At 40.3% G+C, this 71,505-nt stretch overlaps 4 protein-coding genes, 1 long non-coding RNA gene and 1 pseudogene across 14 annotated transcripts in view; 1 reads left to right on the top strand and 5 right to left on the bottom strand.

Moving 5' to 3' along the window:
• Positions 1-3,283, bottom strand: part of LOC115693197 (50S ribosomal protein L15, chloroplastic) — a 4,004-nt gene extending 721 nt beyond the window's left edge. The window contains exons 1-4 of one of the 2 annotated variants that reach the window (XM_056306717.1): positions 3,172-3,283; positions 2,853-2,995; positions 2,410-2,770; positions 277-428 (exon numbers count right to left, since the gene is read on the bottom strand). In XM_056306717.1, the coding sequence (XP_056162692.1) occupies positions 277-428; positions 2,410-2,770; positions 2,853-2,933 (594 nt within the window). In that variant the 5' untranslated portion in view covers positions 2,934-2,995; positions 3,172-3,283. Of the gene's footprint in view, positions 1-276; positions 429-2,409; positions 2,771-2,852; positions 3,081-3,140 lie in introns of both variants that reach the window. The other variant, XM_030620506.2, reaches the window with a different exon arrangement.
• Positions 3,284-3,383: 100 nt separating this feature from the next.
• On the bottom strand, positions 3,384-4,390 carry LOC130136619 (uncharacterized). The gene is made up of 2 exons (XR_008815441.1): positions 4,006-4,390; positions 3,384-3,427 (listed from the first exon to the last, which is right to left on the bottom strand). It is a non-coding gene; the product is annotated as an uncharacterized LOC130136619 (long non-coding RNA).
• Positions 4,391-17,463: 13,073 nt separating this feature from the next.
• LOC130137320 (uncharacterized) lies at positions 17,464-18,282 on the bottom strand (annotated as a pseudogene).
• A 13,484-nt stretch (positions 18,283-31,766) lies between these two features.
• On the top strand, positions 31,767-34,445 carry LOC115690770 (zinc finger protein JAGGED-like). 2 transcript variants are annotated; one of them, XM_030617340.2, is made up of 5 exons: positions 31,767-31,916; positions 32,060-32,160; positions 32,532-32,654; positions 33,007-33,100; positions 33,515-34,445. In XM_030617340.2, coding segments are annotated over exons 1-5 (765 nt in total). In that variant the 5' UTR covers positions 31,767-31,914; the 3' UTR covers positions 33,960-34,445. The 2 variants fall into 2 exon arrangements, with proteins under 2 accessions (XP_030473200.1, XP_030473128.1); XM_030617268.2 differs by having other exon boundaries at positions 31,771-31,916; positions 33,512-34,445.
• A 7,255-nt stretch (positions 34,446-41,700) lies between these two features.
• Positions 41,701-46,052, bottom strand: LOC115690692 (uncharacterized). The gene is made up of 6 exons (XM_056307325.1): positions 45,634-46,052; positions 45,197-45,329; positions 44,972-45,075; positions 43,708-43,879; positions 43,480-43,620; positions 41,701-42,559 (listed from the first exon to the last, which is right to left on the bottom strand). Exons 1-6 carry the CDS (start codon positions 45,681-45,683, stop codon positions 42,191-42,193), a joined length of 969 nt encoding a protein of 322 aa, XP_056163300.1. The 5' UTR covers positions 45,684-46,052; the 3' UTR covers positions 41,701-42,190.
• A 256-nt stretch (positions 46,053-46,308) lies between these two features.
• LOC115690609 (caffeoylshikimate esterase) lies at positions 46,309-51,610 on the bottom strand. Of its 8 annotated transcripts, none has more exons than XR_008815566.1 (10): positions 51,142-51,568; positions 50,965-50,994; positions 50,649-50,778; positions 50,370-50,516; positions 50,031-50,161; positions 49,000-49,137; positions 47,851-47,949; positions 47,360-47,755; positions 46,962-47,070; positions 46,309-46,883 (listed from the first exon to the last, which is right to left on the bottom strand). XR_008815566.1 is itself a non-coding variant. In XM_030617054.2 (8 exons), exons 1-8 carry the CDS (start codon positions 51,460-51,462, stop codon positions 47,537-47,539), a joined length of 1,215 nt encoding a protein of 404 aa, XP_030472914.1. In that variant the 5' UTR covers positions 51,463-51,568; the 3' UTR covers positions 47,333-47,536. The 8 variants fall into 8 exon arrangements, 4 of the variants coding, with proteins under 4 accessions (XP_030472914.1, XP_056163288.1, XP_056163293.1 ...); XR_008815568.1 differs by having other exon boundaries at positions 46,987-47,070; XR_008815565.1 differs by having other exon boundaries at positions 46,309-47,070.
• Positions 51,611-71,505: the final 19,895 nt, after the last annotated feature.

Here is a 71,505-nt window from a genome sequence, read left to right as displayed (position 1 = left end):
CACTTATATGCTTATGTTGGAAAAACGGGGAATACAAGTTCCATTAAGCAGATATAGGGAGCAAGCATATGCTTCTGAATGAAATCTAGAAGATGGAGACATCATTGACAAAATCTTGAGGCCTAAGTGCTACAAAATGACCCTTAAAAGGCCCCCACTAAGGGTAGAAGTGCTGCTCTAAAGGGGAAAAAGAAAAAGGTGATGCACCAAAGAAGAGCAGGGACAACCTTTATATGACTGTGGCAACACTTTAACCATACCCAGGCATGTTCATACCTTCAAAGGGAGTTTCCTTTCTCTTCCAGATGGGTTAATCAGACCCTTACTCTTTAAAGTCTCTAGAGACACCTCATCTCCTTCTTGAAATCCAGCTGCTTCAATGTGCTTTAGATTGACAGGAACATACTTAGGTAATCCCGCATGCATGCCTTGCCAGTAAAACAAAGAAACAAAAGGTCTCAGCAATTACATTGTATGAAGTATAATTAGGCACATGAGACGTAGAGACATTTTTGCCCACACAAAGCAAAGATCTTCTCTTCTAAAAAACCTGTGCCACTAGAATTTTCAACTGACGGAACAAACAGAAGGCTGAACAGCAAAACAAGAGAACTGGTATACCACCATGTGCCTACACCTATATTTACACCACTCATTCCAATTTGTAGGTAAACTAAAAATTTCAGGGGAGATATGACTGCTGGCCCCTTGACATTTCCCACCATCTTTTGTTTATTGGTCATTGGTTCTTAAAGCTGTAGTTATTGCATATCAAGGATTCTCCCAAATGATGTACCACAATTAATATACATATAATGGCATCTTGTATGAATAAATTCATTCTGGTAACTCAGAAGTCTTGTATTCTAGATTGCCCTTACTCTGGATGACTCTTACTTAACTATTTCTATTAGGCGTGTCCATGAAATATTAGTGGTGCCAAGATGAAAGAGAGCAAGCAAGCATGGCTCCTTGACAATGATGGGACACCCACAAATCACATTAGTGTTACATAAAAGCACTCATTACAGAAACCACAAGATTTGATTTAAAAGAGTGAACAATGTACCCTGTAAGGGTGGAAACAAGATTCGTTGATCATTCTCAAGATATACTTAAAAAGATAAATACTTGCTCAAAAACAGACGTTAACTATATGACATGCGAGTGTAAAACACTATCAAGAAGACTTGCTGTTGTCCAACTTCTCGAGGATTTAGTATGCCTTGCCAATATCCTTGCTTCCATCAGAAATTTAACCAACAGGATATTTAAGCATGATCTGTCCCAAAATCACATGCACACCACTTAGGGTGGCATCATATTTTGCTTTTGGTAACTACCAACTAAAGTAGAAATAAAATGGAGACATTTGGTTAGAAATAGGGTCAAGATAACCCATGACTAGGCCAAACCATCAATGAAAAACTTCTGAATGAGAGTGATCGAACGTGACGAACTACCTTGGCTAGACTGCAATATCCAGGAAAAGAGGATCTGAAAGCTTTCTTTTATGGAGTTGTGTGAAGTCATCTCAACGTTCCATGTCTGATTGCTGATTAAATGCAGCATGATCACAAACCTTAATGTGACAGGCAGCTTAAAATGACCAGAGACTAGTCCTTGTTGCAATAGATTTAATTTTTCTTTCTGCTTGCAGCTTTGTAGTAGAGCACTTTACCATGAAGTCTGTAATAGATAAACTATAAAGTAGCATGGGCAGTGTCGAAACAGTCAAAATCACGGTAAACTAGTCAGCTCAACCAGCTTCAGCTAGAAATGACTGGGACTCGGAATATACACATGGTAAAGCCCTTCTTGTCGAACCTATATCTCAAGGTGCAAAACTGAAAAATCCCAATGATCTCCACTACCCCCAATTTATTCGTTTTAACATAACTACTAAAAATTGCATAACTACAGACCAAAAAAAAAAAAAACAATTGCATAACTGAGTAGCATGGACATGGAAAAAACAATTGCTTTCTAAGCATATCTAAATAAAAAAGATGAAAGAGCCTTTTCTTTTTCTGTAGACCAAGCTAGAGAAAGAACAATTTACTAGAGATAATGCTTAAAACATGCATTTTTAACAATTCTACACCAATTCACAAGTTTGCTAGATCTGCACCAAAGCCAAGAGAGCAAAACGGAAAAAAGGTCCTAAAGATTAAACCCCCGATATCACAGAATCATTTCTTCAAACAACTTCCAGACACTCATGGTCCCCAACTTTTTGCATGATCCTTGATCATGACATCCACCACCCACTACATTAACGTTATATCAACAAACCTCAACATGTGCCCATCCGACAAAGAAACATCATTCCATCCCAAAATCGGACAAATACCGAGATATCTAAATCGCGACCGAACAAGGCAACAAGAAACAGGCACGGTTCATTACCTCCCGCAATGCCGCGCAATTTAGGGAGACGCCGGTAGAGCGGCATTTGACCACCCTCAAAGCCCTTCATGACGCCCGGTCCCGACCGGGACTTCTGACCCCTCATCCCGAACCCGCAGCTCGCTCCTTGACCCGCCGAGATACCCCTCCCCTTCCTCTTGGCCTTCTTCCTGGACCCAGGCTGGGGTCCCAAGTTGTCCAGCCTGAACCGGACGGGGTCGGAGGACGACGGCGCCGCGGCCGGCGGGGGAGACGCCTTGCCACTGATGACGAGCGGGGGCTTTTGCTGCTGTCCCCTCTTCAGCTGAAGCTTCGGAGGTGGGAACAAACAGGGTCTCGCTCTCAAGCTGCTGGGGTCGCCCTGCGAGGTGAAAGATTGAGGAGTTTGCTTCCAACAGTGAGAAGAGGGTCATCGTGCCCGAGAGAGAAGAGAGAGAGCGTACCTTGAATGAGGAAGAGGGATGACTGGAGACGAGGGCGAGCCTCGTAAAGGAAGTCGAAGGAAGAGACAGAAGAGACGCCATGGGCGATTGTGAGCTGGAGATGGGGGGTGTTGATACTCGCTCTGCTATCAGAACATGTCCTTCTAACGGATAAGATGCAGAGCGAGAGCGAGAAAGTGTGAGAGAGGAAACGAAAAAGAAATGGAAAATGACATAAACAGTCTTAAACTTTGACCTAATATGTAATTTAATTTATAAATTTTTAATTATTTAATATAATTTCTAAACTTTAATTTAATGTATGATATAGTTCCTGAACTATAAAGATGTGCTCTTTCTGAGTTGATGTTTGCTGGATCGAACAGGGATTCATTCTTGTTCTTCTTGAAAGATAAATATGTGCTCTCTCTGAGTTGATGTTTGTGTGTAGAAAGTTCCAGTCCACAGAAACAGATCGGAGTTAAAAACCTAGAACCCGTCGATTGGGAAAGGGCAAAACAAAACAGAACCTTTGTAAATCACATCAGTTAATTTGGATGGCGTGCAATAGATGCCGGCAGTTTCAAGATCAAGATCTGGTCCGCGAGTTATGTCCAATTAATTACTTAATTTCGCGATAAAGAACTCGAGAGAGCATCTTGACTCCGACCCAGAAAAGACAGACAGAACAAGAACAACCACAACGCCGGAATAATCGACAGGTTCGAATTTTTCCCCAAAAAATTCTCTTAGGAACCGATGGAACCGGCGAAATTAGCCCGATTCCATGGAGGGCCCATCACAAACAAAACGGGGCGAGAGCAAATCTACGGGATTTGTGCCTTGCCGGCATGGATCTGGCAACATAGGGTCCCGGAAATGAAGCTAAAACAAGAAAAAAAAAAAAAACAAAACTTGGTCGCTTTTAAAGATGAATTTCAGGCAGGTGAAGAAAATGAAGGAGCCGCTTCGCATATCCCCCCAAATCTCAGCTCAGATATCAAGATCTGCCAATTGAAGAATCCGAACGTACTAATTATCAAGAAGAAACACACAAGACGACCCGTCAAAGCCCCCAAACACCTTAGAAGCAAAAGCTTCTTCCTTTCAAACACAAACCACCCGCAAGAGAAAGAGAGGGAGGGAGAGAAAGAGAGAGAGAGAGAGAGAGTACCTGAGCTAAGAACTGTACAAGGGCACCCCCAAAGGAGGACTAATTTTTAGGGGGGGAAGGCGAAAGAGAGAAGGGGGAAGGAGTCTTAACAGGCAAGAGGGGATGGGGCGAGGGGGGGGTTAGGCAGGAGGCACAAAGAAGGGGTCATGTAGGAGAGGCACGGTTCAACTTATAGACGAGGAGGAGGAGGGTGGGTTTGATGGCGAGACAGAGAGAGAGAGGAGCGAGAAGAAGAAGAAGAACAAGAGAATCCGCAAGAAAGAAAAATAATATGGAGAGAGAGAGAGAGAAGCAAAAGCGTTCTCGTGTGATTGGGCAACAGCGATGACAGAGGAGAGAGAGAAAAGGGGAAGGCCCGTAAATGCAAGGCTGCAACGTCTCCGTCTCCGTCTCCGTCTCCGTCCCACTCTCTCTCTCTCCCTGCAACTAACGTGAGTTTGGTAACGTTTCTATTTTTGAAAATAATTTTTTTTAAAATAATTTTTTCTATTTTTATTTCTTAGAAGAGTTTCTGAGCAAAATAATACGTTTGGTAACTGCACAAAATTTCTATTCCTGAAATAGAAAAAGAACAGAAATGCATTTGGTAATTACACAAAATTTCTATTCTCAATTTTTTGCATTCAAATCTATATCTTTTATTTAACTATAAGTACAAATTATAAGTGAAAAAAATCAATAAGCATGGTTTATTAATTTGATATGACACTCATTCATTTGGGATCATCATATTGCCCCCGACATACCTTTCTCTTGTGGCTTATCTCTCTCAACCGGCTGCCTTCCTAGGTACTCCTCCTACAAATCCGCAGGATTGACACCGCCTTGTGCACTTTCTGTGGTGATAGACCAGATTCGATCAACCACCTCTTCTTTGAGTGCACTTCTACTTCTAGGCTGGCTTCTTTCTGGGCAACTAAATGCAACCTTCCATGGCGCAACCGTCCTTGGCAAGAGCATATTAGGTGGGCAATGAAAGTTTGTGGTGGATCTTCCTTTGCTCACCGCCTCTCTAGATTTTCTTTGGTGCATTATGTCATGTCATTTGGACTGAAAGGAACAACGCCATCTTCAGAAACAAGAGTGTATATATCCCGGGTATGTGCTTGCACCTAGTCAAAGTCGTGAAAGATAAAGCCATATCCATTGGGGGAGTTGAGGATACTCCTAGGAACCGGCAATTACAAAGGAAGTGGGGGGTCTTCCACCTTCAATCTTCGAACTGAACCAGATGGCCTCTTAATTCGGTGTATTAAGTCGCCTTGTATTTAGTTGGTCTCTCTCTGGCTTGTTGTATAGTTCTTGCTGAACCAACGTGGACCCTGTTCGGACATTTCTGTGTCCTAATCGGGTCAAGGGTTGGCTTTGGCGCTATATTGTATATGGTGTTTTGAAAAGTAATACATATTCTTACCTTTACAAAAAAAAAAAACATGAAACGCTTTTTATCATAATCTAAATCTATTTAAAACAATAATCTTCCGTTGGGCCGATTACTGCGTAAATAGTTTAGATCCGTAAAAATAAATAAATAAATGAAATTATTTGACATCATAGAGTCATCCTTGAAAGGTTTAACATAATCCAATCATCAAATGAATATAAGCAAGTTTTTGATAAAATAATCACATACGATGCCAACATATCCACGCCATTAACAGTATTCGCTTTCCAAATACATGTGTGCCGAATAAAAGAGAAGGGATAACACAAAATAGGCCATTCAATTATCAGATCAGGGAACGACAACCAGAATTTACGACAGTGTCTATTGATCTCAGACGTTTTGTTAATACAAACTCAAAAAACATCCGAATCAAATACATTATTTGCATAAGATATTTGAAAAAATTGTTTATCATCATATGTTTATTCCATAATCAATGAAATACTATGAATCAATCATAAAAGGAGCCGAAAGATCATAATAAACCTTATAACCATGTTCATGCGTTGAATAACTAAAGCTCTGATACCACATGTTAGATTAATAGGATTTTTCAATCACATGAATATGAAATCAAATTGGTAAATATAAGATACCCGAATCAAATGAAGCCATTATTGATTCAATGAGAAAGAACTTGTGTCCATGGGTATGAATCTTCACCACTTTCCTCTATAATGGTTGCGATGGGTGTCTATTTTTCTTTTAACAATTTAGTAGAGAATAGCGGAAGCGTGATAATTAAATGCATTCATTCTCCACCAAATAGAGACCTTGTATAGAGGGAGTGATGACCAACCCTAGTGCTACCAAATCTCAACCGTCCATCAAGGTTTAAGATATGGCTAATTGGATGTCACAAATATAAAGCCCATAATATATTTAATTAAATTGGGCTTGTGTCAAATGCTAAATAATAGACCCGATAAGCCACATAAATGGGTTGGACCTCGTCAAGTCCAACATGCCCCTCGGGAAAATCGGTGAACTCAGGTGTGTGTCGAAGCTGTGGAAGTCCTACCTCAACGGGCCGCTCTTCGCTAGAAAATTTGTAGCTCGGTATGGCCCCACCTCTCTCATCTCTTTCAACGGCCTCTTTGAGCTGGACTGCCTCTTTCTTCCGAAACACCTCTTTGGTCTGGACGGTGAGCTTGATCCGAACTTTGACCTTGAGCTATTGGACAGCGCCTCCACCACTAGGTTCTACCTTTTGTACCATAAACTCGGCTATGCCGAATTTCTGCACATACCTCCTAGCTTGTACAAGGAGGATCAACGTCTACTGAGCATAGAGGCTGCTTCGACGAGGGCCAAGTCACCTGGCTATGGAACCCTATAACCACGCTTCTCAAGAAACTCCCCACTACTCACCCCGATTTCTCCCTACTTTGGGAGGATTGACCCTAAATGGTTCCGCACGCACAACGCCTTGGGCTACGATCCGAACACCAAGAGCATGTGATATTGAAGACCTGGGTTCACATCAGCCCCAAAGATAGGGAGGACCGGCACTGCGTGGGGATGGAGCTCATAGAGCTGGGGGGACACGTGGTGCTGTTGGAGCTGAGGACAGGCGAAAATGGGAATGAGGTGGCTATATCCCTGTATATTCGGTAGCCACATGCGGGGGAAACTGGATAGTGCGCTGGATCCAGGTGACGGACAACATGTACCGCACGGGGCTTATGGGGAGCATCCCTGACCGAGAACTTGTTATTGTTCCGTATATTCAAGAAGACGGAGCTCGAGAGCTGCTGTATGAGAACTTATTATTGTTCCGTATATTCAAGAAAATAGAGTTTGAGAGCTGCTGTATGACGTAGAAAATAGTGTTCGAGAGCTGCTGTATGACGTGGAGGAGGAGCATTCAAGGGAGGTGATTATCCAAGTCCTGTATCGCCCAGATACTTTGTCTGTCTCCCATGCCCCTATCCATTATCTACCTACCACTCTCTGGGTTTGTGTACGAGGTTTTTTCTTTTCTTTTTCTTTCGTATTATCCAACCGCACTTAGTAGCAGCCAGTTTTGTGACTATTCACTATGAGCCACTAAATATATCTTTTTTGCTCTGTTATGATGTTTGTTATGTGTTACGATTGCTCTATTCACTTTGAGTCACTGAACATATATCTCTTTTGCTCTATTAGTTGCTCTGTTATGTGTTAATTTTATGTTATGTGCGGTGGCGAATTCTGTGGGATTGAATATGAGCAGATGGTGAAGAAGGATTAAATACGAGTGTCACGGGTTGATCGATCTAGCATTTCCTAACCCGTGTGGCCTTAGGAATTTCTTTCCAAGTGAGCCTTCCCACATTCACTCAAAGCTCTGGATTGTATTTTACTTAAGAATGAGATGTGTACAAATGAGGGGGAGGAGACCCATTTATATACAAATACAAGGCTGACCGTATCCGTAGATCTCTCCGCAAACTAACGATGGAGATTGCAGCTCCCTATCACCCAATCAAAGGCCACCAATCTATCGGCCAATCAAAGGCCACATTCCTATTGGCAATAAAATTACAAGGATGAGGTACAATTACAAAAATGCCCGCTCTAGGAGTATTCTAGAATACATTAAGAAACCTTAGCCTATTAATTTGTTTAATATCATTACTGAACTTTAGCCTATTATTCAATGTGATTTCTAAACTTTTAATTTGTTCAATGTGAACTCTAGATTTTTGGTACATGTTTAATATAGTCCTTAAACTATATGAAAATGTTTAATGTAATCCCTGAATTTGAATTAATGGAAGGAATATATTGAATTTTTTCATTTAGTTCAGGGATTAAATAGAACATGTACAAAAAGTTTAGGTTTAGACCCAATTAATTTACTATGTGTTCAAACAAAATTTCCAATTCCATGCCCCCACGGACAACCCCACAATACCAATGTTCTCTCCCCCGCCCCTGCCCCCCAACGATAAAAATTTCCAATTCCAATGCCCATGTATCATAACTCGCCATTTCTTTACCAAAGTGTGATTACTAGACCGTGACCCGCAATGCGCCGCGTCGACATTAAAAAGCAAATTAAGAATAAATTTTGCAACTAATGAAGTGAAGTTGATATGAAATGTACGGATAGATCAATAGACATGTGATTCCATCGTACAAATTATTATTATTCGCGAAGCATTATCTCAGGCACGCTTGTTTCGTATGAAAGTTGATATTAGAAGAGAACCATGTCGTATTGAGTTTCCCGGGCTCGGTGTCAATATGACATTGAGCTATGTGGAATGAAACAAGCTCCCGCCTCGAGTTGCATTTGAAATCCTCGGAGTTGATGACAATTCAAGACACTGAATCGATCCCGACTTGGCTGGGGCTTGTGCATGCAAAGGCAATGCTCCCCCTCGCACATTTCTATTATAACCCCACGTTCGCTCTCTCCTTCCTCTCCCTCTAACATAAAAACCAACAACGATGCAAAGGATGAAAGCGCACTCTTACAAAGCATTCCTCTAGTAATTTTCTTTCAACCATCTCTTATCCTTGTTTTCTGCTTTATGATGTACTGCTGTTTCTGCTTCCCACCCTTCCTCTGTTAGTCTTTGTTTTTAGTATCTTAGAGCGAGGTGTTCATTTCCCGCTTCTTTTTGCAGGCTCCGATGATCGGAGGAGGACACGCCATCTGGAAAATTGACGAACTCTTCAGTGACATCCTTCTGAGAGCGTCCTGTTAGATTAATAGGATTTTTCAATCACATGAACATGAGATCAAATTGATAAATATAACATACCCGAATAAAAAGAAGCCATTATTGGGTAACGGCCAAGTTTTCCAACAACATACGCTATGTTTGGGCGAGTACATCCTTGAGCGTACATAAAACTCCCTACAGCAGATGCATAGGGAACATGCTCCATTTGTCCAAGCTCCAGTTGATTTTTAGGGATAGACATAGCCATAACGTGAGTAGTCGTCGATGAAAGTGATAAAATACTTATGACCATTAATACCAGGAGTAGGAAAAAAGGTCCATAAATATCAGTGTGGATGATTGTAAAAGTCCCCCACTCCTTGTGGCATCATGTTTATTGTCCTTTGGGAATTTTCCTTTAATACATTTAATACGGGTGTCAAAATAAGAGAAATCTAGAGAAAATAGAATTCCATCCTTAATGAGCCGTTCCATTCTGCCTCGTGATTTATGGCCCAAACGCTTGTGGCATAATTTTGAGGAATTCTCATTCTCCGATTTTCGTTTCTTATCAGTTTTAGCAGCTTCATCGTTCACATTCATTGAAACTAATGATTCAGTAAACGGAGAATCTAAACACAATTTATAGAGGTTTCCCTCTAACAAATCATAACCAATAGTCTCACCATAACGGGAAATGGAACAACTTTTATTCTCAAACTTAAACGAATAACCATAAGAGTCAAGTTTTGAAACAGAAATTGAGTTTCTAATAATAGTGGGAACATAAATAGTGTCGATTAAATCCAAAATGAAACCACTCTCCAATACCAAACGGAGAGTGCTAATAGCTCCAATCGGAACTTTTCCTCCATTTCCCACGATAATGTTACGGTCCCCTTTATTTTGTTTCTTCCTTGAAAGGAATCCATGTAATGAATTAGTTTTGTGTAGAGTTGCACCAGTATCAATCCATCATGTATTTAAAGAAGCATCAACAATATAGGACTTATAATAAATATGACTTAATAAAGTATTACCTTTCTTCTCCAGCCACCGTCGGAATTTTGAGCATTCTTTCCTCACATGTCCTTTAGCTCTATAAAAATGACACTTAAGACCACCTGGTTCTTTCGAACTAGAAGAACTTGCCTTGTCGATCATAAGGTTGGGAGTACCCTTGTTTCCACAATTGCGACTCTTGCCATGCATCTTTCTCTTTTCCTTTATATGAAACAGAGGTAATTACGTGAGCACCGTCAAGTTGTTCGAATTTCAGCCGCTCTTCTTCTTGGACACACATAGAATTTAGTTCGCTCATCTTCCATTTCTCTTTTTGCGTATTATAGTTAATCTTAAAAGGACCAAACTGTGCAGGAAGAGATGTTATGATGAAATGAACAAGGAAACCTTCAAAGATTTCCATATCCAAGGACTTAAACTGAGTAACCATATCATTCATCCGCATAATGTGCTCACGAATACCATTGATTCCGTTATACTTGAGGATAATCATTTTGGAAATAAGAGCAGTAGCTTGTGCCTTGGAAATGCCATCATACTGCTTCTCAATGTGAGCTAGGTACTCCTTAGCATTAGTAGAATCAGGAATGGCTCCCCGGATAGCGGTCGTTATGGAACCTTTCATACTCATCAGAGATATGTGGTTAGATGGCTCTCACTTTTCATGAGAAGCTTTTTGCTCATTTGACCTTTCAGGCGTGAGCTCAGCGGGAGTGTCAACCCGTAATGCATAGTCCAAATCCATGACCCAAGAATAAGACTTATTTACTCTTTCCATTTCTTAAAATTTGGACCCCTTAGTTGTTCAATAGAGGAAAGATAACTCGTAATAGCGGCATGATTGTATGTTAGATATCACTACAAAAAAACATGTTTTTTCCGACGAAATTTCCAACGATAAATTTGGAAAAATTCGTTGGAAAACGAATTTCCAACGAAAAAAAATTCGTTGGTAATAAGTCGTCGGAAATTTTTCCAACGAAAAATTTCAATTTTCGTTGGAAATTTGCGATAAATTTTTTTTCGTTGGAAAACTCGTGGCTAAATTCGTTGGAAACGAATTTTTTTTTCCGACGAATTTTTTTCGTTGGAAATTACAAATTTTTTTTTGGTCGAGTTAAAAATCGTGGAAATTTTTTTTCCATCGAAAAAGAATTTTTTTTTGGTCAAATTTTTTTTTTTGATCGAAAAATAGCCCTCGCCGCCGGCGAGGGCCAGCCTCGTCGCCGGCGAGGGCTAGCCTCGTCGCCGGCCATGGCGAGCTCGGCCCTCGCCATGGCCGGCGAGGGTTAGCCTCGTCGCCAGCGAGGGCAAGCCTCGTCGTCGGCGAGGGCCGAAGATGAAGAAGAAGCAGCAGCAGCAGTAGGGGCGGGAGCAGGCTTCGGGGCCGCCGCCTGTCAAGTCCGTCGTCGTCTCCTAGCCTCGCCGGCCATGGCGAGGGCCGAGCTCGCCCGGATTTGGGCGAGCTCGGCCCTCGCCGGCGACGAGGCTTGGTGGCGTCAGGGGCGTTGGGGCCGTCGGGGGCGTCGGAGGCTTGGTGTCCATGGCGCCGGAGCCGGAGGAGGAGGGGGGGCGGCGGGGGAGGCGGAGGGGGAGACGGAGGGAGAAGGTGAAGGCGAAGGGGAGAGAGAGAGAGAGAGTGAATGTCGAAATTGAAAGTTGTGGGAATAACGAGCGCGAAAATAAGGAACAAGTAGGGTTTTCGTTGCAAAATTCGTGGGAAATTTCCCATGAATTTTGCAACGAAAATTGTACACACTAAAATAATTACCCGGAAAATTGAAATTCGTTGGAAATTTCCAACAAAAAAAATTCGTTGGAAATTTCCAACGAATTTTCCAACGAAAATTATACACACTGAAGTAATTGCCCGGAAAATTGAAATTCATTGGAAAATTCGTTGGAAATTTTAAACGAATTTTCCAACGAATATAAAAAATACCGAACAGTACCTGGTTTTTTTTGGAATTCGTTGGAAAATTCGTTGGAAATTTCCAACGAATTTTCCAACGAATATAAAAAATGCCGAACAGTAACTGGTTTTTTTGTAATTCGTTGGAAAATTCATTGGAAATTTCCAACGAAAAAAAAATTCGTTGGAAATTTCCAACGAATTTTCCAACGAAAATTGTAAACACTGAAATAATGGCCCGGAAAATGGAAATTCGTTGGAAAATTTGTTGGAAATTTCCAACGAATTTTCCAACGAATATAAAAAATGCCGAACAATACCATGTTTTTTTGAATTCGTCGCAAAATTTGTTGAAAATTTCCAACGAATTTTTTTTCGTTGGAAATTTCCAATGAACTTTGCGACGAAAAATTTTTCGTTGGAAATTTCCAACGAAATTTGCGACGAAAAATTTTTCGTTGGAAATTTCCAACGAATTTTGCGACGAAAAATTTTTCGTTGGAAATTTCCAACGAATTTTACTTTTCGTTGGAAAATTTGTCGCAAATTTGCAACGAAAATTTTTTCGTCGCAAATTTTCGTGGCAAAAATCCAGTTTTTTTGTAGTGTATAAAAAAATTAAATTTATGCACATTAGTACCTTTAGGAAATCCACAAAAATAAATAAAATAATTTAATTCATCATCACAATAAACTGAAAAATAAATAGTTCATTTACATGGAAAGGTAAAATACACAAAACCTTACCAAAAGAAATCCAAGAATCATCTATAGCATTCCGTTGGGCTAACTACAAACACTTTAAATGGATTCTTTCATAATTTACCAGCAAATTTCATAAGGCAGAATAAATCAAATTAAATCACTATTGGGCAAAATTAATTCGATTCATGTATCAACAATTTATTTGCTTATCAGATTATCATTATACTCAAAATTAAATATCTTAACTTTTCGTTGGGCCAGTTACGAATTTAATCATGAGCATAACATGAGACGCTTTTTATCATAATATAAATCTATTTAAAACAATAATCTTCCGTTGGGCCGATTACTGCGTAAATAGTTTGGATCCGCAAAAATAAATAAATAAATGAAATTATTTGACATCATAGAGTCGTCCTTAAAATTTTTAACATAATCCAATCATCAAATTTATATAAGCAAGTTTTTGATAAAATAATCACATACGATGCCAATACATCCACGCCATTAACAATTGTGTGCCGAATAAAAGAGAAGGGATAACACAAAATTAGGCCATTCAATTACCAGATCACGGAACGATAACCATAATTTACGACAGTATCTATCGATCTTAGACGTTTTGTTAATACAAACTCAAAAAACATCCGAATCAAATACATTATTGGCATAAGATATTTGAAAAAATTGATTATCATCATATATTTATTCCATAATCAATGAAATACTATGAATCAATCATAAAAGGAGCCGAAAGATCATAATAAACCTTATAATCATGTTCATGCGTTGAATAACCAAAGCTTTGATACCACATGTTAGATTAATAGGATTTTTCAATCACATGAACATGAGATCAAATTGGTAAATATAAGATACCCGAATCAAAAGAAGCCATTATTGATTCAATGAGAAAGAACTTATGTCTGTGGGTATGAATCTTCACTACTCTCTTCTATAATGGTTTTGATGGGTGTGTATTTTTCTCTCAACAATTTTGTAAAGAATAGCGGAACTGTGATAATTAGATGCATTCATTCTCCATCAAATAGAGATCGTATATAGAGGAAGTGATGGGACCAACACTAGCGCTGCCAAATCTCAACCGTCCATCAAGGTTTAAGATATGGCTAATTGAATGTCACAAATATAAAGCCCATAATATATTTAATTAAATTGGGCTTGCGTCAAATGTTAAATAATAGACCTGATAACCACACAAATGGGTTGGACCTCGTCAAGTCCAATCTGCCCCTCGGGAAAATCGGTGAACTCAGGCGTGTGTCGAAACTGTGGAAGTCCTACCTCGACGGGCCGCTCTTCGCTAGAAAATTCATAGCTCGGTACGGCCCCACCTTTCTCATTTCTTTCAACGGCCTCTTTGAGCCGGACCGCCTCTTTCTTCATAAGCACTTCTTTGGTTCGGATGGCGAGCTTGATCCGAACTTTGACCTTGAGCTGCTGGATAGCGCCTCCACCACTAGGTTCTACCTTTTGTACCATGAACTCGGCCATGCCGAATTGCTGCACATACCTCCTAGCTTTTACAAGGAGGATCAGCATCTATAGAGCGTAGAGGGCTGCTTTGACGAGGGCCAAGTCACCTGGCTATGGAACCCTATAGCCACGCTTCACAAGAAACTCCCCACTACTCACCCCGATTTTTCCCTACTTTGGGAGGATTGACCCCAAATGGTTCTGCATGCACAACGCCCTGGGCTACGACCCGAACACCCAAGAGCATGTGATATTGAAGACCTGGGTTCACATTAGCCTCGAAGATAGGGAGGACCGGCACTACGTGGGGACGAAGCTCGTAGAGCTGGGAGGACACGTGGCACTATCGAAGCTGAGAGTAGCCGAGAATGGGAATGAGGTGGCTATATCCTTGTACATTCGGCAGTCACATGCAAGGGAAACTGGACAGTGCGCCGGATCCGGGTGACGGACGATAAGTACCGCACGGGGCTTATGGGTAGTATCCCTGGCCGAGAACTTGTTATTGTTCCGTATTTTCAAGAAAACGGAGTTCGAGAGTTGCTATATGAGAACTTGTTATTGTTCTGTATATTTAAGAAAACGAAGTTCGAGAGCTGCTGTATGACATGGAGGAGGAGAATTCAAGGGAGGTGATTGTCCAAGTCCTGCATCACCCAGATACTTTGTTTGTCTCCCATGCCCCTATCCATTACCTACAGTTTGAGTACGAGGTTTTTTCTTTACTTTTTCTTTCGTATTATCTAGCAACAGCCAGTTCTTTGACTGTTCACTCTGAGCCATTAGATATATCTCTTTTGCTCTGTTATGATGTTTGTTATGTGCTATGGTTGCTCTGTTCACTCTGAGTCACTGAACATGTATCTCTTTTGCTCTGTTAGTTGCTCTGTTATGTGTTAATTTTATGGTATGTAAGGTGGCGAACTCTGTGGGGGGTTGAATATGAGCAGATGGTGAAGAAGAATTAAATACAAGTGTCACGGGTCGATCGATCTAGCATTCCCTAACTTGTGCGGCTTTAGGAATTTCTTCCCAAGTCAGCCTTCCCACACTCACTCACAAGAATATTAAAGAGAGAAACTCTAGAGAGAGAAGTTTTGGAATGTATTTTACTTGAGAATGAGATGTGTACAAATGAGGGAGAACACCCCTTTATATATATATACAAGGCTAACAGTATCCGTAGATCTCTCATCGATTTAACGGTGAAGATTGCACCTTCCTATCGCCCAATCAAAGGTCACCTCCCTATCAGCCAATAGAATTATAAGGATAAGATACAATTACAAAAATGTCCGCCCCCATGAGTATTCTAGAATATATCAAGAAAACCTTAGAACTTAGAATACCCAAGGTCCGCCTTCTCGTTCATGAATCGGTCACGGTCCATCGTTCAGAAAACCTCGAGAATGATTCAATTCTCTGGGCGTGACACAAGCAAGAAGGTTCATGTGTTCCAAATTGGAGAAGAAGGGAAATCTATTCAAGTGAATTCGTGAGGGGCACTCTGCCAAAATTGTTTGCATGGTCCTCAAATTGGCTTCTCAATTTCCGGAGGGGAGAGAGTGAATTTTGTCGAAGCTCTCTCACAGCCAATTTTCAGCATCTATCCGCGCAATGTGCCCCGTTCATTAAGCATTGAACTTCGTTATTCTTCAATGCAAGTCTATCCAGGCACCAGACCCAGAGATAATGCAATATCAAACGCATCATCAACTGCTCCGAATAGTTTTTTTTTTGGTGAATCTGCTCCGAATAGTTGACACGGTTGAGAAAATGAAGTAACAATGGTCGAGTTAACCTTAAGTCAAGCAAAGTAATTTTCTACAGAACCAAAAGCCTGCGTTCAACACAAGAAACATTCTTACTTGACGTAGACTATGGGCCTGTTTGGTTCGGCTTTGGGGGAATGCATTTGGCAAAATGCAAATACCTTTGAGTTAAAGGGGTTTTCCGAAATGCAAGTAGTGTTTGGTAACGTGTCTTTTAAAATCACATTTGAAAACAACTTTGGTCTAAATACCGTTTGGTAAAATCTTAATTTTGTAAAGGACTTTTGCTAATATTTTTTTAAAAAATTTTTTTGGCCTGAACCAGCACCGCCGGCGACTGTCCGGCAGGCCAAAACGGCCGCCGGCCAACCTCCGGCGGCCGATCTCGGCCGCCGCGCCCTCGCTCGAGGTCGGCCGACCTCCGGCGACCACCGCCTCGGGGTCGCCCGACCCGGCGACCACCGCCCGGGTCGCCCGACCTCACGCAGCGCTTGGGTCGCGCGATCCGAATCCGGGTCGCGACCCGAGCGCCGCCCGAGGCCGGCGACCCAGCGGTGGGTCGCCGGGTCGAGCGACCTCTACGGCGATCGCCACCTGGGGTCGGGCGACCTCCGGCGACCGCCGCCCGACCCCGCGACCGCCGCCCGGGGGTCGCCCGACCCCGGCGACCGCCGCCTGGGGGTCGCCCGACCCGGCGACCGCCGCCCTGATCCGCTGACCTTAGGCGGTGCTGGGTCGCGCGACCCAGATCCGGGTCGCGCGACCCGAGCGCCGCTCGAGGGTCCGGCGACCGCCGCCTGGGGATCGGCCGACCTCCGGCGACCACCGCCCTGGGGTCGCCCGACCCGGCGACCGCCGCCCGGGGTCGCCCGACCTCAGGCGGCGCTCGGGTCGCGCGACCCAGAACAGTGCCACTTGCATTCCGAAAATGCTACTTCCCCAATGCTCCTTCAACCCTCCATTTAGCCAAAGGTCCTTAGGAAGCTTTGGAAATGCAATTGCATCTCCTCAAAGCTTGCAAAAAAAATTGCCAAACAAGTTTGCATTTGCCCAAGGGCCTTTAGAGCCCCAAAGCAGCATTTGAATGCTGAACCAAACAGGCCCTATATGTTCTTGCTTCATAGATATTTTATCCCGATCAAAATTTAAAACAGACCATGAGGGCATAATTTAACTATCATGGCACCGCCTGCTCTGCCGCAGCCAGAGAAGACCCAACGAGAGCTCACTCCACATGCCTGCGTTTCTTGGCAAAATTCTCAAAAACCTGGTGGATATCAGCAGAGGTGATTGGCTTCAATGGATCATAGGACTCCAACAGAGGAAAAGTATGTACATATAAGGCCGTTGCTATCGTAACATATGCTACAAGGACAAACATCATGAGGAAAAGGTAATGAAGCAAGAAAGTCCCACACACATTGCCTCCTGACAATTCCACACTGTCGAGTAAATTGGGTTTCCAAGGTAGAATCAAACCGAGCTTATCATTGAGTTTTAATGACGTACCAGGAAATTACGCATCTCGTCCTTCATGTCTGCAATGCCAGTCAAGATCTCCATCTTTTGCACATGACCTAACCTGTTTAATAGACTCAGTTCTACACCTTCCAACTGCTGCATCTTTTCTTCCCTCTTCTGCTTAGCCTTTTTCTCATACTCCATGATTGAGTCCTCCTTGTCAAGCAGAAACTGATATTCTTCTTACTGTACATATCCATGCTCCTTTGACACTTACGGAGGACATCCCTCCAACTTTTGCAGAGAAATAGTGGCTTGCAGTCTCCAACTGAGGATTGACGATCCACATCAGAGCCAAAGAGACAACTGCCATGTTGAAAATCCTCCTTCATAGAATTATTTGAGCACATAACATTGCAGAACTTTCACCATTTAGAGATGCTTTGAGAACTTGTCACAAATCAGTTTTACAAGAACTCTCATTCTCAACTTTCTCTGACCCAGAAGCTGCAGGTGTTAGCGTCAAAACATCTTTATCCCTGCTAGCATTTGGTATAGCGTCACAATGCCACCTTGCGGCCATTATAGCTTGAGGATATCTTTTCAGCAAAGAACAATTAGCTCAGCACGATTGGAATATAAAATCCTCATATAAAGGCTCTCCCTCTTCATCACGAGGAACCTGCGAGTTTGAGGAAGAGTACGGAGTTAAGCGTTGCAAATCATTCAATCTAAACAACTATACATTATCAAAGTACAGGCAAGAGAAATCTTGTCATGTACTACACTGGAGAGTGGAGACATTGCCAAACACATAATTCTTTCTTCCTCCAAATAAAAGATTTCATTGAAAGCTTTATTCTAAAGGTGGTGTTAATAAAAGAAGATTGGCTATTGCTTTCACTAGGTGGATGCAAGATGACAGCAACCAGAGAGTAGAACTTGAGAATCTGAAGATGGAAGTCCCTAATTAGGTAAAGCAACATGCAAATGAGATGAAAGTACAGAAGATGCTAAACAACGGAACACCAAAATGCAGTCACTGTCCTACATCACATCACCCGAAATGGTATCTTTTTATGGTGAGAATAATCGGTGGACAAAATACTACATGGAGTGTAGAAAACTTTTCAAATCTGCAAACTTACATTCATATAGCAAAGATGCAATATGTTCAATGTACAATTCATAAGTCTAAGGCTGCATTCAAAGATAATGCAGGACGTCTCCAATAAAACAGTCAAAGACAGCAATATTAATACTCCACCAAGGGAATTTTGACAGGTTATGGGTTGGCTCGCTATGAACGGCTCGAGTTCTCATAGAAACTGATGATGAAAATGAAAGTTCCCAGGATAAATTGCAGTGTAGGTACTCATCAGAACAGTCAAGGCATAGCATCATAACAAAATAATACACATTAGTCCTGGTTGCCTGATCTTCGTGAAGAAACATGTGATTTTGCACCATTTGCAACATAGCTTTCTAGTTAGGACATAAGGGCCGCAATATTCTTGCCATCAACCTATTCAACTCTTTTAAAAGGTAATATATGGTCATAAACCTCACCGTCAAATAGCTAAATTCCAAGGGTGGAAGGTTGACACGATAGATTTTGTTCGTGACGATAATTAAGAACCTTAAAACTGTTGTGCCTCCTAGTATCATATATCTACTCTAAGTTTAGTTAACCAAACGGATCCATGGTATGACTATACTGGCAAAGCTCATAACTGAACAGATGACGCTGTCTGAAATAATTAAGATTTAGCACTATGAGAACATCAGAACCCTAAGTGAAATCGTGGATCAAGCAAAACATATACTTATATATTGTACAATTATACAATTGACCAAGCGTGTGTTTTTTTTTTTCCTTAGCTTCAGGTAGTAATTCTAGTATTCCAAAGTATGCACAAACATGACAGTTCAGTAGCAAATGCACCATATCTCGTTTCGAAAAAGACCATAATATCCAGTGGTCAAGGATCGATCGTGCAAAATGGCAACTCCCCAAAATACCTCAAGTCTCTAATAATTCATGGTTTATATTATGTATTTTGAACTTCTTATGGTTTGATTGTATTTCACGTGTTCATTTTCATGGTTTGTTGCTTTTAGCAAGTGTGAAATTTAAGTTGTTACCTTATTTTATATTTATGTTTGATACGTACTGGTGTTCATAGTTTGGTTGCTCAATGTTGCATTGTTGATGGATATGTAATTTAAAATAGTATGTTTGTTCTTTCAAGGAATACAAAAATGAAGCAAAAAAATAATCGGTTGGTCCCAAGTTAATCTTGGAACCAGACCGGACCATAGGTGCGGTTTGGTCTTCAGTCAAAGGCTCAACAGGGTCGGTCCTTGGTCCCAAAATTTGGGGACCAACATTATGCAGGTTGGTCATTGGGTTAGGTGCTGGACCGGTCCAACCCGGACCATACTCACCCCTAATGATTGGGTAGTATAGATCTGATTAGACGAAGCTTAAGTTACGAGATGGTCTGACTCTAAGATAGGGTTCAATTCATATCAGTCGGTAGTCATGGTTGTCCCTAGTGATGGAGAAGGTGAAGGTGGGTGCATAATTGAGTTGTCGTACGCCATTGATCCTGTCGAAGGGTGGGGGTGGGAGGATTTGGTGAGGGAAGTATATGAGGTGGGTTACAAGGCATGGCTATATAAGAAAATGGAGGAACATTTGCGAATTAAATTAGCTGACAACTATAGTGTTTGATTTTGCATACCTGGTTTATTTAGAGTTGGTTTTGGGGCTTCCATTACCGTGATGTTTCTCCTTTCTCTACTCTTTATCTTTTCTCTTCACACACGTCCTTGTAATTAAAGGCCAATATCAACGCAAAAGACGAGCGGGGCGATCGTCGTCAATAGTGCTTGTGCTTTTATGGATAAGTGTATGAAAGGTTCTAACATATACAGTAGAAGTACAATCGATCTTGAAATTAGTAAAATTGTGCAATCGAATTTTTTCATCGGGTCATTAATTTTTGGCTACTGAAAAATCCTTAATAGATTATTTCAGTCGTTTCTCTCTACTACATATCCATTACAAGAGTTAATTTATTCTATTTTAAGTATTCATCATTTCGCTATTCTTTTTCTTTTTCTCTCTTCCTTGAACAAGGTCACCATCACCACCGGTCATCACCGCCGCTAGCCACAATAGACGGGCTTGCATCCACTATGACCGATGTAGCCACCGCCACCTGCGTTGTCCTCTCTTTGAGTCTCCTCGTATTGACACTCTAAATTTATCATCTTAAAATGGAAAAAGAAGAATGGAACTTCTTCAAAATCGTTTACCTTTGATCAGATCAAAACAAAAGCAAACATTTGAAAGCAGAAAGCTAAAACCTATTGATTATATGGTGAAGCCATCGATGATGGAAAGATATCAGCTGACAGAGATCAACTGATGGATGGGAGCACCCATCATGATGCTCCGATCATCCTCCACCTCTTCTCCTCCAAAACCCTTTGAAGATATTTCAATCTCCAAGTTTTGATTGTTCCTGTAAGAACATCTTCTTCTTTTTTCCAAATTTTTCTTTTCTTCCTTGACATTCTTTCGCTGTCGCGGCAGCGTGCCCCCTCACCCATCCCCTAATTTTTTTTTTTATTTCAAATTTGACCTATTGTTCTTTTATTATTATTATTATTTTTCAGCTTCTTTTCTAACATAGCACTAAGTAGATACCACATTGGCATCACTTATCGCAGAAAATTATTTAAAAGTATCATGGTAGTATTTTCATTACTAAACATAAAATTTAGGACTTGAGTGCACTTTCCTACCCAGTTTTAAGAGTTTTAGTGCATTAATCGCTATTTTTATTTATGTCTTAAATTAAATTTAATGCTTAGAATAATCTGAAGACTTCATCGATACATGAATTCAAGTGAATTTGAAATTGACATGGTTTTGAGCCCTATATTTGTTCGTGTTTCTTCACTAACTTTACATAATTCCAGGCACAGTAACATATTATAAAATTAAAGGAAGAAGTATAATTTTACCCTCGTGATGTTGTAGTTGTATAATGAGTAAAACCAACTCTTAAGCAGGTGTGATGGTAGTGAAATGTAGCATTACTTTATCAATCAAGGATTTGAACTCTAGTCTCATAGACCTCTTCATTTGCTGGAAGCAGAAAACGCAGGATTGCAACCAAACACCAGGGAAAAGATTTCTCAAGAAAGAGAGAGCTAGAAGGCATGAACCGGCTTGTAGAGAAAGCGAGAAAAGAAGTACCAGAAATGAGACTCTGAGCTCAAGTGCTTGAGAGAATGCCCAGTCCTGTCTAAGAAAACTCCAAGAGAGCATAGTCTAAAAATATATTGGAGTACTTGCTCGAAATCAATATTTATGACATGGATAAACGTGGCTCTCTTCCCGTTGTTTTCTATTCATCTGAAATACATAAGACTAATGCTATATATATAAAGAATAGTCTACACAAAAGAGTATATCGAGTGATACGATGAATAGACTAAGTATTTAACCCTAAAATGAAGCCTTTCACATTGTTCAATATATCAATTTCATAAAATAGTTTTAGTATATATCCGTAGCTAGCATTATTTTAAATTACAACTTGCCATATAAATCAGATGGGTTCACTCTGCTCTCTATCACATTCGCTGGGCATCAAACATGTGAATTTTATCTCAATCGTGAAGTGCAAACTGCAAAGTATATTGAGCCATTCCTTCAATTTGATCGAATTAACCCGAATTTACAACCACTTTAGATCGACAAATTCTCATTAGTATTGTGGCTTGTCGGGCTGTGCACACTAGACTGAAAAGTGTCCAATGAAATTTTTGGGGGAGAGAGAGAGATCATGGACAGACTGAGGTCAGATAGTTTGGCCGATAGCTGGAACGGAGGAGGGTGTGTACGTGAATGATGAGCACTGACAGTTCATATCCAACTTCATTGGATATGAACCGGAAGTTCCCACTCAGTTCGTCTTTGCCTTGGGGGACTTTTTTGGAGCGATCAGCGCTCGTCCTCATCCACCAGACCAGCCACACTATTTTCCTCACTCAACCAATAGTCACTCTTCAATCACAAGCATGAATATGAACACATCTTTTTTGGATAGTTGTTCGGAGCGATCATGAATTTTAGCTCCTACTATAGGCTCTTCACTTCTGGGGTAAACTTTGAAAAAGAGTGTACTTGAGCGCTAGGAACCAGCATCACAGCAAATGGGAGGGGAACATTGTAACGACCCGGTCCGACGAGGGCGGGGAGTGGTCGCCGGGGCCAGAGGGCCTGGACAAGGAGCGGCTCCTGGCAGGCTTCTAGGATGGCAAGGGGGGGCATGTCTCTTGTCCCACATTGCATAAAGGGGAGTCATGGGCTAGTTTATAAGGCTTGAGTTCTCTACTCTGTGTAACGCGTTTTAAAACCGTGAGGGTCAGTGGGCCCAAAGCGGACAATATTACACAGTGTAGATCCCGGGTCCTTACAAATGGTATCAGAGCCGACTCCCGACCGCGTGTGGGGCCACATCGAGGACGCTGTGCTCGAAGGAGGGGAGAATGTAACGACCCGGTCCGACGAGGGCGGGGAGTGGTCGCCGGGGCCAGAGGGCCTGGATAAGGAGCGGCTCCTGGCAGGCTTCTAGGATGGCAATGGGGGGCATGTCTCTTGTCCCACATCGCTTAGGGGGGAGTCCTGAGCTAGTTTAAAGTCGTGAGGATCAGTGGGCCCAAAGCGGACAATATTACACAGTGTAGATCCCGGGTCCTTACAAACATTATTTTGAGAAGAGAGAATGAAACAAGACAGGTCATAAAGATGCACTCCCACCAATCTTGGCGTTTTGGCCTTAGGCCAAGGGAGGGGAAATGCAGTCTTTTTGAGCATCTTCCATTATTGTCTCGGGTGATGTATCATATCATAAGTTAAATGGCCATTTCAATCAGTGTAAGCATTAGAAGTTTTGTGTGGAATTTCTTTCTTATGACTTCACTGGCGAAGAATGCATAACAAAAGATTTTATGAAGATTGATCTTGCCAAATTAAGAAAGATATAACTGTTATCTTATTGCCATCCAAGATTAGATATGATTAAAGAATGGGATATCTCTCGGTCATACATCTTTTTGCTAGGTGTTCAAGTTTAACCTCTCTATAAATAGGAGCCTTTAAAATTTGGACAGGTTAGACAAACCGTTTGTCCAGAAAAAAATTAAAACATTAGAAAAACGGGCCAACAACCTATTTATAGGATATGATTTAACAGTCTCCCTCTCGTTTATGCCGGTCTTTACATGCGCAAGACCATCTTGGGACTAAAAAAATTAATGGGCTCCAACGGAATATGAAAACAAACTAAATAACAAACAGGATCAAATCAGATCATTGCAGGTAATATTGGGATTCGAATATTCACCTGTGCTCCGATACCGTGTTAGACAAATTGTTGGTCTGAAAAGTTTGATTGTTATGAAACAGAGTCGACAATGTATTCACGGCGTATGACTTATCAGGACCGAAGAATAGTTCGAGGACACTTTCATTTCATTTTCAAAGGAGGACAACACTAAGGTTCGGTTGATGTAGCTAGTTGTGTCACTTGTGTGGGTTCACCCTATTCCCTCCCGTCACACCAGAGAAAAACAAAAACCTCTAATGGGAAAAACAAAACAAAACAGAAAAATGGCTGAAAGCTACGGTTGCATGGTCCAGTCCAAAAACCGGGTACGATAATAAATCAGGAGGGAGGGGGGATCGTGCAACCATGTGGATGGTGATCCGTAGAATTTGCCCATCTCGACATGATGAGCAGGTCGCAGCAAAAACTCTGCACTATTTCGCACGCGTTCATTTGCCTCCCAAACACATACATCATCCTCTTTCCATTCTTGGGTTGGCTTTTAACTTGTTGCAGCTGACACCGCCAGAAAGAACACAGAGAGAGAGAGAGAGAGGAAATCTTTCACCAAGTCGTATGTGGACGTGACATTGTCGACGGGACATCGCTTATCTGATCATATGCCCCGATCTGCAGTGCATGATTGAAAAGTTTGGGGAAGGGAAGGGAGGTATTTGTCCTCACGTCTCCTGCTATTATCTCCTTTCGACCATCCAAGTTTACACTCGGATGCCCGCAATGTGTCTTCATTGTCTCCATAAGTTACAAAACTCAGCCAGCAAACTCACGCTCTCTTGAATTCGAGCTCGGCAGTGGTGCTGCTCATTGAATTGACGTAGCGCGAAATACTGCTCGAGCTTGTCGAAGGCACATGAGCTTGGTACGTCGAGCTCATGCAACAATCAGCCCCACGTCTTGTAGCTCGACCGCTGTTGTGAGAGAGATGAGTAGCCTTCTTTGTCGTTCTAGATCCAAAAACTAGTATGCTAATCCGCGCTTTGCGTGGGAATAGATTCATGTATATTTTTTCATCGTTTTAAGTCAAAAAAATGCATACACTGTGTAAAAATTGGATATTACAATGATATAACCTTTCACTTTCAAAGCTTAACAGTAAGAATTAATCGGAATTTATGTCAGGTTTCTTGTGATTCAAGTATACACCACGATAATGAGTTTTTTTTATTTATAAAATTATAGTTGGAATATCACGGTTCTGTCATGTGACATTCCCAATTTGGACCAAATCGACCAAAGGAAAATAGCCATGGAATTGGCGAGTGGATCGATCCGAGGGTCGGTCATGGATCGGCTGGTATGGTCGGAATGAGTATTTAAAGGATCGGTCATGGTTTGATCGAAGGATTGTCCATGGATCGGTTAAGGGATCGACAATGAAATGACTTTCTAGTCGCGCAAGTCGATCAGAGTGATTCGACCATGGATCGACCATTTGACCACAAGGGTCGGCAGTGGAACCATCCCGGATGGCCATGGATCGCTGCCGTGCAGGCATGTGTTGATTGCGGGTGATTCCGCTTGACCATGCACTGGTCACGGGCATCCATGGACCAATTCCGTGATATTCGATTCCACGCGGCTACATGACAACTGAGGATCGACCATGGATCGTTGATGCTCGAATATGGACCGGTTGCGAATCAGCCATGAATCGTTGCGTTGAGTTGGGTAGGCCATGGACAGGCCATGTGCTAGGCCAAGAGCCTTGTGGCTTGGTCGCGAACCAGGCTTTGTGCCGGCCGTGCAAGCCAGGCCTTGTGCTCGGCAAATGGACCAGCCGTGAGCTCGTCAGTTAGGCCACGAGTCGGCCTCGTGCCCGGCCGTGTGCCAGTCAATGTGTCTGACCCTTGTGCCAGGCTTTGTGCCCATCAGTTCTAGCCCAGATCTAATTCCGTACCAATCAGACTTGACCACGGGCCGTGCATTGTGCCCGTCCGTGTGCCAACGCCTAGGTTCGGCCCATGAGCCGGTCCCTCGTTCGTGTATCCCGTCCATGTGCTCGGCTCCTCGCTTGTGCAGCCCAACCGTGCGCCGGCACACCAACCGTTCGGCCTGGCTCTGTGCCCATGCAGTCAAGCCGTGTGCCAGGCCCTGGGCCCGGTTAGACCAGACTGAACAGGCCATGCGCCAGGACATTCCGACTGGTTCGGCCTTACGCCGTTCAGCCCGGTTTTTGGTTTGGTTGTGTCCAATCATACTTGGACATAATTTTACACCGAATCTCAGTTCCAAATGGGATGGTCGATCGTTTATGGCACTTGAAACTCCTAATTACCTTAGTTGCTTACTAAGTTAAGCCTTAGTGAAAATTTAGTGCCCAAAGGGAGATAAGCCATTGGAATTAGTGTTCTTGAGATAGGACATGTGATTCACGCCCAAGAGCTTCTTGGAACAAGAAGAAAAATTGACTTGACTAGTTGGCCAATAATGGAACTTGGCAAGGAAAGCATCAATAATGGAACTTGTCTTACAAGAACCAATGATGGAGACCAACCCCAATAATAAAGCCATGGACCAATAATGGAGCTTGTCTTGCAAGAACCAATAATTGTGGAGCCTAGGGGATGATTCACGCCCAAAGGGATTTCATAGGCTAGAAGACAAATTGACAACTTCTTTTGTAAGTTGTCAATAATTGAACTTGGCATAGAAGACACCAATAATGGACACAAAGCCAATACTTGAGGTGTCTTGAGGAAGACACCATAATTGTATGTCTTGAAGACCAAGACCACTCACGCCCAAGCCAAGATGAGAGAGTGATTCATGCCCAATTGAAAGAAGCCAAGGATAAATGAAGCTCTCATTGTTATCTTGGTCTTAAATGACCTAATAGGGTATCATGACCCTAGATTAGAGACTTGAAGACCAAGTTGGGAATGAGTGGCCTTAATTGAAGGCTTGAAGAAGAAGATTAATAATGGCCAAAGACTTTCAAGACCCCTTTATCATTAGCTTAGACTTTGACTTCTTCTTCATAAAAGGCATTAGTAAGCCACCCTATAAATAGGAGTGTCCTCACTTAGTCTTCCTTTTTCCTTACACCATCGCCATCTCACACGTCTACCCCACCATTCGGCCACCCCTTGCTCACGCCATCCTCCCTCTCTCACGCCATTCACTTCTTCTCCCTCACGCCAACCCCTTTGTTGGCTTTTCTTTGGGACCACTTCTTGGTCTAAGTAGAGTAAGTAAATTCCCTAATCTCGGCATAAGATGTTACGATACGTTGTTGACTTGTGTATTTATCCGAGCCATGATAGGGACTTGCTTGTTGTTGCTTGTGTGCTTGGTTGTTTTGCAAGACATAATCATAAGTCAAGCACGACTCGGTTGCGAAAGAGGGAACGTATGTCTTGTACGCACGTTATGGCGTTTGGATTAAGACTTACTTGGCAAAGTTTCGATATTTAGGCGTATTGGATCCGAGCTAAGTATAGTTTTGTTCAATACTTGGCGTGTCGGATCAAGTCATGGGCCCTAGACTGTGACCGACATATTAGATGATTTAAACTTGTTATCCATGAATCACGTGCACTCACACCTTCGGGCAACCTTGTTTGCTTGGATTCCTAAAGAAAGATAAGAAATCGATTTGCTCAATGTTTGTGATGCATGGATACACTAGGGACTAAAGCCGTCTATGATGGATTTCGAGACGTTGCCCGATGGATTTCGGATGCCCAGTGAATTCCGGATGCCCAATGGATTTCGGAAGAACCGATGGATTTCGGTTAAGAATAAATGAATCTTGTGTATTTGTTCTTACACGCATCGTCTAAGTACCATGCTTGATGTTCTCTTGTTTGATGTGAGTGCCATGAATAGTACATAAGCAAGGTGAGATGCATCTTTGCTATTGATCTGCCATCGATACCAGGGTGGTAAGGTTGGATGCGTATCCGATGGCGATTATTTTCTCATAACTTGACATTAGTGGATTTACTTATTGAGTCCTTGACTCACTCCCCATGTTTTTCCTCAGACTTGTAGGATAGCGTCTCCGCCTGTGCGTTTCGGTATCCCCGTGGAGCTTATAGTGGACGTTATGGACGTCATAGATGTGGAGCAGGGTAGAGCCTATCGAAAAGTGATTTATCAAGTCATGGTCGATGAGGGACTTGACAGCCTCATTCCTCATAGGTACAAAGCTCGGTATATGTGGACAGAAGGTGAATTGTTCGGACCCCTCCGCAGGTTCAATGGCCCTTTTGGTGGTGCTAACGGATCGACACCCGAGAACGTTGCAAACGAAGCATAGGCGGTGGATTCGACTTGGGAGGAACCGAGCGCATTTGGGAAGAAGCTTTTTGGGGAGAACCTTTTTGGAGGGAACCACGGTAGCGGTGATAGGGTAACCCGATCTTGTATGTTATAGCAGATACACGTATGTGAATCGGCCCGTAAGAAGAAAGGGCATGTAAAAATGTTTGGTTTGTAATATATGCCATCATATAAATATAAGGTTTGATCATGATGCTTGTTTTAACTCTGTTATTTGTTTGATCTTGTTGTGATTGTCCCGAGCTTATGCTTCCGCATGTTCATAACGATAAGATAAAATTGAACGGGATGTCGTAAAGTAAGCCCACGGGTCACGGTCTTGGCCGGGATGTGACATGCCAGAATATTATGTTCTGGTAACTATAAAAGAAGTATACAAAACCTCTCACTTACTTTCTCGGCGCAAAATAGAATGTCATTTTATGCGCTATTGTCGATCGCATTTTTTTTTGTTAAAGATTATCTTATTAACATTTCTTTGGCTAATAAATTAGTCATTCAACCATATTAACATATATATAAATCTCAGCTAACCAACATATAACGAAAATAAAATCGAAAAGAAAAGAAAATCAAAAGGTGGAACCCAATAACTAAAAGCCCATTGTGGATGTATATGTAATTGTCACGAGCCTTTTTTATCGATCAGATTTCTTGCTAATTCATTAGTGCTTAATTAAATGAAGAAGACAAAACTCTAACTAGCCAATAGAGGAAAAAGAAACACAGATTGAAACTTTGGTAACTGAAAGAGAGAAAAGAGTACAACCGAAGCTTAAACATCTAATATGCTTGATTTTTGTAAAAAAAAATTATATGGTTACCTAAAGTCAGAATATAAAAGTCAAAACTTTAACGTTTATGAATCCTAACATAATTTGCAGAATCATACCACTCCATATCCGTGTACGGCTCTCTACATCTTCCATGATCAATATTCCAACTTTTCACAGAGCTTATTCGTCTTAAGAAGAAAAGAAATCCGTCAATTGTTTGACGTATGTTAGCTTAGGAAAAAATCTCAAAAGCAATCAACATCTTTATTATGCTATCAAGAGAGAATAATAAAATCTTTCAAGGAAATACTTAGTAGGAAGAGTTATGGCAAATGCTAGAATTTCGTAGAACTCTTCATTTGCACTACTAAAACTTGTTAAATTCCATTATTTCTATTGTTGAACAAAGCTCGTGACATTGAATGAGGCAAGTATAAATTCCACGTTGGAGCAAAAAAGTGGAGTCTGCAAGAAAAATACTCCTTTACAAGGAGAATGATTGACCTCTTTCTATTGAGAATCCTATTTGTGAACCTTAGAGGTAAGTTTTAAAGAAAACACTGATGTCATGTATATTTATTTGGATAGGTAGTTGGAGACTAAATATCACATCTGGTGTAAATGAGTCAAGCCACTCGATTTCCTCGACTCCCCATTGGACTCTTTTCGAGTTGAAGCAGCTTAAGTGCTGTATTGAGCCAAGTTCGAGTTAGTTGCAGTAGATGGTAAGCATTTGAATTTCCATATAGTTTTATTGCATATAATCTCATTGTAGTTTTGGAATTTGAGTCTGGGTGTAGATTAAAGTTTACATTGCAAATTGAGTATAGAGTTAAGTTGAGCTCAAACTTACTGAAAGTCTAATCAAGTCGAGCCCTAGCTGGACATATCAAATTGGATTGAAAGCAAATTGAGCATTGAGTCATGCACAAACAACCGAGTCGAGTCGAGCCGTAGCTGGAAAAATCATCTTGGATCGAGATCAAATCAAGTATTGAGCCATGCACAAATAATCGAGTCGAGTTGAACTTGAGAATGATAATATATTAGCTCAGCTCAACCAAATTACAAAATTAGTGTCGTAAAGAGGCCAAATCCCACCATATAATTTTCAATGATTGAGATGTGTTTTTCATGTTACTTTTACCTTTTTCAATTCCTTTTATCAATTTAATTAGCGTATAATGGATCCTTTACTAAGGATTACCAAAAGTGAATATTAGTATCAATTACCGTTACTGTTTAATGAGGTATTATAATTATAAAATTCTATTCTTATGTATCTTAGAATCAATCTTCGAATTTCCCGTTCAATTTACATAGAAAAGGATTTGAGCCCGTAACTTGTCAAGTCTTCCAAATTTATTTGGATTTGTGTAGATAAAACCGTGTTAAGCACATCAATATATTAAGCAGGTTAGTTATTAACTGAGGCCAATTAATAGTTTAACCTCAAAGAAGCTATCAGGTAGTGTAGGTCATGTCGAGTTGGAGTGACCAAATTTGACGGATGTCAATATATGGGTTGTGTTTGGTTTACCTATTGAATAAGCGAATCGTGTACTAATTGATTTATTGACTTGACACAATGTAGAGACTGCCGCCTTCCCTTGTGAGTACGAAGGTCGCTATCTCTGTAGAGATCATCAACCATAGGTAACCCTATTAATTAATGTCGTGTTTGGATGCACGCGTGTAAGTTAATGTTAGTTGGTTGAAGGCGTTTTTGGTCGTTGTCGTCATCTTCGGCGAGAGAGAGAGAGAGAGAGAGAGAGAGAGAGAGAGAGAGAGAGTGGGTTCTCATAATTCTCAAATCAAGGACAGATAATGTTGCTAATGTAAAGGAAATCAAGTGAATTATGATTAGTTTTTTGGATAGCTAGTAATTAAGAGATATTCAATCACTATCTAACAATGATTAATAATGCATGTCATCCTCTCAACCATTAGCCGCCATCAACAACTCTATTACCACTATGTTGCTCAACACCTTCTAGTCAGTCTATTAGCATCTCAAGCATTTTTCTTTCATCAAAAGGCAACCTTATGATTATGTAACGCTGCATTAGTACATAAAATTTTGATTTATAAAATTGATGAACTAAGTCACGCGGTTTCTACGATAAGCGAGCACTCAAATTAGTAGCTCATTTTTAACCAAAAAAAATAAAAATTAGTAGCTCATATGTACCTCCAATAATAATAGTGTACCCTAGAAGGCACCGTACTGATGTTACAAATGTCATAAATTTTTTATACTTTAGTACCGATTGCTCTGCATCTCCACATTGTTTCTTATACGAGCACATCGTTCTTGGATTTTTGTCCTTCGCGTTGCTGCTACATAACAAAACAACAACAACTAGAGCTGGAAGTTGAATACGTATTGCCCAATCTTGTCCTACTTTCATTTCCTTCCTTCACTTATATCACCCCGGTCCTGCCAAAAATGAACCAAGTCCCTCTTTCTCTCTCCCTCGAAAGGGAAAGCGTAAATCATTCTTTTTCTACTTGGTCAGGGAGAAGTCCAATTCCCTTCACTCGTCTCAACCGAACCAGAATGACACTCTCGTGGACTCCTAGCCCCTCATTCTTAATTAGAGAGTCACGAGAAAGCCCTCTTTGTTCTTTCAATTCTCATCTTTCAGAGAGAGAGAGAGAGAGAGAGGGGAGTGTGCGGTGCAGGGGCGGGGCAGGGGTGAACTGATAGAGAACTTTCAAAGGCGCTCCTCTTCTCTCTCTCTCTCTCTCTCTACCCTTCAATCCACTCGACTAGCCTTTATATTGCAGTCTTCAACTGCAAGTCTTGTGAATTTTGCCTCACCTCTAAAACCACCTTTTCTTTTTTCTTTTTTATAACACTTAGCATCTTTCCCACACACCCACTTAACCTGAAGATTGCTTTAACCTCACGTTTTTCTGTCTTTCTCTGTCGGTACCAAACCATGTAGGTCTCCCCCACCAACAAACCCTCCCTCTCTTTACTCTTCAGCTCCTCCTTATTATTAGCTAATTTGACCATCCCCATTCTCTTCTTCAAGACTAAGTTCTATTGTTTCTTTCTTTTCTTTTTTTGTTTGTTTGTTGCAGGAGAGAGCTGGAAAACAACTCCTTAGACCTCAACAACTTGCCTGAGGATTACACTAGAGATGGTAATAAGCAAGTGTTTGAGGGTAGTAGCTCCTCATCAGGTATCAAGAGTTTTCTCCTTTAGACTGCTAGTTTCTTTGGTTGAGCAAAAGCAAAAAAAAAAAAAAGAGGAGAGAAAAAAGAGGAGCTCATTTCACTTTAGTCAATACAAAAAACCAGTACTATTTTATGAGCGAAGAAAGAGAGACATTGTAGTAACTTGCCAAGCTCGAAGTTAAAGAGCGAGTTTTGAGCTTTTACAGTGTGGACCAAAGGTTCTCATCTTTCTCAAAATTAGAGACAGTCGATCCAAAGTCGATCTTTCAAATGGCGTGGTACGACCCTAAAAAATAATCTGGGGCAAGAGCCGATTAGGGTTGGACTTTTTTTTGGGCGAGAAAGGTCAAATCGAGTTGCTTTAATTGGTTGACAGGGTGCAGGAAAAAGAAGAGCGACGGAAAAGAAGAGTGCGGCAAGGTCTACGAGTGTAGGTTCTGTTCCCTCAAGTTCTGCAAATCTCAAGCTCTTGGCGGGCACATGAATCGCCACCGTCAAGGCACGTCCTCTCTCTCTCTCTCTCTCTCTCTCTCTCTCTCTCTCTCTCCCTCCCCTTTTGTTATTTCTCTTAATTAGGAGGAAGAAAAGGAAAAAGAAACGAAGTGTGAACTGTTCTGAACAGTTCACATACACTGTTGATGAAACCCGAAATGGACTGTGGACGTCGGTTAATGATTTTGCTTTCGGTGAAGGCCTAGTCATGTCAAATCTCGGTTTCTCCCCACGCACACACGCACAAACTCGGAGTAACAGTTGGGCTTCGCTGAAATTCTTGAGGGGAACTACTGTTGGGGTTTTGATTTGAAATGATTTGTGCTATTGTTGTTTCTTCGGTTGTTGGGTTTGGTCAGAAAGAGAGACTGAGACACTGAACAAGGCTCGTCAGCTGGTCTTCGGTAACGATACCCTAGCCGCTCATCCCGCCCTTCCTCATCATCATCTAGCGTATGCTCTCTCTCTCTCTCTTTCTCTCTCACACACACACACCTAGCTAGATCTTTTCTTTTTAAGCATAAAATGGAAACTCTGAATCCCAAAACCAAATCTGAACTTTTTTATGGAAAAAAATGAAAAGGAAAGGATGGGATTCTCATGTTTGGTAATTTTAACCGGACTTTTGTTAAGTAAATAACTTTTCTTGTTATAATGTAATCAAATTCAAGATTAAAAACTTATCCTAGTAAGTATATGGTTAATGTGAGCTTGTTCACATCACCCTTCCTTAACGAATGTGTGCTCAACCAATGTGCAAAGATTTTCCCATTAATCTTTTGGGTCATTGCTTCGTTCAAGCTTAAGTTCAGATATGAACACATACATGTGCATTAACCCAAGTGGGGATCTTTGATTTCTCAGCAGCTGCCAATCGATGCCGGGAGGCTATCACACGGCGACCAACGTGACAGATCCGCCGCTTCCATACAGATCATCAATGTACCCTCCGCCGCCGCCGCCGCCGCGATTCTTCTCGGCCTCCTCCTCATCTTCCATCGTCCAACCGCCGCCGCCTTACCTATACCCGTCGCCGCCCCACCTTGTGGCCTACCCTTCGCATTACAACAGCAACCAGCACCCGGCTGCCGGCGATAACTACTCGATGGGCCACGTATTTAGCAGGAGCTCGAGCTCACACTTTGGCACGCTGGAGTCGAACTACACCTGCATCGGGGCTCCGGTCGGGGAAGGGTTCAATGCACCCAGGGGAGGTGGCAGGGACAGGTCGCCGCAGGGTCAGAAGGAAGGATTGAATTGGGTGTCAAGGTTGGATCCTTCCTCGATCAATCGGTTTCAAGATGGGTTCTAAAAATTTGATCTTGTTGGACGTATATTGGAGTATTGAACCAAGTTCTTGAAAAGCCACCCTCAGAGACAGAGAGAGACAGAGAGAGACAGAGAGAGGACATGACAAAAACTGACTAGATAGAGGGGGTTTTCATTTCATGCAAGGGAGGGAGAGAGGAGAGAAGTTTTGGTTTATTTTGGGGGACAGAGGGAGGGGTTGAATGGTACAGCTTTTGGAGTCGGGTACACTCTCTCATCAGCTAGTTGTCCTGAGAGAGTGTGTGTGTGTGTGTCGTCGTCGTCGTCGTGTATTGGGTTTACGTATTCGATCTATAAATCAATTATGAATTGTTGCTATAATGTGTGAAAGGAAGTGACCAAAAGCTTGAGCTTTTAAGTGAGTTTGGCTGGTCGTGCATGTGGGACAAGGGAAGTTCGATCTGAACTGGAAGTTCCCAACCGCCCTCTTTACCTTTGCATGGGGTTGTAAGTTTGTGAATTCTCTCTCTCTCTCTCTCTCTCTCTCTCTCTACAGTGATCTCACTTGTCCAGAAGTATCTGTGCTCACATCATCGCTGGACGATAAGGACAGTGACTATGGCCTGGGGGTGAGAAGAACCCCGGCAAATAGTTTTCGTTATTCAGGTCTTGCTTTGATCAGTAGACCAGAAACAATCGTGATCCAGTGAACAGCCGTTTAATTAACTACTAGGCAAAACCTTCAGATTCGCTCTTTTCATCGGGAAGTAAAGAATGACGAGTCCCTTTCTATCCCGAAAGAATAGTTGCTTTCGTTTGAGGCTCATGTGTAGTTCATAGTGTCTTGATCATCGGGATAGGTTTCTGTTAAGGAATCCCCTTTCGACTGAAGCATCAGCAATCAGGTGGAGCAGATAATCTCCATTTTCGTGAAATTCGAAGTAATAAGCTCGACAAAAATATAATAGAGGTAAACTTATTAACTCTAGATCCTTACAGTATTCACTCAATCTCTTAAGTATTTTTCTCACAAAACTCCCAGAGAAAAACCCTAGGGTACATTCAAGAAATTCTGATTGTGTAATGTCTCTATGCATGCCTAACGTTAGTCAAAACCGGGTTTTAAATCGCGAGGACCAAAACGATACTGGTTTCCTGGAGGACTGGCCAGGCACCGGACCATGTTTGGCCCTGGTGCCTGGAGGGCTGGCCGATAACCCGGCCACCACATGTTAGCTGGGCACTCGGCTCCTACCAGGTAGCTTCAGTTACGTTGGCTCGTTCCTCCCTCTTCTCGCTCTACGGATGCCCCCTACCTCATCTCAAACCTCTCTTGTTACTTCAATTTTCACTGGAGTCGTCGGTCAAAACCCAAGACATACTCAAGATATTGACATATAGATTTGGGATATGGTCTTTTTTTTGGTGATTTTTTTAAAGGTTTAAGTAACACTATTCTAAGCTTTGGAATAAAATCCGTCAACTTCATGCCTAAAATACATCCAAAACCTATATACTTCTGTTAACGTGATTCTTGGAGGGAGAGAGAGAGAGCGTGTGTGTGTGTGGCCAGGGTTGGTTCTATCTGCTACTTTATACAGATATATTTTCGAGTAGGATCTACAGAGATAGACCAAATCTTTGAAATCACACATGAAGCAAATTGAATTGGCCCGTCCCTGAGTCTTTTTAACATGAGATGCATAGACTGATCGAGAATCACGCCACGCCAATTGGTGCCAATTCGAGCATCAGAGCTACACAGATTGTACTGTGTACTAGATAGGCTCAGCCGCTCAGCTATATATATGTGCGCCTAGCTAGGGCTTTTGCATGTTGTTTGCAATAACCTGATCTGGGTAAACAGCCAGCCGAACGCACGCTTCACTCACAGTCACCAAAGTGAGTGAATCACCGGTCTTTCCATCGGAGCAGTACTTGCATGCCATTGATGCATCTTTTGGATTCTTTTAAGGTCAAATGCCACCAAAAACCTTAAACTATATTTATTGTGACACATTTATCTTAAAATTTTTTCGTGATACCAAAAATCTCAAATTTATACTTGTGTGATACACTTACCCTTCGTCAAAGTTTTGTCAATGATAACCATTAAAAATCTGTCTACATGGATGCCAGAAAGCAAACGGTGTTAACATGACGCTCACGTGGCTTAAGTAAAATAAAAACGATATTGTTTTGATTGAAAAATCATCTAACAAAACCTTGGGGGAGAACAAATGTGTCACACAGGTACAAGTTTGAGATTTTTAATATTACAAGAAAATATTTACAGTAAATGTGTCGCAGTGGGCATAGTTTGGGGATTTTGATGTCATAAAAAAAAATTTAGGGTAAATATGTCACTATGGATATAATTTGAGATTTTTTTTATGACTTTTTCCCCTTCTTTAAAAGCTTATTCACGATCGAGATCGATTGGACTCATGTGCACCGGATCTGTCCAATTAATAGACTGTCAATTGGAGTGCATGGTACCATACCCAATGCTCGCAAAACACTTGTGGACATGTGCTCGTTTTGTCATAAAATTCAAATACTTAAGATTTCAAAGCAATTAAAAAACCTTGGTTCTTGTCAAAACGGAGATACTTACGAGTATTCATGAGTCTTCGGATACGATGCTCGATAGCATCATGGACAAATTCGAGCATAAAACATAGCTCAAGTGCCCAAGAAAGAATCTTGCGTACATGTCATATCAGGTGAGAGCAATAAATCAAGAAAATTATGTACCTTTGAATATGAAAGTAACATTTTTTCATGTGACAAGCAACATCTTGTTCAAAATTGTGCTTGGCTTATTATTCCATGCAAATAAAGTATTATGGTGTAGGAATGGGCAATGAACTTTGCATTATTTCGAACAGTGGCACGAAATAGAAGTGGGAATTGCTTTAAGCATTTGCAATCCTTTCACATAAGAGGAGTACATTTTTCTAATTAGATCCGCCATAAAAAGTTGTTTCGATTAGGCTGTAAAGGACAGATGATAGTCTACAAGGCCTTAGATCGATTTTGTCTTATTAATAGACAACAATCTATCACTGCCCAATATATTGACAATATCCTGTTAGATAAACGTGCAATTGAAAAAAGAAGAAGAAGAAAGAAAACACACAAGTTAAGAATTCTTATCCCATCAACGTCATGATATTATCGTTTTGATCCTCCTAGGCTCGTACCATTTCTTTGCTTAATCTGTCATCTTTTTTGTTAGGAAAATTATTTAACTTATCATATGGATGTCAATTCAATCATAAATTTTCAAATTTGATCAATTTAATCCTAAACTTTTAAGTGAAATTTCAATATTGTTATTCCGGCCAATTTTCATTAGGAAACTGCTAACGTGGCGGTGGACATTTATACAATAAGTTTATGACTTATTGGATAATATTCCCTTTTTTCGTCCCTCATCATATTTTGCTTTTTTATTTTTAATTTATTACGAAAAAGGAACTTGAAGTGAAACCATAATGACCACAATCCTAGATTCACACAGCGCCTCAAATGGAAGGATGAAAATTGAATGCTATGCAAGCAATTTGGCAACTAGAAAGAATATTATAGGCATGAATTAGATCTTTCAATAGCTCAAACTTTAAACCTAACAGTTCTATTGCTTTCCTGCTTCATGTGGTTTTGAATTGATCCATGTCGGACGTTTTACTTGTGTAGGAACATAAGTAGTTTGTTCTTGCTTAAATTTTGTAGGCGACTAAAAAGTTGATACCCTGTTCTGTCGCATGGGGAGACTAACATCATAAACAAATTATAATTAGATAACTTAAACGGGACCAAATTGATTTGCTCAAGCCACGCACTGTCTCCCATTTTTAATTTGTAGTTAAGTTTGTTAGTGGTTCATGTCTATAATTTATAACTTTCAAATTAGAGTTTTGGTTTCCTCCGACCATGAATATGGAAAAATACAGCCCTTCAGGACATTTGGATTTTTCCAAAAGGGCAATTGCTGCTCGCTAAATGGCGCTCTTATTTCGGTAGTTTTCTCGTACATTTGTGTTCTCAATCACATAATATTATTTTTTGAGAAATGATTAAATAATTATCCTTAATCTACTGTGAGGTTAACAGTATGTTCTGGGTCACAACAAAATAAATATCAAATAATTATAAATTATTGTGGGGTCTACCGTTTCAAGAATTTTTGACTCACAACATGTTATTACTCTCACAATGGCCCAAAGATTATTATACCATCAAAGCTCTCATTATTTTTTCTTAGCTAAGACTCTATGTCCCGCCCCTCCCTCCTTCATCTTTTCTCATTTTATTGTATTTCTTCTTCTTGCGTGACCATGGCCGAACTTTGTGCCATAGTTCTCGCAGCCCTGGCCGCTAGGGCTGAACTTTGCTACAAGCTTCGATGGCTCGATGGTGTAGGGTAGCTTAACTTGTGTGTTAGAATATTTAAATAATAAATCATGACTTTATCTAACATATTAAGCTTTTAGAACAGTTGACGGTGGTTTCACAAAATTTTAATTGGTATTAGAGCTACCAATCTTGAGGAAACCCTAAGTGCATTGGGTGCACCTTAACTTACACTATTTAAATATTAAATCACACCATCATCTAACAGCTTAAATTTTCAGTAGTTTCACAAAATCTTATATGGTATTAGAGCAGGAAATCCCGAGTTCAAATCTTTCCGGATTTTTCTAAAAAAAAGAAATTTAAGAGTAAATAATCACATTGATGTAAAGTGTAAACTAATGTTTTGAATCAACCTATCAGAGTTGAGCGGCAGCTAATTTTAGTCCTTTCCACAAGAGGGAGAGAGAACTTATTAACAACCCAAAAAAACATAAATTGATCTTGTAACCCCAAGAATTTGGCCGATTCAATAGTTCTTGTATTCAAATCATAGCTTCACCACTCGTATTAACCTCAGGGATCATGCTCATCAATCGGATTGTGAAGTCTTACTCGATGCACGTGAACGGATTGATTTATATGTACCTATATTTGTTAATTGAGTCATAATATTCGATACCTCGTATTATAAAAAAAGTTTTATCTTATTGCATACAGAAAAAGTTCATTAATTAATGAATATTGTTAATGAGTGTCGCGGGGCTTGGCTAAACATATTATATCGTATAAGGAAAGTTTTGAATTTCAAAACATTGATTGAACGCTTCACCGAAACAATTGATACATTGAAAATTATATGGTTTCCCAATTAGCCTATTGTCAATTCTGACTAATTCCTGTGCAAATAAAGCAGTAAGTGAAATTAAATTCGGCTGCTTCCAACTCAATCATTTCATTTCAAACAAAGCATTAAATGCACTGAAGAGATCTGGCAGAGAAAAGCTGAAACGCGAGCTTCGAATTTTTCAAACATGATAAGCACCAATCTCAATGTGGGATCTCATAATAGACCACGCGCTCCGGAGCGAGTCTCCCTCTCTCTGTGTTTTTGGACATTATATTTATCACTCCGCTTGTTTTCTTCATGAGTCTCGCCTTCAGTCCCTGTTATTTCTCCTGCTAACAACGTTACATCTCTGTCGCTCTCTCTCTCGGTGTATGTCTGTCATCATTATAAAACCCTAAAAGTAATCAAAGGGTAGATATCTGAAGCTAAGCTAGGCGTTCGCTGAAGTTTTCATGCACAAGGGGGTGTCTTTGGTGAAAGAGACGTGCATTCGAGTTTCGGGGGGCGAGACTTTGAGACTTCAGTGTGTAAAAGTGCGTATAGGCTGTATTTATGGTTTTGTTTTTATTCGTAATACATGCATTGATTCAGGTAATACACACACACCTCTGCATGCATGCATCGCCTGTGCAAAGTGCGCGTATGGTGGTGGTTGTCCATCCATGTGTAGGCGCAGCCTGGCTAGGGTTTAGCCACTCTCTGCTCCCAGCGGCAGTGATAGAGTCGAGATAGTAGAGCTGGTTAAAGATAAATGGAAAAGAAAAAGAACAGTGCTGGGGCCGATCGGGAATAGCGACAAGAATGTCTTTGGTTCTTCTGACCGACGGGCAGACTGTTTTTGGACTTCGTTCTGGTGGCGCTGCTTTGGTTTTAAAGATGCTCCAGTCCAGTCCAGTCCAGTCCGGTCCAGCGCTCAGCCTTTCCTTTTGCCCTTTTTACGTTTTCTGTTCTTTTTTCTATAGGGAGGAAAACGCATGAAATGGAAGTAGATTCTTCCTATGGTCTTAAAATAGAACTGCATTCGGACATTATTGCCAACGTATGTCGCGGGGAAACAAATCCCGGGCAGGACTGCATGAACGTGGAAAAATAATATAGAAGAGATTTGAAGTGGTGTTAAATGGAAATGAGTTCCAAGACAAAACGTGCTTTTTGAGAGGGAAAATTATTAGAAAAGTCAAAACCTATTGTACAAATATCAATTCAATCTTAAACTTTTCAATTATGCTAATTTAGTCATAAGCCTTTTAACGATTTGCCAATATACTCCTTCTGATAAATTTTGGCCGACAATTGTTGACGCGGAAGCTAATCGTCTTATATGGCAAGGCCGGTGCTAACATGACCAAAATTTTTTATAATTTTTTTTTATTTTATTTTTTCCCTCTTCCTCTGTTGGTCGCTAGGCCTCGACAATGGTCGGCGACCGGCCACAGGTGATGGCGAGCCTCGCTTGAGGTTGCAAGGTCGACCCTCGCCGGCCATGGCGACTGGCGGAGGAAGAAGGAAAAAAAAAGAAAAAAGAGAGAAAAAATTATAAAATTATAAAAAAGTTCATTAAAAATAAATAAAAATTGTTAATGTTAGTGCCAGTCGTGCCACACAAGACGGCCAGCGTCCGCGTCAGTGATTGCAGGCCAAAATTGATTAGAAGGACTACATTGGTAAATCGTAAAAAATGTTTAAGAATAAATTGGCATAATTGAAAGGTTTAGGGTTGAATTGACAGCCGTACAATAGATTTTAAGATTTTTCGGAGATCATTAACGGATTGATTCCCTAAAAGACTATGCATAACCCCCATCTTTTGAAATAGCGTCAACAATGACTTACAATCACTAATGAGTACATCGCGCAAATATGTACCCGAAGATGTACGATGGATTAAATAAGTAGCACATTCTTGCATCCGATTCAATTTCAAGTTTGTCGATTCCACTATATTTTTGGCCGGTCTCAACCCACCTCGCACAGCCCAATATTGTTCAGTTTCCACGCCGGAGGGCATGCATTTTCCAATTCCAATGGCATAATTTTCTACACTATCTGTCCACACATATATACATGTCTTGCATAAGAACAAGATGGTCCACGCATAAAAACCCAGATCAACGTCGTCATTATTTTTCGCATTAGCATTTATATCTGCATAGAATTTAGCTTCGGCTCAACCAAAGGGGAACTTTGCTGGGCTACCGTATACTGTTTGCAGATTGAAATAGAGATGGCTCGAGTAGCTGTTCTGACTGGACCTTTCGGAATTTCCCAGGTTCATGAGTGACAAATTTAATGTATATCTGTCTTATGAGTATCCCTTTTAATCTAAATGAAGACTTTAAAGCATATGGAAACAGGTGGTCGGACCATGTAAAGACTCCGCCCGTTTACATCTCACAGGACATGTTTGTTTGCATTTGAAAGGAAAAAAATAGAACACGCAAATTTCCAAAGATTATGAAGAAGTTACATGTAAAATCTATGAGTCAAAGTATGAAAGTTTTAAAAAAATCGGGTCTAAGAATATAAATCGAGGTGCATGAACCGCAAGATTTATATTATACAAAAACTCAATCAATACAGTAGATGATCGTAGGTCATTTATAAGATTTCAACTCCTCATAATGTACTCAAACTGTTTATAAACTTGCCCCCTATACAAGAAGCTTCCGCACACTGAACTTGTAGCTTGAGAAGCATCAATGCTCTTGTTTATCTCAAGCTTCATAACGACCGTATCACAAGATTGTTGCCAAAGAGCACACTCATAGAATTTACAAACAAATGATCGTTTCTGTAAAAGACCCTGAGCACAAAACATTTGCTTCTAGAATTCTTTATAGTCAGCTTCAACACATTTAACAGTTTTTCGAGGAGAAGAAGATGCATTTACCTTCTCAACTGCTTAACCCTTTTGGAGATGGTCAGCATCATGCACTCGCCAGGACGTCTTCACACCTAAAATGGCCATTACTTACATCTGTCTCGCTTCTTTATGGAAGAATTTGACCCTGTTTAGACAATGCGTTCAACCTCATCATGTTCGGATACTAGGAGGACCTCCTGTCCTAACTCTTCTGCGTCCCGTACTGGATTTTCGCCAGCTCGGCAGCTGCACGTGCAGCGGCAGATGCGCGCTCCGCAGAAGCAATGGCAGCTCGAGCTATTTCCAGAATTTCAGATGATTGTGGCCTTGTCTCAAACTTTGAATCAGTCAGTGTTCCAGCATCTCGACTCTTCTGAGATGTTTCGATCTCATTTGTGCTGTGTGAGGATGTCTTACTAGCAGTCACAGGCACTTCAAGGCGTGCGTGTTCTTTGTTACTCTCTGCTGGAGTTATATCATGCGTCCCATTAGAAGAAGGTAACTGGAAAGAGACGTGCTTGGTGGGGGCTTGTGCCGGCGCTGCTGCATTGTAAGTTTGCTTAGATCCCGCCTGCATGTAAGTCCATGAAAACAAGAGTGAGAATATACTTGTTTCTTTCAGAAGCCTGTAACTTGCAGGCTGTTCAGCTAAGCAATGCTCGCTCAACACAAATCGATTTAGTCATTTAACTCAAAACGAAAAAAGCTCTAAGTGAATTCACTTAGAGGCCTCTGTCCAGTAAAAAGTGAACACCATAAATGGACCTAAACTATCATAGGGACAGGATATTGGTTTCTCTTTGATTATTCAACCACCAAGAAAATCAAAAAGTTGTTTACTTAAGGCAGCGAATAATTTTCAGAAAGCTAAACGTACAACATTATGCAAGATCCGATTTATAAGTAATGACCAATCTCTACTTGCAGTCGTTAGATCACAGACATGCAATTTAAATGGAAAGAGCATGATAACAAAGTAAGCTATAAAAGGTAGAGAACTTTGATGGTTTTCATAGAGGAAGGACAATATATTCTTGAACTATATCGACATAGCGTAGCCAGTTAAGGATCCGATCTCACTTCTCTACGCAGTTGACATTGAATCACAAATGGTAACCTGACAGCTCATTGATATATTCCAGAAGATGGAGATGCAGGAACTAACACTAACAGCCGGATTTGGGATCACACTGGAAACAAACCGAGGATCTACACAGCTACAATGTGGACAAGTGAACCTAAGATGCATGCATCAGATTTGGTAACTAAAGTTTCTTGTCAGGGATATGTTCTCTGAAACTTGGCTCCAACCCAAAACATCTTCATCAATTTTGCTGGCACTTATCATTTTGGAAACCTCTGACGCAATACAGCATATTGACTCTTCATTGAAAACAAAGCATAGTGGGGAGGATCCTTGATTCTACCTTATTCAAAAGAAGGTCGTTTCCTATATGCATAACTAAATCTAGAAAGATAAACAAAAATTACCAGGAGATCTTCATGCTTCTTAGTCAACTCTGCTTCAGTATTAGAAGAATCCCATTCCAAATTATGTTCTTGGGCAATGTCCTTTAAGACTTTGAGTCTTGTCTTGACTGGAGGAGCACAAATACTGAGCTTTTCAATTAACTGTGACGATCATATAAACGATTTAAGAGGTAAAAATCAATGGGTGAAGCATGATCAAAGTTAGGAAACAAGGACAAGCCAACTAACTTCACGATTGACTCCGGATTCAGGACGAAGTTCAGCAGCTGCTAAGACGAACTCCTTCCCATACTTAGTAGTGAACAGATTCTTGATCTGCAGCAAATCTGGCACATCTGAACATCTTGGAGCCGCAAAAATGATGCTTGCAATGGCTTCACGCAAATCAATCGGACACTCTCTGAGGCGCGGGAAAAAGTACTGTCAATTTGAAAGTTGAAGACCAATTCTGAGGACAAGCTGCTAAAGCAATTTCTCCATCGTAGCAGTAGAAACAAAAGCCATTCTTTTTCCTCTTTACTCTTCATGAAAAAACCCTCTTTATATTTACCTCCAACTTCCGTGTTACTATGTATGCAAATTGGCCACAAACCAATGAGCCCTAAACAACTTGACTACATCAAGATATAATCCGAATAGCTTCACTCAAAGTTCATAATTCACTCTGCATTCAGCAGTGCAATCCCAGAACCGTATATGATAGAATTGTGGATGATCTAGATTACCAGGGAGGAATCACCACATTTACAACTATATTAGCTGTCGCCTTATATGCATCAATGCATTCTACTTCTCAAGCTAATTGATGGTTCATGTTCCAATTGTCTCAATTGTGTCCTTTTGTCCTTGACACAGATGCCAAATTCTAACCAAAACTACCCTTCCAAGGAGAAGAGAAGCTAACATTACGCAACAATCTGGAAACACTTAAATATTGTAGGGAACCGCAAAATCAGGAAAATCAGGATAACTAGGGAGTTCAAAATATAAATATAAGCTATTCGGTCCAGTTCTCCCAAAAAAAAAGTTCCATTTCCTTTTATACATAGAATATTCACTCGGAAGTAGAAAAGCACTGTGCTTCAGGCTTGCTGTGATGTATCTCTGTGTGTGTTGGGTGAAGGTTCCTATCTCTCCAGGATATAGCCCAAACTTATACGCAAATGCTCCAGCACTCATATAGAGGATACTGATAATTTGTCTCATCATATTTTTTTGATCAATTAGTTATCTATTTGCATTGTTCGGGGCCGCTTAGGCCTGATGATGACATTATATTCTCCTTGACCTCCCCACTTAGTAATTCAAACTTTTGGATGAACTACCATATAAAATATATATTTACATGCGCCAAGAGCTAGTAACTTCCTCGATTCCACACAGAATTGGCACAGAATCCAGAAAAAAAGAATATCCAGGCAATTAATCTAACTGGCCTAGGAGCAACATTACAGTTTCAGCGAGATACACAACGACTTATCAAGTGGCCTACCTCTGACTTTCGATTATAGGGATCCGAGCATGAACAAACTCACAAAACAGCTCCAATATGGCATATGCAGCCATTATATTTTGTTCCCGTATAACATGCTCCACCTATGTCAACAAAAGCAATGATGCTGAAGAACAGCTCTCAACTGAGTGCACACGCCTCAAGGATCATGAGTAGACAGTATAAATCTCATAAAAAAAAATTCTCTGTAATTCTCGAAAGTACCCGGATGCGAGCAATTGGTTCTTGCCCAGCCTGCAAAAATTGGGCTATTTCTTTGCGCATGAGCTTGAGCTGCAAGTCCCTCTTGTTCTGGAGCAACTTGATCCGCGAGATTGCCAATGTCAAGCTTGTCTTGCTAAATAACAACCAATAGAACAGCACATTAAAACGATCAGTCAGAGTGCGACGACATGTACTATCATCACCTTAATCTCTAAGCACAATAATTCGGAGCTTTATCAAAAAACATAGCAACTAGGAGCGGAGTTCGTCGGTATGAAGAACCACCCTTTCGCCAAATCGCCTATTGCGAACAGTAAAGCGTCTCAAAACCACAACAACGTCTCAAAATTCCGGAACCCACAAAAGCACACGGCACCGGAGAAGGCAAAAGGCACGAAATTGACCTCAAGAAAGATGAATTAAAGCAAAGAACTGACCATTTTGCGCCGAAGACGCCCCTGTTGAACAGCTGGTTCAGAAGAGACATGGGGTTCTTTGTGGGATCGATAAAGGGTATCTACCGAGGGGAACGAATTGGGGAAGGAGAACTTCCCAACATACAGCGAGAGATTTGAATTGCCCCCCTGCGAAGACCCAAGTGCTCGAGGTTGCTGGCTCTGTTCTTCAATGGAGAAGACGATCAAGGAGCTGAAATTGGGGGAGGTGGTGAGCTGTTTCCTTGTTGGGTGCGATCAAGAATCGAACTTGGGCGGATTTTCGATCCGAGAGACGCGATTTATCTGTGAATTCGTGCGAACTCAGTGGATTTGGATGCATATGGGAAGGAAGCTTCTTGCTGTTGACTTTCCTCCCTCGCCCGACATCTCCGAAGATTGTGTTTTTATTTTTATTTTTTTCGTTCTTTTAGTATTTGGTAACATAAGACGGGAGGCATATTCCAACCGGGAGCCGTGATCACTGAATTCTAAAATATGTCTTAAAATTACATCCTTCAATTTTGATTCCGATCACCCGATTAACCGAACTTCCATTCATTTTACAGTTGATATTTTTGCGCAATCCAATCGATATCTTTGCGCGATTTTCGTTCGGAATGCTAATATCACGTGATTAAGATGATTTCATTACAATATGGCCATCGCACCAGCATATTACCATAAAAGACAAGAAAACTAATATATATTTGAATGTTAGAACTATAATTTGAAACGACAAATTGAGCTAGTTTAGCAAGTATGCTTTCCATTTGCTACTTAAGTAGATCCTAAGGATCATGAAACTTTTTTCAGACCGAAGCCTTGGTATAGAGATTAATAGTACCGGGAGACAAACGGACAGTCCTATTTAATGGTCGAAACAAAGCGCTTGAACCAAGAAGGATGAAACCTTGAACTAGACCATCGAGTTGTACAACTAAAAGGTCCTATTGATTTGTTATGCCGTCGACCGCAAACCAATTCCCCTAGGATATACAATTCATGCACCAGCAGTTTTTAAACTTTAACATTACACTTCTTGATGAGACGCGCCGGATCCGGGGCATCCTAATTTGCCAGATTACCGAACACGAGACCGGAATACAGTTTATATTGGCCACTTTCCTATATCCAAAGCATGCTGCATTGTGTAGGATGATAATGTCAAGTGAGCAACCACAACACACGCATTCAAATCAATGGTTTCACTTCATCCTCTTGAGTTCAGCTGGCAGATCAAGCCCTCATGCCTGAAATGAATACAGAGTGTGAAAACCGTAACACAGGAAACAAAACAACCGAGGCGATGTTGATGAAAGTACCAGTACCATTATCACAGCAAGACTAGCTCACCAGTTTGCGTCGCCCTTTAAGCAGGTGTCTGAATAACCAAATGAACAAAGCTACAAACGCACATTTGCCTCAATTCCAGTTTTCCTTTTTCAGGAGGAAGGAAAAAATTGATCACCATTCCCAATTTACATAACTAAGCAGCAAAAGGATGCATCAAGTTATATGCTTGTTTTAAAAAAAAAAGTCACTGGAGAAATTTTTCATCTTTCGACAGTTTAGCCCAAATACATCTTCCACCTCCAAAAGGAACAATTACAAAAGACAAGGCAAAGAAAAGGTTAACGACTTTCGAGAAATGGCCCTCAAATTCAGAGGTGATTGCTGTGATGAACTCTGAAAAAGAACAGGGGCGAAAAAATGAATAATGCTTTACCCAATTAAGCAGATGAGTCCACAATGACGACTAGGCCAGGGCACTGAACAGCAACATCATCAGGAACGGGACCCCGTTCTTTAACCGTGTCAGTGAATGTTGTTTGAAGTGCCCAATGTGCAACTTAACTATGATTATCTCAAATGAACTTGCTTTCAACACCAAAAGAATGGTTTTCTACTTGGGGGAACACCGAGAATCCAGCCACAAAACAATATCATCGAGGGCCATAAATATCTTTTCATCAGATTCGCCTTCAAGAATGCAGTGATACCCTCCTTCATAAAGCTTTAAGGTTTTATCCTTGCTAGAGGCCTTTTCGTAGAGAAACTTACTCACTGAAGGATCTGTCACCTTATCACCCGCTCCATGAAGAATCAGCAATGGAGATGAAACCTGAAGTACATATTGATTGACTTTCAGTTTCTTCTTGCTTGCAAACACATGCGAATAGGCAAGCAATTGTGAAGGCACGACTGGAAAACACCAACCTTCTCTACTCGTGCCTCAATATCATTAGTTGCCCTAAGAAGTTCTGAGGCAGTCTGCAGTCGCATTTGGTCATTGTAGCAAATCACATTGTAGACAGCCTAAAAACAAGGCAAATAGAATTATTGAACTTCTGCACAAATCTCATGAAGATCGAACTACCAGTTAGCTCATTGAGATTTTTTAGAAATGCAGTGCCCAATCACGACCAATATAACAGGAAACTTGAAAAAACCATGAAGCAATGATCAAGTTCCCTTCGTTTAGTTTTCTTTAAGTTAACAGTTAGTTAAGGAAAAAAAGAAAATTGGCCTTAGATGAATCCCCAAATTAACCCCTGAGCAATCATGATTGCAGCCTTTTTGATACTCTAACATCCTTGATCACTAAACGGTCACACGAGAATGCAACCTCCTTATACTCATGTGCAAAATAATACTAATAACACTTATTTAGGATATAAGCATGGTAAACAACTAGATAATAAGATGACCAAAACCTGATTTTAATAATTTGAACAGTAGTTGATCTCTTATTGATAGTGCTATTCCACCCAGTAACCATCTCCAATTGGGAAAATGAGCAGACATATTGTACAAAATTAGCTGAAAGGACATTGGTTCACACATTATGCAGTGATGTGCGAGAGTAAAGCCTAAGTCAGCGAAAAAGAAGTTGGAACTGACATATCATAAAATCTCTTGGCTTCAGAAAAATTAAAGCGGGACTGCTCTTCTGCGAACATAAAAAATGATTCAACATAGTTATGGGCATTGGCACGATAAAGTCACGTTCACTTCTGATTAGGCTATGGGCATCTTCGAAGAAGCAAATTTACATGTCATGCGACTAAATATCTCTTTGCGTAATTTGTGCTAGAAAGGTGACATAACTGGAATACTACAACAGGAACTCCACAAGCACAGATGCAGAATGCCGTTGAGAAATCGATCTGTTTCAACAAATCTAGCCAAATTGCATTAGATGCTCCTTTTACCGGTTCATGGCAGTCAGTTATAACTCTGCAGTGAACCAATTGATTAGTCTGTGATGCTGACTAATAAGCTTTTGCACGACTAGGACAAGACAGCCTGAACTTTCAACCACTCGCATAAACTCTAGCATAGGAGACCATAATGAAGATAACTAACCATTTTCCTTTTCTTCAAGTCTCTGAAAGCCAGCTCAGCAAGATCCTTCTGCGGGAAGAGCTTTGCTTTTGGCAGAATGCTAGACATGAGGGTCAACATTTTTACAACTGCTTCGGGTGGTCTAACAGCATCTGAAATCTAGAAAGCAATTAGGGTCAGCAATTTTTCATGTTAAGCACAGACATCAGTTCCCATTGGAACTTGGAAATGCGGATTCTATTAGTATGGGTCAAGACTAATGCAGAAAAAGCTTCGTATAGGCACTTTATATGTGTCGAGACACGTGTGCATAAGCACAGAGCATCGGTTCCGATAAGAACTTGAAGTGCAGTTTCGCTCAGTATCAAAAACTTCAGATCAGACAGAACAGGGCACAAGCATTAGTTTTTCCTGCTATACAATATGCATGCATGCATTCTTAGCGCACACATGATTACATGCATCGAGAGAGAGAGAGAGAGAGAGAGAGAGAGAGAGAGAGAGAGAGAGAGAGAGAGAGAGAGAGAGAGAGAGAGAGAGAGAGAGAGAGAGAGAGAGAGAGAGAGAGTAATGGTAAAAATGACTTACAAAATGGTGGTGCAGTAGTAGTCAATATGGCATTCTTGCGCATAGCATTCTTGAATGAGGATTTTGCCAGAGTAAGTTTTGTATGAGAAAATTATGGAATACCAAATTAACGGGTATATCTTTCACAAAGTAAAGGGAATTTTCTGTTGAAAAATATGGAATTTACAATACAATATTTATAGTCGTTATCATCCAGCATATACTTACAAATTCAACAACCGGCATAATAAACAAGAAACTGGTTTTTCTCAAGTGTGGTCATAAACCCAAGTGATTTACATTCATTATGCTGTCCACGAAATCATGCATCATTTGCACAGTCAATGATCATTTTCCCATCAGGAACTCATTCACAGTCTAGCTATAATTGACAATTTGATTGAATAATGCAGAGGATAGAAGAAGGTTCCTATGCAAAAGGACATGACAAAAATGATGACAGCTAAAGGTGATGGAGGACATACTTTACACATCGGTGCAACAAGGATGACTCCATCCCATTCATCAGGCTGCTTTAGATGAACCTTGAGAGTAACAGCTCCACCCATGGACTGTCCCAATATAAAGCGAGGCAATCCTCTCACTTCAGGTCTCTCTGCAATTCATGAAATAAACTCATGTAAGAAGTAGACAACCTATCAATAGTAGATCAATTCTGAGAAACGGATTTTTTCTCTATTGTGTGTGCGCGCACACTCGGGCACTCGTTGAGTTTCTTTTCCCCAGAGAGAAAAGGAGGTAGGGAGGACACAGCAATTGAAATGATCTTGATTGTTTTCTGAGGCAAATCCTGCAGTTCGCACCTTTGATTTTCGTGTATTGTTCAATGACGTTGTCGACTAATTCATCGAAGCTTGAGATGTAACCATGCAATCCATCTGAAAGGCCGAAACCTGGGTGGTCCAAAGCATAAACAGCATATCCTTGTGAAGCAAAGCGCCTGGCGATACCTGAAATCCCATTGTTCCAACAGCACTGCAAATCCTTAATTTCCATTTGAGTAATTGATGATGGCATAAGTCCACTATTATGGTGTGGCAACTGAAATTAACATTTCTAAATTAAGGAGTAATTGAGCCGACCTTCAAAGAAGAAAGTGCAAGTATCACCATAGCCGTGGCAAAAACACACTGCGCCCTTAATTTGAACACCCGCTTTAGGCAACCAGCTCTTACAGAAAATTTGGAGACCGTTTGAGTTTGTCTCATACCACTACATGAATAAACATTTGGAAGTTTCAACGACATTGTGCCCCATTAATAAAAATAAAGAAGCAGATACAGACGCATTGCTTTTCCAAATCTCTTACAAAACAACAAACACAGAAATCGATCAAACCCCAGCAAGAATGAATTAATAACAAAAAGGCACTTGCAGTTGCAGCGTCAACTTTTTTACCTCGTCTGTTCTGATCCCAGCAGGAGCCAGCTACACGCCAAAGCCACACATATATCCAAAAACCATCAAAAGATCAATGAAGAAAGAAACCCAATAAATAAATTATGCCCACTGCAAGAGAAATCTCAGCTCACCGCCAAAACGACCATCACAACCAAGCCAACAAAAACGACGAACCTTGAACAAGCAATGATCGAGCTGTCGCTGGACCTCGGTGAACGCAGCTCGCACCCTTCTCCGAGCAGGCGCGAAGTCCAGCCTCTGCGACGCGATCGCGTTCATCTCGTCGCTGAGCCCATCGATCGGCGGCCTCTTCTTGGCCGCGACGGTCAAGCGAGTCCCGGGCGACGGCGGCGATGCGGAGGAGCTCAGGCTCGGTTTCGCCCGCGCCGCCCGTGGGGAAGGAGCTCGCCGAGGGTCGCCGAAGGGAGCGTCGCTTCTCCGGCGAAACAGGGACAGCTCCGGCGCCCGGAATCCGAGGGTCAGCGCCGGGTCCATGGGATTCAACCCGGGGGTCTGGCCTGGGAACGCAACTACCAGGAACGACCGAACAAATGTCGGAAACGAGAAAGTGGAATCTGATCGAAATTATTTTTGCATGATTTTCACAAGGGGGCTGTCCGTGCATCACGTGCAAGCCCGCTTAGCGCTGCCGATCGCGGATCTTTCGAGAGATCTCATTGCAAAAACAATAGTCAAATAAATTTCGAAAAAAAATAGAATATAGTAAGTATCGAGTTGGTGTAAGAAATAAGGCACGAGCACGACTCATTCTCGCTCTGACCATCGAATCGAAAAGCCAATGAAAATTGTTTGGTGGTTAAGGAAATCCTTACCAAAGAGCAAGAGTGATAGTTTCGATTAGGCCCGCTCCGCTTATTCAGGTGTATATACATAGTGGGCTGACAGAATCGCATTTTTTGTTTTACATGTACACGCCAAGTCCCCCAATTCTCCCTGAAGCTTTGTCTTTTTAAGGAGGAGGGAATACTCTTATCGTGTTTTATGTCCAAGAGATGCAGATGTCCGCAAGTAATTTCAGACGAAACAGTTTAACCTCTTACTTAGAAGGGAATGAAAATAGTATCGCGTCGGTATAGAAATAAAGCACGAGCACGACTCATTGTCGCTCTAACTATCAAATCAAAAAGCGGATGAAAATTGTTTATTAATATTTTCTTTTATGTTGCTCCTTTTCTAATAAAACAAAATTGGGTACTAATGCTTCTCACCTCATCTTACGTCCATAACCAGCGTTCAGATGCCAAAACGTCGAGTCACGTGACTGTTGGGGCTGATATGCACTTGTTTACACAAAAAAAAAAATCAACTCTTTCATAATTGACGTGAAGTCGTTTTGGTCGAATAGAGTTTGGTGACATTGATAATTTCGTAAGGCAGTTTGTGGATGATTACGTAAAGAGCTTCTCAATGACTATGGACGATAATTATTGATGACCATGAAATACAGCTACTGATGTATTATAGCAAATGGTCGACGAACATCTTGTTTCCATAACAAAGCCAATGTGTGGCTGATGTAGTTATTGTAAATTTGACCGAGTGTTGGTCACAAAAAAAAAAAAGAGAGGAAGGAGATAAAGTGAAGATGTCAATTGAAGCACGGATATTGACATTGATGACGTGGCCATTGACAGCGAGACAACATGAACATTGAGAGGTCGTCAAAGGGGTAATCCACAAGACATGTTGACAAAGAACACAATGAGTTGGCCACCTAAATCTAGCTAAGTGTTTGGATAGAAATAAGAACATGAAGACTACGATACTAATTGAAGACAAAGTTATTGATCGACAGTTGAGTCTAGGGGCACTTCAGAGGTTATAACCGCTTGCGGATAGTGTCAACGTGCAAACATGGGACCTAAAGCTGTGGAAATGTGGTTGTATCCGCCTCTAGAGTTTTTTTTTTTTTTTGGGTCAGATTTTTTGGAGTATTAATAGCTTACAAGCAGTCATGTGAGCAATTATGTTTAGTAGATTGTACAAGGTGGCGTGTATTTATTGTAAAGGATACACGATCATCAAAAACAAATTCATGATGTACTTTTTTAGTTTATCAATATTAATGTCCTTCAAATTTTTGCCATCTAGAGTCCTTTAGTTTTAATTTATTGTCCGTCTTCTTTGTCTCGAATCACCCACTCAATCTACATAACAAAGGCAAAAGGACACTATAAGTGTCATAAGTTGTGTACGGAAATAACTTTGGTGCCATAACTTTTTTTCGGATCACTTTGGTGCCAACTTTTTTGAAAAACGATTACTTTAGTGCCAATGCTGACATGGCCATTGGAAATCTGACGTTGCTCTTTTTTTTATTAATTTCCGATGCTGACATGGCTCACCGGAAATCTGACGTGGCTTGCCGGAAATCTGACGTGTCTCTTTTTTTGGCCGGAGTCACTAAAGTTATCTCTTTTCCTCCGACTTGACACCAAAGTGATTCTAAAAAAAGTTATGGCACCAAAGTGATCTCCGTATACAACTTATGGCACTTATAGTGTCCTTTTGCCCATAACAAAATACCAAAGATTAACCTTTAGTGAAGCAACACTATTTCCCCAAATAATTTTAGCCTTAGATTTTAAAAGTTGCAAAAGAAGGCATATTATCATGCATTTGGGATAACTGGCGCCTGTCAAATTTGTTCATCCCAAACTTGCGTTAAAAAGGTCGATGGGGTAATTCGACATGGCAAATGGCTCTGATGTTTAACGAGAGAATGGCATCACTCCAGGAGTTTGGCCCTCTCCTCAAGGTCTTAGAGTTAAGTTTTGTTTTAGAGGAATGTAGATGTAAAATCTTGACTGCACCATATCGATACGAAGAAACCGGTTTGGACATCATCTTACTTTTAAAATAAGAAAGGGATAAAGACACCGCAAGTTCTTAAACTATTTTTTTGTGCAATCGAGTCCTTAAAGTATATCCCCTCATTAAGGATTGTGTGACACCTAGACATAGGTCACCAACTAAAAGTTAAATATGGCCTGCGTGACCCAAGCCTGTACGTTTCCTTTTTTCAAGTTTTATTTATATTCATATATTTTAAAAAATTTATATTCCAAATGTTGCGCAGGATGCCGTGTTGGCATTTAACGGTGACAATAGCCACATCGGCATTTTCATCCATAATTTTGACGGAAGGATCAACTCCAACCAAAAGGCATCTAGTTGAATGACCCAATTGCAAAAAAAAAAAAAAAAGAGTTTAGGAACCTTATTGAATAATTTTGGAAAAGCTGAGGATCTCGAATGCTTTTTATGCCAATTAAAAAACGATGCTATAAATGAGAGAATGACACCACCATCAATTTAAAAACAACAAATAGTTTGGGGCAATATTTGAGGATGAGGATTCCAAGTTCGAGTTTGGTTTTTCTCCATCAATCAACTCAGCTTCTTTACAGCACGTCTCCCCACTCCAGCTAGACAGTGGCGTTCGGGCGAGAAAATCTTGAAAACATGCAGTAAATATAAGCACATTGCTGTTCAGTTGGGGAAAATATTTATATGTCATCCACTTCGTGTTGTAGATTAGAATTTTGCATATAAATATTTTGGATCGACTTGAATATTTCATCACTTGCACGAGATGCAAGAATCTCGCACGGTGGAACCATAAGCTGGTTTTCCCTTACTAATTGTTTCACTAAAAAGTGCCGACGAAATTCTTTTGAAAATATAGATCGAGTAATACAAATTGACAAAGGTTGTGAAGGGTCATTTATCGATTTTTTGACACGAATCAAAAAATTAAAGGTACTAAGACTTGGAACAATGATTGCCAGCTATGTAAAAAGTACTAGAATGTAAAGGAAACCTGGGAGTAAAATTGAACAACGGGATGTTCTTTAATTGATTGGCGGTTTTTTTACAAAGAATACACTTGGAGTATTTATAATCCATAGTCGACCGTTTTATAGACGGTTACTAAGAAATTAAACATGCTTTACGTGCCTCATACTATTTAGCAACACTTGTCTACAAATAGTTGCATCCGAGATCATTGACTCCACTACTCGACGGTTACATTGCGCACTCTTCCACCTTGATGTTTACATGCTGGTATCGTTAACCTCATTGACCGGTGAACATTTTCGTCGGCAGCCGATGATGCTTGCCGTCGATGACTTTTCCGGTGAGTCGTCGATTCCCTTCAAGTTGTCGATCATTCTGTTCATCGATGACTTCCGTTTTTACCAAACTCTACTCTCATCGACTAAGTTCGTTGCCCGTCGAAACTAACCAAAAGTTGATCCTTTGCAGCATTAAGATCTTGTGATCTGTGACAAGTAGCGGACTTAGCCACTCGCTTATGCTCAATTGGCCCATTGAAATAAGTATGGTCCAGCCCATTTCGCTTTTCTCACTATAGACCTCAGTCCAGAATTATTAGGATGGGCCGACAGATGCAATTCAAAGTTCCTCGTGTAAGCCCGAAATTATGGGCCGATGCATCTTAGGGTTAAGAGTTCATCTTCCTAATATGGTACCTCAAAATTTGTTAGATGAGAGATTTCGAAACGCTAATAAATGTAGCCCGAACTCCGGAGACTCTGTGAGCTTTTCTCAAGCAGAGGTCGTTGCGTATTTTATTGACCCTGTAGAGACAAGACTAGCTAATTAAAAGATCGAGACGGAATTGCATCTCGGGAAGCATGATCGGAGCAATCTCTATGACCATAGCGGGCCTTCTCGCCCGTTATGATTGATTCCGGCGACATGGAAGGATTGCACGACTCGACCGATGAATCACCTACTCTAGGATCTTTCACTAGGATTTAAGAAGAAAAAGTATATAAACCAGCTCATGCTAATCCTTCTCTCTCCAGTGCCAGAAGTTCTTTTCCTTCGTCTAACTTTATTATACTCAAGTCGCTTAACTTAGCACACAATAATCAAAGCATTAATGCATACGAAGGAAAAGTTTAATCATTCATTGAGCAGCACTCTCGTACTCAAGGGGCACGCGCGTGTCGTGCGACGCATGTGCAATACCCCAACTTGCCCAGTATTTTACAAAGAGACAGCATCATCTCACGCTGTTAGCTGCTATCTATGTATTAAGATTAGATTTAAACAGATAGGTTCGGGCATTAATAAGTATTATTAGGGTTTATCATCGTCGAGTACGAACAAGAGTGCTCTGATGAGCACTCCAGACGAAACCCACGTCCAGGAAAAGGACAAAGGCATTTTCTTAATCCCAGATTTTCTACCTATTAAGAACTATTACTAGAGTTTTTGTTCTCTCCATTTTCATTAAACTTCAACCCACTTTTTAAATGAATATCGTGAGGGTTTGGACGTATTATGTTCATCGCTTAATATATTGATTACGGACCTAATTAAACTAATGATCTCAAAACCCCGGTACACTACGGCATGATGATTACGCCGACCGCATCGACCCTCGATGCAACGTCGAGTCGTAATGGCGCCAAGTCGAGTGTAACCTAAGCAACTTGCTAGCAAACCCCTCAGGTATGGATCAATTGCAATTTCGATCCACGAGTTTCGGTTTTTTGCAATTGTTGTCCTTGACCGCCGAGATTATTACCGAATGGTATGGACCGGAACAAGCGATTAAATAGATGTAAATTTTTAACAGTTATTATTATGGGTTATTTATCAACGGATCGGATCTGACCTGGAACTTTTTCTAGACAATCCGTTAGCGATTTCCTGATCGCGAGTTAAATTTTTCCTAAGGTACGAACTTACGATTTTGAAAGATAATTTCCCTGTTGCTGCACTCTTGCGCGAATGCTTAAAGTTCACATTAGACCTCGTTTCCACAGACATACAGGTTGTCAATATGTACCTTCAAATTCAACTCGATACCCTCATAAGAGTGAAGTTAAACTAGAAACTATCTCGTCTACATCGACGGTACATAGGTACATGACTTTACTACTCACAAAGTAAAAGGAATACATGCTGGAAAATCGAGGGGGATGGTTACAAAAAAGATGATAAGAGTGTTGGGAGTTGCAATTCAAGTACCTCATAGTTGAGAGGGTCTACTTAAAGTCACATAATGTTATACGTATTTGCAATTATACGACCCTTTTGTTCGTTTTATGAACTCGAAATAAAATTAAGAGAAAATAACATAAGTAATCCCAGAACTTTGGTCTAATGTACAATGTCATCCCCAAACTTTTAATTTGTTCAATGTAATCCCTGAACTTTAGCCCAATATGCAATGTCGTCCCTGAACTTTTAAATTATTCAAAGTAATCCCTAGACTTTTGATACATAGTCAATTTAGTCACTGGATAATACGAAATTGTTCAATTGTATCCTTGAACTTAATTAATTAAATGACAATATCGAACATTTTCATATAGTTCATGGACTAAATTGAACATGTACCAAAAGTTCAGAGACTACACTGAATAAATTAAAAGTTCAAGAACTACATTGTACACTAAGGTAAAGTTCAGGGACTACATTGCACAAATTAAAAGTTCAGGAACCATATTGCATATTAGACCAAAATTGAGAGACCATTTGCGTCACCATTTCTAAAACTAACTCCTATTCATGCGTCTCTTTCAATATTAGCTCGTGCTGATCCAAACTCTATGAGTTGCGTAGTTGGTGAGCATGTTAGAGTCAACTCATTTCACGATCAGGTCTAGCCAACTCCAAGTACGGCAATTGAGTATGGACTCTAGTCTCTTGCTTCATGGCTGTCTTCGCTTGAATTATATATTTAGAACGCATGCCCAGTTGAGAAAAGATAATGGTGTGCCATTGCCCGTTTGTTAGCTCAAAAGGACCTCCTTTGTCGCATAATCCGCGAGGCTATAATAATTTTGGGACCACCCTATCTGTACCATAGCGCCTATAATACTTGGTTAAAGGTGGTCAGAGTGCAACTTCCACTATTAGCATGCTTGATATTGCAGGACTAAAGACCGAAGTTTTTCTTCATTTGACTCCTCTATCCCGAATTTACCTATCTTTAAGTATAGCCATCATTCATGAGGTGCATATACCCTACATGACAATTCTTAGTGTCGATAGGAAGCTCCACTCGAGTCTGGTGCTAGCACAATGTTGTCTGCTCCGATTGCAGCTCATTTGTGTTAGAACGGGTTTAAAGCGTGTCGCGTTAGTGTAAAGTTACACTAGACTTATTTATCATGGCGACAACTCGAACAGGGTAATGTGAGATCAAAGGCAGAGCAATCGATGCCCAACATCTCCATCCTAGCGTTGATAACATTGCTTGCGAGTAGCCTCCCTAAGCCCACAACCGAAACTATATTATATGCCTTGATCTTGGCCCACTACAAACAGCTTAAACAAGGCAACATGGGATCAAAGACATGAACGGATAGAGCAGATGGTCCAACTATATAACTTTTTCTTTTTCATTACTTCCATGGTCGTGCCTCGTGGCACGGCAGCACCCGTACTATTGAAATGGTTAGTCAGTAGAGATGTTCCCACAGGTGCCCCTTCTTCCAATGGAACTATAATTCCTATTCCTATCCCTTCATTCCCTCTTTTGGTCTATCTACATTGCGTGGACAATGCGGGACCGAGGCTATATGGAACGCACATAGACAAAGGCTTTATTAGATGAATTAGGAATCATTCGATTCTTCCTTTTAACTCAGTCCTCGTACATTTTTTTCCTTTTCTTCAAACCTCGTCAAAAGTAAGCTGGTGAACGTAACTTTCATCGCACTATACAAGAATGGATTAGTTCATGAATGGGAACGGGTAAATGTTAACTACCAATAGCGGCAGCCAAAATGGAAGTGGTTCACGTTTTTATCTAGAAATAGTAGGTAAAAGCAAATTCTATGTGAAGTCGTGGTTCATGAGGTCAAAAAAGACTCCAATCGTCTGTCAACCTTACAATGTAAATGTATGACCAACTTTAAAGTTTCACGACCCATACCTAAACCAAAAATGTTACATTTTCTTCATGTTTATAATATTTTTGGCACAGTCAAAGGAGCCACTATAGTTGGTAAAGTGATCATCACTGGTCTATTTTAAAATGTGTGAAACAATTTTTCCTCCTGTCACTATCCTGATTAAAGATAAGCATAATACACTTTTTAAGATTCTGGGGGTGCTCACATTCTTAGTTTGAAAAATCGGTTGTAATCTCTGAGTCGGCATAATATCACCGATCTAAGCGGTCTGTAATAAGATTGATAGCCACATACTGAATTCATGTTTCATATTTCACTAAGTTAATATGGTTTCAAATATCCATACGTATAGCATTATGTACTCGCCGTGAGCATATTTAATTGTCATATATGTGTTTGTCAATTAGCACTAGTTACAAATGTCGGATGATTTTGCTGTTCCGTTAAAAAGAGAAACGGATTTGTTTCCATGCTGGTAAGTTTTTGAAAGAATTGGTATGTATTAAAAAAGGGTCGATAAGTGAAAGTGTTTTTTTTTTGGTCAAGTGTAAGTAAAGTTTGTAATTTTAAAAAGAAAACTTTTTTTTAATAACTTTGTTTGGTGACTTACCAATTTTATTCCCAATTAAGTGACCTAAACGTTGGTAATTAACTCAAATAGGAGTTGGTAATCCCAAAGAAAGAAAACGTGATAAATCACTTAATGTGGAGTTAGTTATATTACCTAAGAATTAACAAATTTAAGGGGCAACTAAGAAAAATAAATGAAGGTGGTAATTAAAATAAAAATAAATTTGGTAAGTAACTTGAATGAGAGCTGATAATCCAAAACTAGTTGATGACTTAATCATAACAAACTTGGTAATTTATTCTAATTAAGGTTGGTAATATCTAAAAAAAAATTGGTAAATTCAATGTGTTGTTAAAAAATACAGATATAAGTTTGTAAATCATAAGAAAATTTGGAAAATCAAAAAAAAATATCAAATACATACAGGTAAGTAACTCAAATGAGAGTTTTTTTTGGTCGAAACTCAAATGAGAGTTGACAACCCAATATTTTGCAGTAATTTAATGCGAGAAACATTGGTGAGTCATGCTAATTTAAGTTGGTAATCTCACAAAAAAAAGTTAGTAAATGTAAGGGGTTGCTAACCAACATAAATAAAAACTAGTGTCTCAATAAAAGAATTAGTAATTAAAAGAAAATTTAACGATGTAAGTAACTCAAATAAGAGTTGGAAATCCAAAATTAGTTGTTAATTTAATTTGACAAAAATTGATAAATCATTCTAATTTATCTTGGTAATTGCATATAAAAGTTAGTAAAATTTGAAAAGTTGGTCAATTAGTATAGAAAGTGTTAATATGCAAATTATTAAAAAGAAGTTGGTGATTACATGTTTGTAATTTACGAACCTTGGTGACTTTTTCTTACCAACAATTTTTTTCAAAGTTACCAATACTTATTTAAATTTACAAGTATGGACAAGAAAGAATCTGTATTTTTTAGCTAGGAAATATAGAGTTGTGCCACAAATATTGTACTCCAGCTTTTGCTACTCGATCAATCGATCAATATCACTACGGTCTGTAAACATGATTCATTGTCCCATAAACATGGACTTTCTTTTCTCATTTTTGATAATGCACGTCGCGAGTCAGTTGTTTGTTCTAACCCCACTTGCTATAAGCAAACTCATTGTCAACCTATAATTTCGCAACGATGAAGCGCGAGCCAAATCAAAGGCTGCAAAGTGCCGATGGTTGTATAAAGACGAGAGCTAAAGGCCAAGAACGGCTCCAACCACCATCTGATGGATTGTTTAGAACTGCCCCTTCTTTTGGTTTGAAGTAATTATTACAAACTCTGTGGGTCACACGGAGTTGTTCCTCATACATCTCTGACTCTAAATGACGATGCATGCATGGATATTATTCAACTATAGTAGGAAGCAGTTGATCGCTCTACATCTGCAGATGCTGCTTTATTAAGTAGCCAAATGTTAAGAGTCTGATATGATAAAGACCGGATCTCATTTCGTGTGTCACATAACCTGATGACTTGATATAAAAAGAATAGGTTAGCATTTTATAGTCTAGTTTAGGGCTTCACATGCATCGAACGTAACCGGGTTTGAGGTGACTAGGAAAAGAAGCTGACAGAGACAAGCCGAGGCAAAGACAAAAATCGAAGGTCTTTCACTAATTATATGCGATCAATAAGACAGAAGCTTATTATGGTTGGAACGCGTGCACGGCGGAAGTTTTAATATCTTCGCAGCGACGAGTCGTGGAAAGGAACCTAGAGTTCGAGCTCATCGAAATGCTTTGTTGCGCACAGAACTCGAATCATTCAATATGTATATATTATGTCTATATATATTTTGACTCTCTTCTCTGCAAGTTAGCCGCACATCTGTTGGTATGGTACGAGGTGGTTTCTAAGTCCTTTGATACTGCGTAGCTCCCTTCTATTAAAAGATTCGAAAACCTCTTGTTTCTGAAAGAATTGATAATTAAAAAATGTTTTTGTTTGTTCATGATTGGGGAGACGAACCGTCATCAGTGGTTCCTCTCCATTAAAAAAACAACATTATCCTTTTTAAAATAGAAATATTAAATGAGCTTCACCTCCTGCTAATCGGAACAATCGTGTAATTCAGATAAGAGCCTAATTTATTGTTAGAGGTAACTCATTAAGCCCTATCGCAATATCTTACTTCCATGATTAAATAAAGCATTATCTGCACATGTCAACGTTCATAAGATAAACGCATTACATGTCAACTGAAAGTGATCGACACCCTCTTTTAATTTGCTACGATTCGTGTCCCTTCGTTTTGTTTTCTTTCGGGGGGGAAGTATATAAATCCGAGGGTTTATCGACCTTGCCGTGTTGTAATGATATTTGTTTATGGACTCTTCAGACGAGTCAACAGTTGAGATCGGGACCGTCGCACGGGCTTGCCTACGCATTTTGGAGTCCGAATCATTAATATTAACAGCTTGACTAAAACTCCATCAACATCAGCGGAGTTAAACAAACTTCGTACAAACTAATCAGCAAATGGCTATAGAATTCTTTATGCAATCGCAAAGCATAATGTTAACGATTATGGACGACAAGGCGATAACGACCCGTCAATCTCCCTGAACCAGTTACTCGGAACTCAAATGAGCCAGCGGATCAAGTTTTGCCAAGGACGGATGATTGGCAGGTCGGGTTGCATGACTCGCAATTGATTATAAATCGATGGAGTTCAACTTATAAGACAATTACATTGACCAAAAAACCGAGATTATATTATTGTCTTACTTAGACCATGTTTTCATGTCATGACACAGACGCATGGCTCATGTTTATCTGTTTAGCTAGCTCTCGTTCTGCAATATTTATTTTGTCTGCATGTTAAAATATATTCCTCCACAAGATTTGAAGGGTATACAATTCAAGTTATCGGAAGGTATACTCTCTATTGCGTTCCATAGCAGTCATTGGAGGATGTGTGGTTTGGATTTGGAAAGAAATTCTATGATTTTCTTCATAGAGGATTATGGAGATGTACAACATCTCAACATTTTCTTTGTAAGTAGGTGCAATGAAGTTCCTTAACTTTTTAACGAAAGTGCAAATGAGATCTAAAATTTATCCATAAAGTGTACTCGAGTATTTTCGTCAGCTCTATCTATTTTGAGTGACAAAACAACTATACATGTCTTTCTAAATAATTTCGAGATACTTGGCTCAAATGATGCGCCAAGTTAGCGCCACATTATCTAGGTAGTACAGAAACTAAAGAGAAAAGATAGAGACGCAAAAAGGGAGGGAAGGGGGGGTTGCCTCTACTCATCCAGAAGCCCCGCCATGAATTGTGGAGAGCAAGCGATCAACCTAGGGTGTTTGTCTTACTACGACACGAAACTTGACTTTCATGAATCAACCTAATTCTGTGAATGGTCCAAATTGGTACGTTCCCTAGTCAATAAATTTGTTCAATCTGTACCATTCGTTCTTGGTGAGCTAATATAACGTACTTACAAAAGGGAAAAAAATATCTTTCTATCTCTTAGATTGAGGGACTAAATATATTTTTATTTATTATATGTAGAAAGCGGGGAAGAGAAATGTGTATCAACTACATCATCTCTCTTTCAAGACCTTGTACCAACCGAGTTTTCAATCGAGAATTTGAGAGACCTATGTACATAAAGTAACCCCAGCAAAACCCAAAATGTAGATAAGAAAACGTGGGATTGTATTGACATTGGTCGATCTTTACTGCTTTCAAACCCGAGGGTTATCCCGAGCAGATAAGAAAACGTGCACGTGCTTTTAAGCCGGGAAGCATGCTGTTGGTACTGGTATGGCGGGCTTGACTTGACGCATTGATGAGAGCTCCATGAACGAAAGCTCAAAGCTTTTTCAGACGGAAGCCCCACACATCAATCAAAATCTAGAGACCCCCCCCACACCCCCCCCGCTCTCGCACGGATTTTGTCAAAAGGGCATTCAGATTATTACAGGGGCAATCATTTGCAAGGTCCCAGAATTTGGCAATAGACCAACGTGATTGTCGGCATCATTGAAAATTCTCCTGCTTTATGCCCTCAAGCTGACGAGCTTTTCTTCTTCCTCGGTGATTCCATCCGCGGGAGAGATTCTCGCCTATCATTTGCATATTCAAAGGCACGATGCCCTTCTCCTTCCTTTCTTCTCTTCTCTTTCCATCATTCAAATACACGTGTGAAACGAAATGTCTACAGGATAAGATAAGGGGAAAGGAGGTGAGAATGGGGATACATAAAGCAAACACGTTAACACTTGACACCGTTAAATTTAGAGAACATTTTACGTAAATGGGTGTGCAAACGAGATAGTACAATCCTTTCACGTCTCTTTGAGGGAGAAAAAAGAAGAGAATTTTGTTTTGTAATAAGTAGATAAACAATTCCATCCTAAAAATAATCTCGTCTATCATGTCCCGGCTTTTTCGTGAACGAAATAGCATTAATTTGGAGAAAGAGGGCACAAATAATATCTAAAAAAGAAAGAACGTCTTAGCTCCAAAGTGGACCGAATTACGTAACTTTCCTTGATCTTGCGAGATAACTATGATGATTAGCTATTACGAAATCAAAATTGCATAATATGTTAACTTCAAGAGTATGTGCAACTATGCTAGTAGCTAAATTAACTTGCGATGATTCATCTTTTAGGGGATAGTAACGAGGTAGTTTCTGAAACCAAACATTACCCTATACACACAAAATTAATCATGATAAGAAAGACATATATCTGTCGGCATAGACTTTATTTTTTCAGATCTGTTCGACTGATTTGGGTTGAATTACTGAACTTAGGCGATGTAATCTCCAACTTTTCCACATTTTTCAAACCCTAATTCTTTCAACGCCGACCACATTAGCAAACTCAAGTTGGAAAGTTCTGCACTTCTCTCCACTCCTCGCGTAACTCGATGCTCCAATCCCTCCAATTCATTTCGGTATGCGTGTGGATGCATGAACGAACGATCCCTGGTTCGCTACCAATGCGTCAAAGTGGAACATCTACGTTCCAAAAAGCTACTGTCATTTTAACGATTCGATTGATTGATGGATTTGTTGTACCGATGTTTAGGGGAGCTCAAAAGAACGATCCAGTGGTAGGCCAAATCAATTTGAAATTCAGATTCTTGGGAGAATAATTAATTGAGTGATGATTGAAGGTCGGTGAGCGGCCATGTCACAGAAATTGGCCACCTGATTGACCGATATCTAGTCAGTAGTCACACATGTCACAACTTGTGTCAATGCCGCCCAAGATGCCTCTTTCTTAAGATGATGGAGTTTATGTACGATAATTGAAAAATATAGCAAACGGCAATGATGCACAAGATCTTGCTTTGGACTAACGAGGATATCTGAGGAGCCCTTTATTCAGAGCTTTAATAATGATCCGGGTCGACACATTTAGCTACAGCATCAAGGAATTTCCGGTTCGTGGAACAAAGGTCATCCGTTTGATAGCCACAACTTTGTACAAATTGCTTTGAGTTAGAAGTCACCTACACAGATCAAAAGTCTAGACTTAACCGGTTTATAGGGCTTGTTCGGTGTTCTATGAACTTCTAAATAGCCGAGTCCCGCCGCTCGTGCCTCAAGATTATATAAGAAAAAAGGTTTAATACTGTTAACTGTTGACACCGATAATTAATCAGGTTGTCGATAGTAAAAATAAATTTAAAAGTAGGAGAAATATAAAGTAACTGAGACAAATGCATAAAGGTCGTCAAAAGATGACGTAACCCATAAAATGTTGACTATGGAAGCTGACAACTAGCAATCGTTGGAATATCCTGGCGGGAAATTTAAGAATTTGAAATTGAAAAACTGGAGTCGTAGAAGAGGTAAGCACCACCCGAGTTTTCATATTGAAGGTCGTCGATGAAATTGTTATGGGGAGACTAGGTTGTCGAAGTTGTCAACGAGAAAAGAAGCGTGCAGTTTTATGCATAGTTAGTGATGGTTCGATACAAAGGACAAATGTCAAGACGAAGAAATGATCGATAACAGTTATCTCAGGGGAAAGGACAGGTGTCAAGACGAAGAAAGGATCGATGACGGTTATCTCATGGGCAATGACAGATGTCAAGACGAAGAAAGGATCAATGGTGGTTATATCATGGGAAAGGACATGTGTCAAGACGAAGAAAGGATCGATGACAGTTATCACATAGGGAAGGACAGGTGTCAAGACAAAAAAAGGATCGATGACAGTTATCGTATGCGGAAGGGTAGATGTCAAATCCGAGACGAGGTTGATGACAGTTATCCCATGAAGAAGGACAGGTGTCCAAAACAAAGACAAGGTCAAATTAACGGTTAACAATGGGCATGAGGAAACTTGAGAAAAAGATAATATCGATGGCAGTTAATGGATATGTGTCATAAAATAAACGGCGAAGATAAGATCAACGGTAATTATTGAATGTGATCTAACCAAAGGCATCGAAAGGAGGTTATCATGCTAACAGTATAAATACTACCCGATAGCTAGAAAAAGCCTCTCCCCGCGAACACACAATCAAAATGTTATTTTTCAATTATTTTTACTTTCCTGCACTGTACTTTAAGTTTTCATTGGCAGTATTCATCTATGTTTCAGGCACAGTAGTTCAGTAATGGTGTATCGATGGAGTTCGGATGCTGCCAGTCAGCAGCTGGACAGATTTATCTGAATTGTCTATAAAGTTCGAAGTTCTTGTTGATCGGATCTTGTCATAGTTTGAATCTGTGTTGCTGATCAAAACGAACAAGTTCTTTGTTCACGCTTGAATATCTCCTATCCGGAGTCGCCACAAAACCCGGTCTTCTCTCATTAAAAATCGAAGAATGACTTTCAATGAATTATATTTCGTTACGGGAACAATTTCGGCGAAACATAATTTTGGCACATCTGGTGGGACCGGTGTGGTCGATTTGAGGACTTACAATGGCATGTACAAGGAGTCAGAGTCAATTGGATTATAGCAACAATGTTGCACGAAGTAGTGCACCTTCGAATCCTATTGTAGAGTGGGTTACACATGCGGAGTCATTGAATGGATGGACAATGGTAGAGCAAGGACAAATAGGGGAGGTGGATAACCTCAGACATCTTACTGAGGAACAAAGAAGACAATTGGAACCGAATCTGGTTACAATTGCTACTATAAGGAGGATCATTGAAGAACAACACAATAATTTAGCCAATCTGGTCAGTAGATGTATAGTCGATACTATTAGGCCACTGATTATCAATACAGTCTAGGAGATTACTATTAGGCAGAGCCCATCGATTGGTTCTACTCAGGTACAGACCATTTCTGTTGTTCCTCTTGGCACAGTTGGAAGCCTCGGTCAACCCAGCGCCATACTCCCTAGCATTGGAGTCACAGGGCAAGCTACGTCTCTTACACCGGTAAGAATTCTTCAAAGCGGAGAAAATGCGATGGTTAGCCAAGCATATGGCCATGCGATGACAAGCGAAAATAATGTGATGAATTTGTTACAAAGAAATGAAAATACTAGTATAGGTCAGCCATTGACTAATTGTAGTAATTTATCTGGACCAGCTCAGACAAATGCAACCAATATGAATCTAGTTCCTCAGTAGACTGTGTTATATCAGTCTCATGACAACATGCCATTAGGTGGTTTTACTACTCAGCCAAATCTTCCCCAGGCACTGTTTAGAGCGAATACCAATGCAGAAATCCAAGGAAGACTTCCAACACTGCTACAATATCCAGTTCTACAACCGCGACAGCCGATACCATAATACCCAGTTCCATAACCGCCATAGCCAATACCACAATATCCAGTTCCACAACCATCACAGCCGATACCACAATACCTAGTTCCACAACCGCCACAGCCAATACCACAATACCCATTTCCACAACCGCTACAACCAATGCCTTAATACCAAATACATCAACCCTTACAACAAAACGTACCTCAAATGGTGCCTCAAATCATATAGGAAGCTCAGATAGTCGCACCACCAGTTATGATCCCGCTGAGCAGAATCAACATGCAATCGATCAAATATTATGGCAATACGACGGTGATAAGGGAGGTTTTAGGCAAGTATATAGAAAACCATATCCGAAATGGATGGATGTGGTCCCATACCCAAGGAGGTTCAAGATGCCATAATTTAGTCTGTTCACTGGCGAAGACGATCAATCGACATAAGAACATGTTAATCGATTTATTGCACTGTGTGGGGATGCTACATATGGAGATCTTTGGAAATTACGTCTATTTCTATTGTCGTTGTCCAAAATCACTTTTACCTGGTACACATCTCTACCATCTAAATCCTATATTTTCTTAGGATCAAATGGAAACAATGTTTCATAATCAATTTCAAAGAGCCGTGCCAGACGTATCTGTTACGGACTTGTCGGCAATGAAGCAACACAATAATGAGTCCATTGATCAGTTCATGTTTCGATTAAAAAAGGCAAGGAATAGGTGCCTTGTGCCATTACCCAAGAAGACATTTGCTGAGTTTGCGTTTAATGGTTTAAAATTCTCCATTAGAGAGAGAATGGTAGGTCAAGTTTATTATGATTTGTTCTCATTATCTACTATTGATGTGAAACATGAAAGTTTTCTAAAAGAAAAGGATCGAAGGCATGTCAAACATGAGATAAATTTTATCGATGAAGCTTTGGTTGACGAAGATGAATCGGAATATGCTGAGGTAGCAGTGGCAAAGATGACAATAGAGAAACCATATAGATGCCATGCATTAAAACCGATTAAAGCGAAAGAAAATGGGAGTGTTATGACAAAATCGAAGGATGTACGATACTATTCTTTCGATATAAATAAGGTTGATGAGATATTTGATTTGCTTCTGGCCAATGGACAAATCAAACTCACCGAAGGCCAAGTAATACCAAGTAAAGAAGAACCAGTAGAAAAGAAATATTGCAAATGGCATCATTCGTGGAGTCATAATACAGTCGATTGAATTGTGTTGAGAAAGAATATTCAAGAAGTGATTCGACAAGAAAAGATCATGTTTGCGGATGATAAAAAAAAGGCTCCTATGGATGTAGTTATTGATTCATTTCCTGTCATAACTAGGATGATGTCTTTAAAATCCAAAGTTAAAGTGGTACAATCAAATTTATGTGCTCGATGCAAGGAGAAGATTAACTATAATTCTTGTTCAAAAGAAAGGTCTTTTTCAACACGAGCTTCCTCACAGAGAATGGCTTCTTGAGATCGATACAGGCACCCGAATTATGACAGTTCAATGGAACACTGGAGTGATTCCAAACTATCGACATGTTGGTTCAAGATAACGACCAATAAAGTGGAAATCTTTCAAACAGCTATATGAAGAGGGTGACTCAAGAATTGGAACGTTAGGTGAACCTAGTAGTAAATTTGATTACTACATCGACTATGGACCACCTCCCAGACATTTAGAAAATGTGACAACATTTGAATAGGGAGAAGAGCTTGATGATTCGCATAGAGGAGATGCCAAATTATCCATAACACCTCGACACCTAAGGACTTTGAAAATACCAAACGACCCACCAAAAGGTGAATGGTTCGAATCTGGAGAGATTCAAGGCCCATGGGGCAATTTAACAAGAACTCAGAAGAGAAGATTACAAAGAAAGAAAAAAAATGTATGAGTTACAAAAGCAGGTCAACCCAATCCATATTACTCAAGTTTTGCCAGCCCCTATAAACCGAGAAAATTTCAGGGCAGGAATTTGGTATGGAGGAGAGATCCAAGAGGTTCTAGCCAGAATAAAAGGGATAACAGTGAGAAGAATCCTATGGTCAACAATAAAGCAAAATTCAAACTGGCAGTGTTATCAAAATTAGTTACTCTTATAAGCTCGCGAATGGTTCAAGCTAGATTGCCTTTGCAATATAGAGTAACTTCGGTGGATTCGACAGTCAATAGAGACTCAGTAGTCAATGAAGAGGATAAGGTTGAATTCCAACTCGATGATGAAGAAATAATGAAGTTCGAGAAACCATCTTATGAATGGTTTAAACACCTCAAGGCACTTAATATAAATGCTAGGATCGATGGACGCTCGGTTTCTAAAGTTCTTATCGAGGGGGATCTACCCTCAATTTAGTTCCATATAGGTTTTTTAAAAAGATGGCAAAGAAAGATGAAGAGATTATTCCATTGAATATTTAATTGTCCGATTTCACAGGAGAGGTAACAGAGGTTAAAGGTATATTCGTAACTGATTTGACTGTTGGATCGAAAAATTCTATGATAGCTTTTTGCATTGTCGAGGCAAATGGATCATATAACCTATTATTGGGAAGAGATTGGATTCATAAAAATCAATGTATACCTTCTACCCTTCATTAGATGTTAGCTTTTTGGAATGGAAACAAGGTTGAATATGTTAAAGCTAATAGCAAAGCTCATATATCCTAGGTACATGCTTTAAGGACCAACCGAGATTCTAAAAAGATGCCCGATGAAAATTCATGTGTTATCGAATCACCTAGAATTGATTCGAGGAATGTAGCATTTTGCCGGTTTGATAAAGGAAATGTCAAATGCATTCCTAAAGATGGCTTGGCGGGATGTTTAGATAAGGTGGTCCATAGAGAACCTTACGTTGTTGGATGACCTCAATAGGAGGTATACGGCCAATAGGGCCAAATTGGATGAGCAGTCTTTAGATGCCACTAATTGCATAATGAAGTTCGAAGAGTCATCTCTTAAAGAAGACAATAAAGTGATGAAAGTTCAAGACCCGTTAATGGAGATTAATATTGGAGATTCCCAAAACCATCGACAAATATTCATTAGTGCATTATTGAATGACATTACAAAAGCCCAATTAATTGAATTATTGAGGAAACACAAAGATTGCTTTGCATAGGATTATTATGAAATGCTAGGGTTGGGTCGAGATGTGGTCGAGCATAGATTACTGATAAAGAAGAGGTTATGACTGCATAAACAGTCACCACGGAGATTTGCACCGAAAATTATTTATAAAATCAAGGAAGAAGTTGAACATTTATTGGCAATAGGTTTTATCATAACTGCATGGTATGTCGAATGATTATCCGATGTGGTGCCAGTTAAAAAGAAGAACGGGAAGCTAAGGGTATGTATCGATTTTCGGAACCTAAATATTGCAATCCCAAAAGATGAATACCAAATGCCAATGGCAGATATATTGATCGATTTAACGTCTGGCAATGAGATCAAGTCATTAATGGATGGTCATTTAGGTTATAATCAAATATTCATAACAGAAGAAGATATCCACAAAACAGCATTTCAATGCCCAGGAGCTATTGGGACGTTCAAGTGGTTCGTAATGCCATTCGGATTAAAAAATGCTAGAGCAATATATCAGAGAGCTATGAATTTTATTTTTTAAGACATGATTGGGGATTTCATTGAGGCATATATCGATGACATTAACGTTAAATCAGATCAGGTAAGTCATCTAACTCATCTTAAGCATACTTTTATAAGGATGCATAAGTTCAAATTAAAAATGAATCCGCTTAAATGTGTTTTTAGGATAAGAGCAGACAATTTTCTAGGATTCTTGGTGAATCAAAGAGGAATAGAAATAGATAAAAATAAAGCAAGAGCTATCTTAGAGTTACCATCGCCATCGAATAAGAAACAACTACAGATGATTATAGGCAAAATAAATTTTTTGCATCGATTCATTGCTAATCTATCGGGTAAGATTGAGGTTTTTTCTCTACTGCATAAGTTAAAAAATCATGATCAATTTGTTTGGGAGAAAGAACATTAGCATGCTTTCGCACAGATTAAGATATATTTGACGGCAAAAGAACACTACAAGTGCCATAACTTGTGTACGGCGCTCACTTTGGTGCCATAAGTTTTTTTTGGATCACTTTAGTGCTAAAATTTTTGAAAAACGATCACTTAAGTGCCAACTCTGGTGCCGTACACAATTTTTCGCCGGAAATCCGACGTGGCATTTTTTTATTAATTTCTGAAGCTGACGTGGCTCGCCGGAGATTGGCACTTAAGTGATCGTTTTTCAAAAATTTTAGCACTTAAATG

This window comes from Syzygium oleosum, unplaced genomic scaffold (genome assembly GCF_021117445.2).
Source record: "Syzygium oleosum isolate NSW1041296 unplaced genomic scaffold, Sole_v2.1 Sole_v2.02, whole genome shotgun sequence".
Taxonomy (NCBI): Eukaryota; Viridiplantae; Streptophyta; class Magnoliopsida; order Myrtales; family Myrtaceae; genus Syzygium; species Syzygium oleosum.
The sequence above is the reverse complement of the archived record's forward strand: the minus strand, read 5'-3'. Positions and strand labels throughout refer to the sequence as shown.

What these genes read in the sequence shown, in the direction of transcription:
- LOC115690770 (XM_030617268.2), top strand. An exon ending in GGGTAGTAGCTCCTCATCAG is followed by an intron (nt 32,161 to 32,531) that starts GTATCAAGAGTT and finishes ATTGGTTGACAG; the next exon opens with GGTGCAGGAAAAAGAAGAGC. An exon ending in CATGAATCGCCACCGTCAAG is followed by an intron (nt 32,655 to 33,006) that starts GCACGTCCTCTC and finishes GGGTTTGGTCAG; the next exon opens with AAAGAGAGACTGAGACACTG.
- LOC115690692 (XM_056307325.1), bottom strand. Translation starts at nt 45,683, where the DNA reads ATGTCTCTTCTGAACCAGCTGTTCAACAGGGGCGTCTTCGGCGCAAAA. An exon ending in CCTATAATCGAAAGTCAGAG is followed by an intron (nt 43,880 to 44,971) that starts GTAGGCCACTTG and finishes CCCGCGCCTCAG; the next exon opens with AGAGTGTCCGATTGATTTGC. An exon ending in AGAAGCATGAAGATCTCCTG is followed by an intron (nt 42,560 to 43,479) that starts GTAATTTTTGTT and finishes ACTTACATGCAG; the next exon opens with GCGGGATCTAAGCAAACTTA.
- LOC115690609 (XM_056307313.1), bottom strand. Translation starts at nt 51,592, where the DNA reads ATGCACGGACAGCCCCCTTGTGAAAATCATGCAAAAATAATTTCGATC. An exon ending in TCGATCATTGCTTGTTCAAG is followed by an intron (nt 50,995 to 51,141) that starts GTTCGTCGTTTT and finishes TTTGGCGTGTAG; the next exon opens with CTGGCTCCTGCTGGGATCAG. An exon ending in TTGAGGCACGAGTAGAGAAG is followed by an intron (nt 47,756 to 47,850) that starts GTTGGTGTTTTC and finishes TATGTACTTCAG; the next exon opens with GTTTCATCTCCATTGCTGAT.